This window comes from Paramormyrops kingsleyae, chromosome 6, assembly GCF_048594095.1.
Source record: "Paramormyrops kingsleyae isolate MSU_618 chromosome 6, PKINGS_0.4, whole genome shotgun sequence".
NCBI lineage: Eukaryota > Metazoa > Chordata > Actinopteri > Osteoglossiformes > Mormyridae > Paramormyrops > Paramormyrops kingsleyae.
This window is the reverse complement of record NC_132802.1, coordinates 10,634,543-10,706,631: the sequence shown is the minus strand read 5'-3', so window position 1 is coordinate 10,706,631 and position 72,089 is coordinate 10,634,543. Positions and strand designations below refer to the sequence as shown.

The window sequence follows — 72,089 nt, the reverse complement described above, 5'->3', positions numbered from 1 at the left end:
TAATAATTACTGATTCTGATTGGTCAGAGGCTTCACACCTGACTGACAAGTAAAGGAAGGCTGGAAAACCAGCAGTGCTCGGACCTCAAGGACCGTGATTTGAATAACCCTGTACTATACTATGCTATGCTACACTACACTATACCATACCATACCATACCATACCACACCATACTATACTATACTATACTATACTATAAACTAGGTGAATAGTATCATGTGTTGGAACTGTGGGTGGAAAAACACACAGCAAGGGCAGAACAAGCAAACTCCAATTACTGCTCTTGAAGGTGGGATTCAAAACCCAAACTCTAGATGTGTGAGTCACATTATGTTTGCAGCTATATCCTCCTGAGACCCAAGGAAAAAAGTGTCCTTCAATTTTAGAATATTTGCCTTTGGAGGAAATAAGACATCTTACAATTTAGATTTTTTCTAATTTATTTTTATTTTTAATTTGACAGCGTGTCCTCTTTAGTGTACAACAGGAATAGATATGTTTCCTTACATCAGTGAAAAGATAGATGCAAAAACAAAATGTCCACTACAATGGACATAAATGAATGGGTGGGGTCTCAGGAGGATAGCATGGTTAGCATTCTGTGTGTCTCTGAGCATTGTATTGTTGAGTACTGAGGTTCAGAGGTCAATCTGACAGTCCCCTGAATTACAAATGGCCTGTTCTTCCAGGACATGGGCCAGATGACAGGTTAGGCCTGTCATGTTTGGAGAAGCGGTAAATGTGTTCTTCTCTTGGCCTCCTGGAGAAGTGGGTCTTCTCAGAAACCCAGCATGGTTCTTCAGCCATTGGGAGCTACAAGTGCTGATGGATGAGGAGAAGCTTAAGTCCAAACTTATATTTTATCTATTCAGCAGACTGTTGCGTACAAAGCGACATATGGGTCCATCAGTTAGCAACTGGCTAAGGGCCTTGCTCAAGGGCCCAATGGTGAAATCACTCACCATGGATTTGAACCAGCCACCTTTTCATCACAGACACAGCTTCCAAACCTGCTGAGTCATGCACCGCCCCCAACAACACGTTCATAATCCCCATGTGTTTTTACACTTACACACAAACAAAAATATACGTGCATAAATACACTTTCTACACAGTTGTGCATTTATGACGGAAAAACACAGCATTATCAGGCGTCTTTAAGAATACACAGACGTGTAGACACACACATGTAAATGCAATCGCCGATAGATCATAAGAGATATGCTTGTCAAGGGAGATCCAGTGAAATCCCTTAATATGTTATTCTTGCGCTCCCATCGACGTGGAGCATTTCTGCACTTGCAAGCAGCACCAAATGAGCTGTGACTCGAAAGCACAGCAATTAGAATAACAGTTGTGCTTTGGCTAAATTTGAACTGGATAGTGTGCAGCCAAAACAGTGACCTTGAGCGGCATCCTGTCACACCAAAAAGCCGACTCCTTCTGCCACAGGAAAGGCGTCCTTCCAGATGGCTTTGTGCACAATCCTCTCCCTAATTGTCAGTTTTGTTTTCCGAGGAACGTACAAAACATGACAAGCGAGCCGGCGAGGAATAAAGGGAGCATGAAAGCTAGAAATCGGAACTTTCCAACGACAAAGCAAATCGGATCTGGCGTTAAAACCTACATGCTCGTTCGACGAGTTACTCTTTTCAAAAACATGAAAACGGATGTCGGTAGGGGGGGGGTTGTCTGTGCCATGATCTTTCAAAGTCCAGAAACAGCTATTTACATTCAAGAACGTCACAATTTGGACATGAACCCCTATTAAATCTTTAATTGCATCATCACAGGTGCAATACTATGTGCTATATTACATGGTTCTTAATCTGAAACACATACAGTACATGTTTATGAAATGTTGCCCTATTACACTTGGTCCAGACACTGCCCATTACTTGGATATTTAATGCCATTGTTCAAGCTGAATCATATCTGTTTGAATTTGATGTGTGTCTCTGCTCTTTCAGCCAGTTGCTAACCTTAAATAACACCATTCCAACACGAGGTGTGAATGAAAACATCAATTTTCTGTGCTCTCAAGGTTTAAAAAATAGCTCATTGGTTTCATAAAACCCTTGCTAAATTGATTGGACAGAAAAGGACACACATTGACCTACATTTACCTTAGGACCCTGTGTTAATCTGTTTGCTTGTTGCGGTCTACAAATAATGGCCCTGTCATAATTACAGCACCTCAAATGTGTTTGTTTGTATTATTTTATTGCTTAGGCAACACTTTTGTCCAACACAATTTTTTCCCAGTTGCCAGGAATAATGTACGGGAGCAAACTGGGTTAAATGGCAAGTTCAAGGGTACAGGGAGGCCTGGTGTTCTGGTAACAGAGCCGGTAACATTGAGGCTATCAGCTGATAACTATGCTATGTGGACAGCTGTGAATGTCCCCATTCAGAAGTCGATTGGGTGCCTAGTCATGCCCTTAGAGGATGTGCGTGTGGTCAGAACGCATCCCTGCCTGGTGACTGTGGTCTGTACCGGCCGAAGCCCACCTGGTGGTCTAGGCAAGCTAGAGATGGTGGTGGTCGTGACCCCAATCTCACTGTCCCGGGGAGCTTGTCTTTTTCTTGGAAGGTGGGGAGCCTGCCGTGAATTTTGCCGGGTGGGGGGGTTTGCTAAGTCAGTCCCCTCAGAAGATGGCACCCTAGGGGGCTACCTGTGTCACTTATAGGACTGACTGGCTGTTACTGTCAGTCATGCCAAGCTTGTGCCTTTAGGGACTCTCTCTGCCAGAGACTGACGTTCCCTAAAAGGCATGGTGGTCATTGTCTCAGATGAAGGTCACCCAGTGCATCTGCACTAAAGTACAGACAAAGCATTCACAGAGTTCCTGGGGCCTTCAGGGATGCGTGCGGTTTCTCGGGTGGTGTGGGCACCGTCACGGCCGCTGTGCTGCCTTGCGGTTTCTCGGGTGGTGTGGGCACCATCATGGCCGCTGTGCTGCGTTGCGGTTTCTCGGGTGGTGTGGGCACCGTCACGGCCGCTGTGCTGCCTTGCGGTTTCTCGGGTGGTGTGGGCACCGTCACGGCCGCTGTGCTGCCTTGCGGTTTCTCGGGTGGTGTGGGCACCGTCACGGCCGCTGTGCTGCCTTGCGGTTTCTCGGGTGGTGTGGGCACCGTCACGGCCGCTGTGCTGCCTTGCGGTTTCTCGGGTGGTGTGGGCACCGTCACGGCCGCTGTGCTGCGTTGCGGTTTCTCGGGTGGTGTGGGCACCGTCATGGCCGCTGTGCTGCGTTGCGGTTTCTCGGGTGGTGTGGGCACCGTCATGGCCGCTGTGCTGCGTTGCGGTTTCTCGGGTGGTGTGGGCACCGTCATGGCCGCTGTGCTGAGTTGCGGTTTCGCGGGTGTTGTGGGCACCGTCATGGCCGCTGTGCTGAGTTGCGGTTTCTCGGGTGGTGTGGGCACCGTCATGGCCGCTGTGCTGCGTTGCGGTTTCTCGGGTGGTGTGGGCACCGTCATGGCCACTGTGCTGCGTTGCGGTTTCTCGGGTGGTGTGGGCACCGTCATGGCCGCTGTGCTGCGTTGCGGTTTCTCGGGTGGTGTGGGCACCGTCATGGCCGCTGTGCTGAGTTGCGGTTTCGCGGGTGTTGTGGGCACCGTCATGGCCGCTGTGCTGCGTTGCGGTTTCGCGGGTGTTGTGGGCACCGTCATGGCCGCTGTGCTGCGTTGCGGTTTCGCGGCTCTGCTTACTGGTGGGATACAGCAGCCCTGCTGTCCATAGGATAAACCGCCATCTCCTCTTGTTTCAGAACGCCTCTCTTTGCCACCTTTGTCAGCATAAACCTATCGCTCACCTGGGATACCCTCTCACCCTGGCCCTCCTCCTGTCCTGTGAATTTTTCAGACTCTACAGTCCCCCCACTGCCAGGCCTCCAGTAGTCTGGATGTCGATTGACGAGTAGCAAAATAAATTACCAGCGGAACTTGCAGTTGGACAGATATTAGTGGGTAAAAATTGTTTGCTCCTTCCCCCAGTTATTTTTGATTGGCATTTGAGAGAAGATTTCCCATCCTCTCTTTGCCTGTACTATAATTGGGGTCGATGTGCAGAAATCTATGGCCCTCACTGGCCACCACTGAATTAGATGATACTTATGCAGAGCTACGGTGAACGACTGGAAGGATCCTCTTAAGTTAGGTCAGAAAAGCATTGACTGGTCGCCCACATTAGTTCACTCTACCAGATTACCACCCAAGCTTGCAATCCTGCAGTGCCAAGGACCTTAATGGAGACTTGAAAAGAATTTATGGTTTTATTTGCCATTCGTACAAATATGAATTGAGGTACATTGGAATGCTTCTTTTCACATATCCCATCATGGTCTCCTTAGACACACACACATGCATTTTTTAGGGGCATAAGGTCCATGCTTGAGGGCCCAATGGACATATGACAATCTACCAGGCCTAGGATTTAAACCTGTGACCTCCTGATCATGGGCATGAGTCCTAACCCAAAGAACCACAGAGCAGCCCCCTGTTGGGTTTAACAGCTAACCGTGTTAGCAGTGTCGATAATGTAACTTCATGTGCATTTACAGCACTCTCCTTTCCTCCCGCCTGCATGCATTTAATTTACAGAAGGAGAGGATTTCTCTCATTTTGTCTTTTCTGCTCCTTCAGTTTAGGGGCAGAGAGGTCAAGGTGTCTCAATATTTTCTATCACAGAAAATAAAAAAGTACAACAGATATTGTCAACTAAATGCTACACAATCAGGTCTTTCATTCTGTAACAATGCTTCACCTTCGGAATGATATAAACAGTTCTCTGGTGTGTAGTACTGTGTTGTGTGTGGAGGTGGGGTGCAAAGAACAAATATATTTTTCATTTGAGGCGCAGAAGGTGGGGGGGGGGGGGGGGGGCAGCCACGATGATGTCGTAAATGAAAATTCTGTCCATTATTAAGCGAGTCACTTAAGCCTGGAGCCGCCACTACGTTTATCCGCGCCTTTCTGGGCACGTCACCGTCACATCCGTCAATGCTAAAGACGTATCAAAGGTGCGGTTCATTATTCATACGCACCGGAGAACCGGAGACAGCAGATGCTAGACGCTCTTTTGCCCCCGTGGTTCTATGACGGTTAAAAGGTGAGCTGTGTTTTTAAGATTCAGGGAATATCATAGTTATGATGCCCACCACCATCATCATCTTCATTGTTGTAATCGTGCAGGGGAGATTTTAGGAGTTGCTAAGGTGGTGGCAGGGGGGGGGGGCATAAGAGGGAGCTGTAATTCACCCAGAGGGGCCAACCTTGTCATTAACCAATGAAATTATTTAAATCCATGAGTGACGGGGGAGGGATCACTCCAGGGGCCAATCAGCATTCAGCTGGGGCCTGTCCCCCTGTGGCCCCGCCCATGTGATCGTGGTGCATGTTCATTTGGTTTCTGCTACCTTCATAAGCAGCATTGTTTCCCTCTACCGCATCCACTGGAAGTGGAGCGTCACAAAGAACTTGATGAATTCATTCAAATTAAGGTTTAATTCTAATTCCCTGCTTAAAGAATAAGCATCCAGTTGCTGCTCTAAATTTGCACCTTTAAGAAAAAATAATCAGCCGATTCCATATTTCTGTGATCATACGTATCATCTTTCTTTCCCCACCAACATTTATCAACTGATCCCCGTCTGACGCAGCGAGCATCAAGCTGCTCAGCCGCCTCACTGGAGGAGCTACCTGAGCAAACGGAAAAAATAAGAAATACTACATTTACATTTTATTTGAGAATTCATACGTGCCCATGGTTTATTTCACAGTCCGACAAACAAACGAATAAGTATGATATTTTTTGAAACCTGATATCACTCAGGCAAATTCCCTTTCAGCTCAACATACAAGGCGAAAAGCCCTCCCAAATAATGAATTTAGGGAGGAGCTGGTGGGGGGGTAATGGTGTGTACCTGTTATTGCACAATGTACTGAGTGTGACTCCAAGGGGCATTGTTTAAAGGTCATAAGCAGAGTTAAGGGCACCTCCCCACCCTAAAAATGGCCAACCTGTGGCCCCTGCCATTCAGGATGTCACGCGTTTATTTTTCAAAGTTGCCAGCAGAGGACTGGATTTAGTCTATCTCTGTGGCTTAAATAAGCCGATCTAGCCGTCGACTCGCGAACAGATTAGCAGTCGGAGATGCGGGCCGCCCTGAGATTTATGGCGGCGGATAATTGACACGCGACACACGTGAACACAGGACTGGGCAGGCGAAGGTGTGTTTGCGCTGGTGGAAACGCCCAAGACGTGGCTGCGCAAGCAAAGGGCCGTGAAAGATAGTAACACCTGTATTCCTTTTACTGGTTGTTAAGCACTGGAAGAAAATTCTGTGCAATATGCATAACCAAATGCTGGAATAATGAGCCATCTGTATGTGTGGTCTCCTCCTTGGAGATGCCAGCTACGGCACCATCTGCGACTCAGTCACCAGCTGTTTTCTTTCTTATTACATGCTTATTAAAAGCTGGAGTTGCTCTCCTCTTCAGAAAACGGGAACATGGGTGGCACTCTTTGTAATCCGATTGCCTCGATCTCAATTAAAAAAAAAAAAAAAAACGGGGAGTTTGAATTAATTTCTGACTCCTGTTAGAGTGAAGTCACCATTCTTTTTTTTTTTAAGGGAACAAGGCGTTTTTCTTTTTATGAGGACTGATGTTTCGCTAAACGGTATATTAAACTGAAAGGAAAGAAAAAACAATAAACGACATGTGAGTCAGAATACAGGCATGCAAAAGGTCGCCGCAGTCCCTCGGAAGAGAGTTTAGTGTACCGTGAAGGGGGGGGTCCCTGTAAATGCTGGTGCATTGTGGGCTGTTCTCATTACTGAAAATTATTGAGTGGGGTGGGTGTTTCAAACATTCACAAAGGATTATCCAGACACTAAAAATTGCCTTTAGATTTATATTTTTGCTTTGGAAAGGTGGGGGGTGGTTTCACATTAAAAAAATTATCATCCTGAAAAAAATAAAGGAAGTCTATTTTTTTTGCAGATGGTACCTTGTACATCAGTCACGGGATAAAGTGACCACTTTAAGGCAGCAGACAATGGAGAGTGAAGGCCTTGGGTGGGGGGGGGGGTAACATCTGATGGGAGGTGGCATAAACATGGGCCGGCATTTGCCTCCGTCAGCTGATCTCAAGACATCAATTCCCCCGTGACTTGGACATGCGATGCATGTTGCGACAGAAACGTCCGACGGCGTTGGCGACCCCAAGCCGGGCCGAGCGGATCAGGCTCGATTGGACCCCGACAAATTTGGGTCCGGTGTGCTGTCAGTATGGCTAAAGGAGGTGCGGCAGCAGAGGATGAGTGAGAGGCAAGCCAGAGCAGAGACAGGGGAGGGATGGCCACACATGTGAAGCATGGCACACACTGCTACTCACCATAGAGTCTTGTTGCGATAACTCCTGACCACACATCAACCAGAAGTAAAAACACACTCAGGAGGCATCGAAGACGAACTTCTCATTACCCTTCCCGCTTCTGATGGATGGCAGAGAGAATTATGGGTACTCTCGTTAACTGTAAACAAATTAGACCCATTTTATGAGCGTTTCTTCCTGCGTGCATGCAAATACGCGAGTGTGCAGGCTGTATGTGCAGGAAATGCATCTCTGTGCACACTGAACCACACGTGGAAAACACCGGACCACACAGAAGTTCAAAAAACGCACGGACGCAAACAAGGCCCCCAGCCCAGCATCCACCCTACGTTGGCAATTATCTGACAAACCCTCGTACGATCAGGAATGAGCTTCATTAAAATAAATGGCAGGACATTAATCTCTGCTCACGTGCTGACGTCTGGTGCAGAATTAAGTGAAAGTGGGCTCACCAGGCCTGTATGGGGCCCAATGTGCGCGCGAGTCGAACACGTGTGTGTGTGCATGCGCAAGTCGAACACGTGTGTGCGTCCGCGCGCGCAGCTAGGGTCCGCGCTCTGGGGATCCTCCTAAATTTGTGTAGGTCCTGTACGACAAGCTATTAATTAGCTCTCTACTGTCTTGTATCACTTTTATTTTGCTCTTTTGCACAATTCCAACCCGTCGTACAGGGGTATAGCTAGAAATTCTGGGCCTCTTGACAAACTGTCACCTTGGAACCCCCCGCCCTACCCAATTTTACGTATAATTTTATTTATTCATGGGTCCCGGTGAAGCACTGGGCCCCTGAATTTGCCAGGTTAGGGACACCCCTACGGCACCCCTCCTGTTATGCTATGGTCCATTACCACTAGTTGTCATATACTTGATTAGTGTTTTATTTTCATTTGCTTATTTTATTTGTTTATTATATTTTATTCATTCTTGTGACTGCACTGGCATACCACGCCAAATTCCTCGTACACGTAAATGTACTAGGTGATAATATAACCTGATCCTGATTACATATCACATGTCCTGACCGGCGCATGTGACTGACATCAGACGCACAGGTGCCACAGGCTTTAAAAGCGCTTTCTAGGAGGGATAAAAGACATACAAATGGAGTCATACCCAAGTGTAACCCCACACCGGCACTGCACCCTCATGATGGCCTTGGCTTGGGGCTAAATCTCAATAGCGTTCGGAAAAGTGGGCCCTCTGGCATTCCGCTCAAATTGTTATGGTTATTTTTATTACAGAAAAGATATCAAGGATGTTGTATAATTGGACATTTAGGCAAAAAGTTGAATGGCTGCACCAGTGTGCCTACAGAAATAATTAACCTCCCATTGTTCAGTGTTAAAAAAAAAAAAGGCAATGAATTGACCAGCTAGCATAGAGGATTCTGGGAAGGCGTTATACGTTTGTCAGAGTGACCTGGCTAGGAGGGGGGGGGGGGGGGGGCGATGGGAGAGGTTAAGACAAGAAATTTTCACAACAGGAAGGCGAAGGAAGGATGGAACACAGGTCTCTGCAAAAAAACACCGTGAGGCCAACAGTAAATGAGTAACAGGGCTAATAAAAGACTCAATAGCTAAATCACATTTCCCCGTGTTTCATGAATCCATGAAAGACCGTCGACTGCTGAATCTGACCTTTATTTTCTGGCCTTCTCTCTCAAACTGGGGGGCCGGGGTTCTGCAATCTGCAAGCATATGCTGCGGACAGGACGTCAGTGTTATCACTTCTGGTTTCTGCGTTACAGTGCGGAGCCCGAGCCTCTAACTCCTCTCCATCACCAGCTGTCTGTCTCGCATGTAATTTCAGTTTTGGATCAAGAACAGATTTTCATTCCCCAGGTGCCCCACTGTTTGAGAGGGATAGAGCATTTTAATTAGGCTGCCTAACTTTGGGATTTTTTAGCAAGTCTGTGTAACTAAATAGTTGATCCTCCAGGATACGAAAAAGGACACAATGTCAAAGCATAACATTGCTGGAGGCTTCTTCTTCTTCTGTTTTTTTGTAAAACTAAATTTGGCAGGCTTCGTTCAGGCTGCGCGCATCTAATGTAAGTCTGAAATATAACGCACATCAGTCTTCCCAGGAAAAGACATCCGATGAAATTATACCTCAAGTCCAATAACAAGAATAGTGTATAAAGCAGTCCTGAAAGCTGATTTTTTTTTTGGGATATCTCAGCGTTTAAATCTAGATAGAGGTCTACAACCACTGCCATGTTGGACAACTATCACATCCTCTGAATCAGAATTTACTTTATTGGCCAGGTACACCTAGATATACTAGGAATCTGTCTTGGCATTATTGATGCATATATTCATAGATAACATAGAATATCAATTTAAAAACAAATAAATAGATTAATTCATTTTCTGTATAGCATTCTCCAGTGCCGAAGCATATTCCGAAAGTAAATGAAATACTATAAAATGTATTTAATAGTATGGACAATAGTGCAAATCAATACCGATTACAGTCATCCTTGCATTACACTGTAAAAATCACTGGTGGGGAAAGATTTCCAGACCATTTTCCCTGGATATTTTCACCTATATCAAGAAAAAATATCAGTAAACATGGTCTTCCAGGGATTCTGGGAAGTCAGAGACTGGACGTCACATTTGTGCTTACAGGAAATCATAGAGGGGTCTCTGGTATGGCATATGGGGCGTGTAAAAGGCGTTAATCGGCGTTGCTGGCAGATTGAGTGCGGGCCCCGTACGTGACCAGGTGAGCGGCCGGCATGCTCATGCAAAGCAGCTACGCTAATGAAAGCCGACGTGCAAGATGAAGCACTCTGAGAACATAAACAGAAAGATCAATTTTACTGAACCGCAGCGAGCGAGCTTGTCAAACAGCAGAATTCACCAGCATTTCATCCAATATTTAAACATTACATGACCACTGGAATTTAGGAATTATACAATAACCATATCTCAGTCTCCCCTTCCCTTGGCTCGGCCATATTTATTCGTTTAAAACCTAAATATGTATCTTGTCACATATTTACGGCATAGCCAGAACGCATGTGTTATTTCAACAAAGTGGTGCTGCGATCAGCCCATCATGGGCAGTGACGTTAGCCTATCAGGTCTGTCCTACGAAAGGCCCGATGTTCCAGCACGTTCTCTTCACGGAGACGGAGGCCCGGGTACCGTTCTAATCAGAAGGGCCGTTTGGTGGTGGTGGTGGTGGTGGTGGGGGGGGGGGCGGTTGGGCACACGCGGCAAACCTGCTGGCCAGAGGAAATGGCATGGATGGTAAACACCAGGTGCGCGACTGCGGAGAGGGGCTCGCCGGTAGGGGAGACGGTGCCGGGATAGCAGGGGGGGGATGGGGGGGGGGGGCGTGCAGTTTGCATGGGGCCTGTCAGCGTGCACACAGGGTGTTAAAAGCTGTCAGGCTGCTATGCCCCGCACAGGTTGTGAGCCATGATTGATCACAATAAGGGTCAGTGGGAGTTCAGGGAAGGCTTAGGCGTGCTGAGTGACAGACACCCTTACGTCTGCAGCAAGAAGAAAAAATGAATGATGGATGAATGAAAAAATATAATGAACATTACAGTAGATCAATGCTGCTCCCTTTATCCGTGACACACTATTGTCCCATTTTTTCCCCCCAACAAAAATGAAACCCATCTTCAGGATTCTGATACTGTAAGCGTGTTTACCTGGTCTGTAGTTACCTTTGCTTCATTTTCTCATATGTGAGAAAGGCACTATACACAAAATAGTAATAATAATAATAATAATAATAATAAAGTTTTGGCAGCCTCGAGTTAAAGAGTGAGTTTAACATTAGTCCTGACTTCCTATTTGACACACGCCTATTTGACGGAGTGCTTCTTTTTCTAACCGTGACTTCTGGAGCAGGTGGAGAGCTCAAGATGACAGACATTACAACCTGATCTCCTGCTCTGAAAAAGGGCCAAACATAACTATAATCACAGTCTGCACACGTATACTTCTCTTCCAGTAATAACAGTGAGACGGGTAATTTCGCACTATATTTAACTTATAAAGTGACGTCTTCCTATAGTGGGTTTCATCCCCGAGGTACTTCCCAACATACTGATGACCGGTTACCTTAGGACTGCGTTCAAACGTCTTAAAAAATAAACTACAGCGTTTCCAAAAGCGTAACATCTTCAAAAGTAAATCGACTAAATGGAATTTATCTCCGATAAATTAAAGATCATCACAAAATTAAACTATAAGATCGAACCGTGGTATTATTATTATTATTATTATTATTATTATTATTATTATTATTTGTCGCAATATGATGTACATGCAATTGTAAAGTCTTCATGCTTTCTTACCGCAAAAAGACGTGTTTGGAGGGCAAATAAATGGTACGCTTGTAAAAATGTAAAAAAGTAAAGACAGCCGGAAGCATTAAAACTGAATAATAATAATAAACCCTGGCAAAAGAAACAACATTCACAAACTGAATGCACCGGCAAGGACAAAAGCAAGAAGAAACGCGTGTTTTTTCCATTGATACAGACCAGCCCGTATCCGCACGTCCTGTCCAGCCTCTGTCTCTTTAATAAACTCGTGGTTATCTAGTGTAACAAATGTCTCGCTGCCATCATCAAGTCCAGGCGTGGAGGGAGGAGTTTTTAATGTTCAGTTTGTTCGGCGGATCGATGTTTGCTGGCATCGCCTCGCCCTGCCTGTGCCGTGTGTGATATAGTGTTACAGTGAAGCGCTGCGCTCCGTCCTTTACACAGCTCACACATCACACGCGCATACTGGGGAGACTGGCATCTGACAGCGATCGCTCCTTGGCTTTGGAAACGAGACGGAGAAAAACGGAAAGGAAAGAAAACAATCCGCCATAGATCTGGGACATAAGAAGTGAAAGTGCGCACCGATTATTTCCCCCCATAATCCGCTGATATTGGATTTTAAAGAAGAGGTCAGAAGTACTGAGATCAGAGAAGAAAGACTCGCTCTTTCTTTATGGACTATCTCAGACCGCATAGCAATTTTACCTGGGCAGAGTCACCGTGAACTGCGAGTTCAAAGATGCCAAGAAGAAAACAGCAGGCACCCAGACGGGCTGCGGGTAAGGGGGGACGGATCGGACTGGGCTATCATTACAAGTCTCTGTCACTTTTATTATAGACGGTTAAATCATCTGCGCTCAGAATCGGATATTAAAATGCAGTGCTTAGTTCTGCACTTCTGGGGCTAAGAAATTGACAGTGTGGTATTTTAAATACAGAATAAGCTCCAGCTCCCATAAGCAACAAATACTGTAGGACTAGAACAGTTTCGTCGAGGATTAAGTCCTGCATATACCCGATGATGCCATGATAAAGTCAGTTCTTTCGCTCATTGCAGATAGGCGAGTTTTTTTTTTTACTCGCTCATTCATAGTTTTTGTTTCATATTATAATAGCGAGTATATTCTCGTGTACCATTCCCACTGATTTGAGAATCGGTTCCGTTTTCTGTAGAAACCTTTTTTTGAAAAGTTTCTTTTAAACTCAGTGCTTGCCGTGTGCTTTAGGTGGGAGCTAAGCGAGGTGGCAGCCTGCATGCAGTATTAAGATGCGCATGTTCTTATATTGATCAAAATATCATAGCCTACCTGAACTTCATATGAACTCTCAACCATCGATATCTTATGGCCAGACCATGTCTTGTATTCTTCATGCTCAATATCCCCCCTTTCTTCCATCTGTCTCGCACGAGGTTGAAAAAGTTATACAAATTCATGCAATTATTAGCCATAACATCACAAGAAATGCATGATGTAATACTTTGTGGTATTTCAGTGTAACCTTGTGCATCTAAACTGGAAAGATTCAGCTGTTTGCTATAAAACGATAAACTTCTAATTTTAACTGTGATTCAAGCTAGTGTTAGTAATATCTTTCGGTTCAATTCGGTAATATTCGAAAGCATAAGCAACAGCAAATGATGTGTTTTCTCTTACCAAAATCACACCGTAGCATTTATATTTAACAGGTAATTGTATTACTTTATTCATTTTGTTATAAAAAAAGACTAGCTGACCTATGTATGGTATATTCCTAGCTTTTGATTTGATATTTGATCATATGTCACCTTGCGGTCACTGACATCAGTTTTTGAAAGGTATTTATAAATTGCACAGAAAATAACTAGCGTGTACCCATAGTGTATCTTACCCTGTCCGGTTTCCCCAGCCCATGGGCACGTACAATTAGTCATATCTTAGTTTAAATGTGGATGTTTTCTATGCACTTCCTTTCTCTCACAACATGAAAAAAAGTAGGATTAATGCTTAAGGACAAAAAGGGATTCCGATCCCTGCAGTAAGGGATTGTCTGGAAAGTTTTTTATTTTTTTAATTGCGGTGAAAACAATAACACGTAGAGGCAGAAAACAATGAGACGCAGAAACAACGTATCTTTAAAAATATTCTGTTTGGCAACCTACATCTATAATCTAGATCTAAAAATATGTTCAATTGTTTGATAACATTCGTGAATTATTCCGCACAAAGGTTAGTTTAAATGTGTGTGATGCTTAATGGCATAATTACTGTCAAAATAACAGAAATGGCCTACTGAAATTAAAAATTTTAAGCCATGTCCTAAACGTAGTAGTTTTTAGCAACGATTGCGAAATGAAACTCATTTGGAGAGGCGCTTTCCGTCTCAGGGCAAGTGAAAGTTGAAGGTATACAGCAGTGGCCAGGGCCGGCACTTTTCATTGTTATCGTCATAATACGATATATCATAGTAATAGTGTTTATAATATCGTGAGTCTGTCTTGGGTAAGCTATTTTCAGGATGGATGGATGGTTGGATGGGTGGATGAATGGATGTATGGATGGATGGAAATATCGTTGGACAGACAGCAATAATAATACATGAAGTTGCCTTACTGCTATATAAACTGTTTTTGCCAAAGATGACTAAAATAAAATCAAGTAAATAACATCACACTATTATTATATGAAAATTCCATTGTTATGATGATTATTATTGTTGTTAACATGACATGTGCAAATATTGTTAGCATTCCTTTATTAAACTTGTCAGATGGAAAGAGGTTATTTAAGACCTTTTACCAATTTTTACCCACAAAGTAATACTTTGGACACGTGGGCATTACCAAAAGATGACTGGTGATTTTACAGTATATGTATAATTTTAAAAAAGAAAATAGTAATAATTGGAAGGATAGGAGAGTGATCTTTAGCCATAGTGACAGAGAAACAATAGTTTCACTTCTGAGGTTGTGTATGTTTTTGGGATTTAAAAAAAATCCTTACTGTTTTGAATGAACCTGACTAGCACTGTATTCATACTTTAGACAACAAAAAATAGTGGTGTAAAAACAGAAATCGTATGTTATGCAGATGGAATGGAGTACCACAAAGGTGAAATTTTGAGAAGAAAAATACATTGATGTATGCAGAAATCCTATATACCTGCCGATTTTGGCTGCAGTTTGCTCATTTTATGGCTGTGAATGGAGCGTTTTTTTTTTGTCTTCGTGGTGGTTTAGAATTTACTTTCCAGATGGCAAGTATTGTTTGCCAAGGATACCACATCCTTTACCCCCATTAAGAGTCAGGAGAGCTTTAGCTAACAATCCCTGCCCCCACTGTAGCTCCCCCCCCCACCCCACCCCACAACACATACACATAAAACATACACACGACACCATACCATGTACAATTCTTTCCACGTGTCATTCAGTGGACGGCCCCCCCCTGCACACACATCATGATTATCCTGCAGAACTTTTGAGAAGATTCCTTAGCGATCCGTTTACATGCTTTCAACTGCCTCGCCTGTAATCTGGTAAATGTGTCAGCCCTATAGAGAAATAAGCCTTCCAGAAGAGTTTCTTCATTGTTGAGGTAATTGTCTCCTCTTTGACAGGCACATTCATCAGTGGCTTAATGGTCAATCAAAAGTTGGCAGGCAGAGTGTTTTCATTCTTTCCTATCCACTACATTAGGAATACTTAATCAAAATGTCTCCGGGTAATGGCTGTGAAGAGTTCATGACTGACTGATCCGTTGTCTGCGCCGATAGAAAATTAACAGCTCGGTGCTAGGGAGATGTGAGCTCGCAGATAAACAAATTGTGCATTAATATTTCATCTTCAAGACCCAGGATGTGCTATCAGCGGCGGAATATTCCTAGCTGCCCTGTCATCTCTCTTTCTTTATATTCTTGAAGGCTCTATGCAGCTGTAACTCATTTCGCCTGATGACTTTACTGGGGTTACGGAGAGTGACGACAAATTGATTACCTGGCGGTGCAAGAATGGGTGAGGAGACACGGAGTGACAGTCATGTTATAATAATATGTTTAATGATGTGTGGAGAGGGAACAGGGAGAAAAAGGTATTAAAATAAGAGCCGGGAAGATGCGAAAAATAAAAAATAAAGTTTTGGGGAGTCGACACTCTTAAAGCCGCAGTGCCTCCATCTCTGCTTTCCTAATTCCCCCCCCCCCCCCCCCCCCATTTTCTTTATTTTTGCTGTGTTATATTAATGCTTGGAAGAACCTGGGCCTAGATGGAAGGACTGACGTTACAGGAGTAGCCGACGCGCATGGTCAGTGAGCTCCAGCGCCCCCTGGGTAATTATGCAGCTGGGTGGCAATTAATCTTTGTGTGTTTGAATCAACTGACTTCAAAAGGGGGGTCAGACCTGTTTAATTTCTTATCTTTCCTGACTTTAAAGAGTTAAGGACTCAGTCTAGACACACAATTACTTACACGTAGGCTTCAACGATTTGGTTCTCATGTGAGCAGTGCAAAGATATGGAGGAGAATGTTTTGATAGACTATTTAATATTTTCCGTAGATCATCGTTCCTGTTTATCATTGGTAAATCGATTGCCTCCTTTCTAGAAGGAAACCTTACGTCACCCATTGAAAAATTCTGAACTTACTCCACATTTCACTGTAACCCGTGGCATTCTGTAGCATCCCGGACCGCTTGCCCAATTTGTTGTTAACAAGATAATGCTTTTTGTGTGTTCCCTGGGTTTTTTGTTCTGTAAGTCTCGTCGTGCCAGTAAATGACTGACAGAAGCTTCGGGGAATTGGCTAGATTCAAGTTCTCCTTAGTGGTTTGTTCTGGAAACATCTTAGGAACAAGGCAGATGCTGTTTGTCTAGTTTAGGTTGAAAAAAGTGATGCAGTAAAGTCAGGGATTGAGAGGAACTGAAGCTAAGGCAAAACAGTCATTAAAAATTCCCGGTAAACTGTCAGCCCCCTTTATTAAAGGACTTACTGACATTTCTCTAATGTATTTGTTTGGTTCTGTTGTTTTGCTTGTTTTTATGACTGTCTCATATCAGCTGGAAAAGTGATGTGTGGTCATGTGATGTCCTGAGTTTCAGGATCTCCTTTCATTTATCTGTCTAAAACTTATTCTATCAGGTCAGCCTCAGTTTCTAATTAAGGCGTAATGATTTCTGGAGAAGCTTCCACAGCTATTTATTCCGTGAGACAAATCAAAACAAGCAAAATAATAGTTGTGGAGGTAGAAAGAGATTTGTATCTTCCGGTGTGGGTTTGAGTTTGCATGCAGGTGTTAGCTGAGTCTCTGCTGTCTATGGTCTCTGCTGTCACATATCCGGATCTGTGACTGGAGAGACTTGGGTCGTTTGACTTTAGAATTGAGGTAACAATAGAGAAGCTCCTCCTTCGCTATATGGCAAAGTGCAGCTAGCATATGGCTCAAGGAGGTGTTTGTGTCCCAGAATGTTACCAGGAGCATCATTTAAGAGATGTTACCCCTGTATTACATTCGTCAAAATATCAGAATATATGACCTAGCTAGATATGTACACAATAAATTGGAGAGCAAGTGGCTATTGTAATATTCTTTAGTAGTCACTCAGTAGTGTCTAACTAAGAAATGAACCACACTGAACAGAGATTGACTATCTTTACTAAACACCAGGGTATAAACCGAACAATCTGGATGCACTTCAAGCTAATATGCAAATGATTATCTTACGTGCCCAATCACTGCAAGTCTTAGGTCCAATCAGAACCTATGACAGCATTATTACAAAAGAGAGCCTCAAGTACAATTGCTGGATCGAGATGTTATTTTTCGATGTGGAGGCAAAATGATGCACATCTCACGTAGCGAGTTTCACATCCCAAAGGGCTGGTGTGGCAGTAATGTAACTCATGGCCTGATTTTGTCTGTTTTACTTCCCTTGGTTTTACGTTGAAGCGCATTAAGGCGGTCGTATTTGTTGCCTGGTGATACGTGATACTCCATCCCGTAACGCACTCCAGCTGCACTGCACACCTCTGAGCTAAAAGCTAATGTTAGCTAATACTTTCAAAGCCAGAAATTGCACCCTGTGAAGATGGTGGAGACTGGGGCTCTCTGCGGCCCCAAGTGAATCGGGCTCTGTGGTGCACGGCGAGGTGTCATGCCTGCACAGTACCTGCGTGTCACTCCTTCACCTCACACTCCCACCAGGACCTGCGCTCCTTCCTAGGCAAATGGCACAATTCGATACACCCGTTGGCTGATTCGTGTGGATAATTTTTCCCAGAAATCATTGCAGGAGAAAAGGCTATTCGTTCTTACGCTCATTTTTTCTCCCGTTATCCCAATATTAGACACACTGCCGAGTTTATTTCAAGCCGGTTCAAAGTCATTATTTTACCCATCGCAGCATCAAATAAAGTGCAACTTGGTTATTTTTACTTTTTATTTATCTGTTTGTTTGTTTTTTATTCGCTGCACATCTTGTGATTTAAAGTTTCGTTTAGTCACCTGAAAGTAATGCCACGGGGAGCAAACTGGAAAAGAAATTGTGGAAGGGACCTCAATAAATGTGGAAAAAGCGAATATCACAGTTTGCCCTTTGATTGCTGCAAAGAAATTTTGACAACGATACACTTTATTAAAGCGGGTTCAAAAAAAGTTTTTATCTGCCAGTTGAGCTGGATCAGCTTATGAGTTTGTTAGAGGGATTTTATTTCCCTTCTCAGAAGAAATACACTCTTTTAAATTGTCTACATTCATCCCTTAGTGTTAGACACAAATCAGGGAAGGACATAATCAGTGCTGTTCATTTGTGCCATGCCCTGAGCAGTCTATCTCTGTTCACCATATGGCTGTGGAGTTGTGCAAAACAATCAGAGCCAGATCAAGCAACAACTTGGTTCCAGATGCATTTTAGGAGCCCAGTGGGGCTGTTAGCCCTTCAGTTAATAATAAGAATAATAATAATAAAATCACACTCTGAAAAGTCGCACTTTATTCATTAACCTCCATTCAGCGACATTGATCTTGTTGCTTTTTAGCCTTTGGAGGAAACTCCTGCTTCCTTTGAACGCTGGTCGTGTGGGAATGCCGTCAGATGCAGGTCTTCTGCTGAGTTATGCAGAACTCCTCCACTCTTTTTGAAATTCCCAGAAAACTGTTTTCCTTAGTTTTCTTGTCTTTCATACACAGGTATTGTCTTGCCAAGTATATTTGACTGACATTGATGGTTTATAAACTTGATGTCCATAGTGATTATTGTAGGCTTAGGTATAACGTAGCCTTATAGTACAAAAAATATGCTGAAAAACTGACATTAAAAATCTTTTTTGTTTGTGTTGCATTAACTCCCAGGGTGGGGGAGGGGTCCTGACCTCTGTGCCTTGCTGCATGTTAATAAACACCTACCTATGTGAGCCTTTGGATGTCCAAAGCCTGATAAATGATTTAAAAGCCCCCCCCCCCCCCCACCCCAAGGTCCGAAAAATTGCTGAGTATTGGGATATATTGAAGTGTGTAGCTGGCTTATCTTGAGTGATTGTGTCTTTAGTTTGTTTACTAGGCCCTCATCATTAGACAGAATTTCACAGTGAGCACACCGCAGACACTAATCTGCTTTCTTTCTTATTTTTCGCTGCATTTAAAAAAAAATCCATGAAACGGGAATTATGGCTTCTTTTCACGGCCCCGTGAGCAGCGGCGAATCTAGCGTGAATAATGTCACGCACAGAGGGAGTATGGCTCACTGACCTCAGTCCGCATGGCGGCCATGGGGAAATCTTAACCCTTCACGTGTCGGATGGAAACCTACGTGACAGGCAGTGAACTTATATGACGCCGAGGGAATGTTTCTCATGCTACACATCTGGGATGCGTTTGTTATGCAGTGATTTAACGTTTGAATTGTACCGTCTACACTGTAAACCTGCGCTTTCGCAGTTGAGTCTCGAGCCTCTGTTCCACTATAACAGCCACCATAGCGCCACCTGTGGGCACCTGCAGTCGGAACAGGACTCTGGAACAGCTTGCACCAGGTGCCTCATGAGCAGCGCTGACCTTTTTTAATCCAGTTCTTGCCCACTAACCCCCCCTTGCCACACACACACACACACACACACATGCATACTCCTCTGCCGGTGGCAGGAAATATACCGCAAGCTGTCCCCAGTGAACACCCTTTTAATGGTGGGGGGGGGGGGGGGGGTTGGTTTCAGTCCTACTCCGAGAGGTGAGGGCACGTCATACCCTACAATGCACTACTTATTTGCTTCTCATCAAGTCTTTAATTAGATCCAATTAAGATTTAGAATGTGAATTAACCTTTAGCAGTTGTTTCCTGTATAAATAAGGGCTGTAGTTTTTTTTTTTTTTCTTTAGTTGGTGTTTTTGATCATCAGCAGGGTTTGTCTCGGCTTATTTTGTTGTTCTGTACATAATGATACCATTATTATAAATGCTATTACAGCTATTTATTATTTTTTAATTTATTAAATTTAAAATGACTATTTTAAGTGATGATCAGTTGTTCTCTAAGTATACAGCTTTGAACACAGGGCAACTAATTCCTGTCAGTGATAGAGACTTTAAATTCCAAATGTATTCTTAACAGTTCTTTTATCTGAATTCATTGGTTACTTTTTACACTGATATGAAGGTAAAATGCAATTTAACTGCAGTGTTGTTTGTTGCAAGCACTAATGCTCTGGAACAGTTTGTCTTCTACAAAAGGACAAACAAAAAAGAAAGATTTTTCTACACATTGCTTCTGTGTTTATTGATTGCTGGTGACACCTAAATTTTCTCCTTTGATCTTAAATCTACCTTGTTTTGAGTTCTCTGTATACATATATTTTAATAAACTCTGTGACTTTTTCCACTAACCTACTGTATGTAATATCCAGCAAAACTGTTGGAAATCCCCAAAACTTTTATTTTCTTGGGGGGGGAGGAGGGGGGGGGTGGTTAGAGAATGGGCATCTGCACGTAAATTAAAGTAGAACATATTCACTCTTCCGACATCTGCCATCCCCATACCAAAGATTTTCCGTGTGTAAGGTAGTTATTTCATTAACACCCCGCGTAATCATCATCAGAAAGTTGCTATCAAGAATTTGGGAGATGCACACTTACTGTAAAAGCTTAGCAGAGCAGTGGCTCTCACTGCTTCTCACCTTTAAGGCTACCATAATTTGTAGAGAGTAGGATGCACAGTCAAACTGCTCAGGCCAGTTTGGTGATAAATGTGTTGTTGCTAGGATCTGGGACGAATTCAGGCTTATCGTATTACTTTTGAAGCAAAATATATGTGGCTTAGCAGTGTTTGTTATTCTTGGTGTTCGGACCATGTTTCTCAGTATTAATTATCTTAATGTTTCATGTGTAGAATAAAACTTAATGTGAAAGTGCAGTTTTTGGAAATTTTCCGACTTGAGCAAAGTGAATTGTGCCATGCGAAATGAGGGGTTAGTTTTGAGGATTTATTAGACTCTTATTTATTCATTTTAATATTTATAAAATGTGATTTATAGCAGGACAGTTAGTTAGGGTTTGTCTGGTGGGGGGGGACGGGGACGGGACGGTGGGGTTTGACACTATATGTTGTCATGTGTGCTGACTTTGTGCTTTGAAGCTGAATTTCACTGCTCCTTCTAAACTAGCCGGAATTGCAAATGGCCAGTTCAGTCTGTATGCCTGTAGCCACAGTAAAAGGTCCCTATATAAGCAGAGAGGGGGCAGGAAGGGGGGGTCCCAGCCAATCAGCAGGGCTAATGTCCACACTATATCATGTCCCCAACCTTATACTTTTGTGTATTTGTTCGTCATTAAAGCTGTTGGTCTTCTGACTGATTTATAGCTGACAAGTTCCATGACTAACCATGCGGTACAATTACGTACGGGCTAATTTGATGAATCAACTTGATGTTCCGCAGTCCCTGCCGGCCTCCCCTGCGTATGCTCTCAATTTTCTGCTGGAGGTTAAAAAATGCGCTTTGAAATTTTGCTAATCCCATCACATATGACTATGGTGTCTCGTGGAATAATGTTTGGACATGCACCCTTGACTAAATCCAGAAATAGAACGGGGGGGGGGAATGAGGAGCCACAGCTCTGACAAGTGCTCTCAATCAATGACTAAATGGACTGTTAACCGAGGCGATGTGCTCTCCAGAACATTCTTGGTTATCATTCACCCCCCCCCCCCACCCCAATAGCTGGCTCCCTGGGCCAGCTTCACATCCTAGATGTTTTGAAGAGAATCTCAGAGAAAACAAATGTAACGGCAGGGATGAGCATGGAGGCGGCCCAGCCCGGGCCTGTTATTCACAGAATGCAACCCGGCAGGCATCCTCGCTAACAAACTGGACCCTTTTTCACAAGCATTCCTAAATCTGTCGTCTGTGTAGCAGTGAGGATTGGCATAAACAAAGCAGAGCTACCGAATTATATTTTAAATAGGCTCGGAAACAGCTGAATTTGCAGGATCTCTTTAGAGAGAAAGGATTCTGCTGTAAGAGTTCATACACATCCCTACATTACGGTAGAACCCCTCTGTTGTGAATCCTTATTGGCTCCTTGTTTTGTTATCACCCTCCCCTCCCTTTAGCTCATTGGTCCATTCAGCCAGCGGTGACCCATATGCACATTAACCCTTTCACCACTGCCACCTCCTGATGGGCCATTGTACCAAATGTCACGAAATGCCCAAATTCAAGCAGATGTTGAGTAAAGAACAGAAACCGATTGCATTGTACCTTGGGACCAGTGTAGCCTAATTGTTTTCTGTTCGTCTTTGAAGTATTGATTATAGCGGTCAACGTTTAAGTGCATCTTTCCTACAGGCCTGCAAGGGTCAAAGGGAAACAGCAGTAGGACTGCTACTTATATAAATAAAATTTAAAATGATATACACTTTCAAAGCCATAAATTAATAGCAATTAAGATATTGATTAGAGGTTTGCCCTGCCCTGGAATTAGGTATCACTGAACTGGCTTAGCATTGGCTTTAAGTTGAGTGTAGGTTTTATTTATGTCGGTGTTTTTTTTTCTTTAAAAACTGGATAGATATTCTCACCCCATATTTACAGACAATTGATTCAAGATTGTGGGGAACTCAAATAAGCAATGTTTTGAGTCCAGTCATTTAACAGTCAGAACAGGATGTTCTTAAGTTGTTTTGGAATCGATAGAGAAATTTCACTTTGTGCCATGAGACCTTAACGACTGCAAATTGATATCGCTTCAGATATGTGTAATTAAGTTGCTTTATTTGTCAGGAGCCCCACTTTTTTCAGTTTGCTGAAATCTTTCAAGTGCATGTCTGCAGCAGGGACAATGTCAACTCGAGATAACGGCAGCAATTTCACTAATGCATGTGGGTAAACCTCATCACGATCTGCCCGACGGAATCCACCAAGCGCCTTTATCTTGCCGTCTTTGTCAAAGAATATAAATGCCTCCGATGTTTAAAAGTGTGTCACCAAAACAGCGTTGGCTCTATAGATATGTCTCACTCATTTTTTCCCCTTAGTTAGCAAAATGTTTATAAGCTACCTTCTTTAGCTGTTGTCTGATGTTGCTGCATGGGACACAGGAAGTGATGGTTCCTCGTACCTTGAATGGCACAAATCATTGTGCCATTTAATGTACGAGCGACGGCTCTGCTCTACCGCGGCACGGTAAATGCAGGTGTTTCTTAGTAGCTGCCGTTTGCATCATATGACATTAAAACGTGAAATGTGTGAATGCATTCAAATTGTACATGCGAGCGTATGGAGTAAGTTTGCTGGAAGTTTTGCTCAGATGCCGTTACGTAATTTACAAAAACGTCCAACAGTGCTGCCGAGTGTAATTGTGGTGTTACAAAACAAAACATGCAAAGATAATGTAATGCTAACGAGATTTCCAAACTCCACACACGGAGCGGAGGTGGAATTTGAACCCGGGACCCTGGAGGTGTGAGGTAACAGCACTGAGCCGCCACACCGCCCTTATTTAGCAACATTCGCACTTGATAAATCGATATTTACATTTTTTAAGAACTGTGTGCGCAAAGACACAGAAATGAAGCACAGATGGCCAATGACCTGGTAAGAGAAAACAAAACAACGGGACATCACCTTCTCCTACAGCATACAGTGTATCATTAGCTCGAACACACCATTGCTGCTCGCATCATTTGCATACTGCTGCTGCTTGTCCTCATTTGCATTCTGCGACCAGCTGACATATAAACTGTTTGTCTTAGGTAATGGGTAAATACATGGCAATTATCAAGGATTACATGCAACATTTCTGATTAACACAGTGGATTCGTTCCTAAACGTCATCACCACAACATGCGATAAGGAGTCTTGAGTTGTGTACCGCGTCCCGCTCTTCAAATTTCTAAGCAGGAACAGGAGGCTACCTTCATAGAGGTTTAGGGACCGTCCTCCAACAGCTTATCCTGCTCAAGCATTTTGGCTGACTGCATGTCTTTGGAGTGCAGGAGGGAACCGGAGTACCCACAGGAATCCCACGCAACTTAGGGAGAACCTCAAAACTCCAGTCACACATGCAGGATGGAGACTGCATTCGAGTCCCAGCCCCGGAGATGTGAGGCAACAGTGATGCCCACTGAGCCACTGCTCATAGTCTTTGGGCTGGATATAATTATGCCTTGTAGCAGACTTACGGATGTTAAAAAAAAACCAGCTTCATATTATTATGTTTATAGTCTTAGGTTTGGAAACTCACTCTCAAAGCATGTTTATGATTTCCCATTAAAGCTACTTCCTTTCATTTATATTTTATCCAAACAAATGGAGGTTCCCCCCACACCGATTCAGAAACAAATGAAAAAAGAAGGATTTCCCAAAAGGATGGATCTGTGGCTCTGATTCTGGCTTCATGTGATTTATTATACACAGGAGAAGGGGGAGGTTTCATACCGGAAGACTTTTGCTTAATTGTTGCTCAACTGTATCTGACTAAACCAAAACACAATGCCAAGATTTCCTGTAAGAACTGACTCGGCTGATGAGTGATTCCTGTAATTTACATGTGGGTGTCCGATTGTCATATGGCTAAGTATGAGTGTAAGTGTTTCGTGACTGACAGGACAGAATGTGATTTTTGCCCCATGCGCTCTGACACGCAGAATCACACAGGCCATTGTTTGTAGAGTGTTCTAGAAGAGGCGGGGGAATTTAGTATTGTTAAGCTAGCGCGTTAAGATTTTCCAGTTGATAATTCTGCATTGCCTGGGGCCCCATTTTCATTTAACGTTTACAGTTTTACTTTGAGGTCACGGAGCCGCTTCAGAAAACGTTTATTGTATTTTCTGCCACCTAATTATTTTGCATAGAATGTGTAGGCTGCTGAAACCATCTTATATCTTGCAGAGCATCGCTATTCATGTTATTTCAGTATTGTTACTGTTATATGTTACTTAAGCTTAGTATCAGGTATCGCGACTTCCGAGATGCCGTGATACGGTTTTGTAACGTTGACAGATGAAACCGAAAATGGAAAAAAAAATAGTGTTGTGTAATCATTTAAATGCAGCTGTGGAATCAACGGAAATCCAAAAAAGTGGGAAATGCTTTTTGGATGACTGTTATTTTTGGTAATGTGCAGGTAAAAGGGTCCTATGCCCAGCAGGGTGTCTAGAGTTATGCCCGCTGAGCTGGGCATGACCAGCCCTGGATAAAGGTCCAGTTTCTCATGGCAGGATGTGACACCCGCTGTTTGTCAGCTGTCTGCGGTGATCTTACTGAAATGACTGGCTCTGATGTTTACAAGCCCACACACAAAGCTGGCTCTGCGACTCGACGGCTGCCCACGGTTGCTGGATGCTGGTAGCTGCATGTGGAGGGGGCAGGTACGGATGTGTGCATCGCACCGAGGCGACCGACAGATCTCCCGTGGTGAACGTGCCGGCGGAGGGGACATTGCCGGCTGGTCCGGCTGCCTCAACGTACTTGTCAGGAAATCCAGCCTGCCCCCCCAGTCCTGCCTCGCTTGTCTAGATGTCGATCGCAGCCGGGGCGGTTTGTCCGCGGGCCATACATCTGTTTCCCTGTCTGTCAAGAGCAGCTCCCGTTCTTTATAACCCACAAGTTTCCTTTTACAAGCCTGAGCGAACCTGCTCTACCCTGTGAGGATGTCTGACCGCCCCACGCAAGGCCGCTAGTAGGGGCCGGCCTTATCTCAGGCTCTAATAACCACCTGTCTCTGTGAGGCCCCCGGGGGTGCTGGTGGGGGCCCCCAGCTCTCTCAGGCTTCAGGAGGCTTTGGGATGTAGCGGAATAAGCACCCCTAATACCTGACATTATACCACCGCTGGGCGGATGTCCTGTTGGGGAAGTCAACAATCAGTTGAGTTCCTTAATTTGACTCAGAGATTCACGCTCTGGAGATTGCAAGACCAGCTGGCCCTAAAACACACGTTTCCCCTTTGTTTTTTCAACTCAATATGTACATTTTCACTCCACCTAAAACCTGTACATAATATTATTTGCCATTTGCAGAATGACAGCAACTTTGGGATGTTTCTTTTTTCATATTGTGTCTTGCACTCCTTTGAGACACACAAACATATACGGCTATCTGTCAGCTTACATCCTATCGAGTAACATGTGACCGCATTTACCTCCAAGGTCTGTAGTAAATAAACACTGATGGAGAGATGCCTGAAAGCAGATGCATCGGGACATTAGCGGCTGGATCGCTCAGCGTAACAGGTGCAGGAGAATGGGCAAGACTGCCAGCCGTATAATGACTCGCTGTCCATATCTAACTTGTATTAGCGTATGCCTTCAGTACTGTATATGTGATGGGTAGCTACAATAAGCAGACGTGATGAAACAAACTTACTGTACAATAAAGTACCTTCCCACTGCTTCAGGCTCCGACTTCATTCTCGCATTTGGTTTTATAGTGCAATTAGTGCCTGATTTTTTAAGAACTTCAAGATCAATCTCTTTTTATTATAATGTGTTGTGGTTTCATATTTACATAATTGTTTTCTGTAGAGTACTGTGTATGTATTACAGCTTTGCCCTCTTGCCTTTCCACTGTAACTATTGAAATATGCACAAACTGACTTGTGTCCAGTGGTCCCGGTCAGAAATGCGCACTCAAGTCCACGGATATGGTCAGGGCATTTTTGCACAGCTCCTGCAGCATTTTGGGGAGGGGGAAGGTGTCACTATTCAGCCGGGGATGGGACTCGAACTGCCCACGTTCTGATCAGTAAAAAGTTCTATTTCCATAGTCCTGCATTTAAAGTTGCGTGTCGTTTAAAGAGTAATTTAAAGGTTAATTCTTTCCCTTTCTGCTGTTAGCAGCTAGAACCCCAGCCTGCGCCCCCCCTCCCATACCCAAATAAGCATTTCCTGTGTAGCACTTTCCAGTCACTAAATAAATTAAGCTTATGATTCTCCTGAAACTGAAGACGTTTTTGGCCTGAGTCACCGAGACCCACCTCCATTCACTACGGGCGTTAAAGGTCACCGTCCGGTCAGCGGCACAGGGAAAACAGCCTAGCCCTCACAATGGATGTGACGGCCGGGGGGGGGGCGGGTCCTGCAATGTTGGTGTGGTGTGTAACCCCGTCTAATGTGCAGGCCCGTGCTCAGGATTTTGCAGGAGCTTTTCCATTCAGTCAAGAAGGGCAGAAATGAAGTTTCATTTCTTTGGGTAGCGTAGGTGGGGAAACCACATTTGAACTGCTTAAGCTACATGGAATGAGAAGGCCCCGGTCTGGGCTATCCACCTCATTTATTTTGGAAGTATAAAACGCCAGTGATCGTTTACACGCCTCTTTATACAGTTTTTGTTTTTATTAATATCCCTTTTGGCCTCATAGGAAATAATTCTGTATAAAAGAGAAAGGTGATATCACAAGTGGCCTGTCCTTTACTCCCCCCACGAACTCCCCCCCCCCCCCCCCCCGTACCTTTGTGCAATGTCTCATAAACGTCACACATAGTCCGGTTTCTAATATAACTATTCAGTCTTTTCTTTTCTGCCATAGTCCCTGTTCATCATCTCAAAGCCATAACTCACAGCACAGTCCGCCTCCATGCTCGCGGTACAGCCAGTCCAGACTCATTCTTCAGGGACCTCATCAGCTTGTCCTCCCCCCCCCCCCCCACCCCCCCCTCCTTTCGCCTCAGGGCATCCATATTAATTTAGCCTGATTAGAGAAAAAGAAGGACCAGGCCCGATCGTGGATTATTCTCCTTTTGAGAACATCTGTGGCGGCGTGGCCTGTACTGGGGTCAGCCTAGGCGTGGTGAAGTACACACACCCAGAGAGACTTCCTGGAAAAGCCCCATCTGACATATAGGAATACATCCGACTCAACATAATTAGCGATCAATTCATCGTCATGCCAAGTTGGGGCATTTGCGGCTGTTGTCGATTTGGCCGCTGAGGACGACGTATTTCCATGAGTGTGCAGAAGCACCCTCCTCGTCTTGAGGCGCCGCCGAACCGCACGCGAACTGAGCGCGCTCAGAGATGTGCATTTCTGTGCGGGCGACACATCTGCCACTCAGCTCGGTGTCATGTGACCCACTCCATAGCGTTTTTTTCCTCACCCATAAGGTGAATATGCGATACCTATAAGATAATTCAAACTTGGGAAGTTTGAAAGCGACTTTATTCTCCAACAAAAACTATATGGGAACAGTGCCTGGGATTCGCTGGACTTATAAAAGAAGATCTAATACAAAATGCTATGAAACTCATTCCCTTTTTGTAACCCATAAAGCATTTTCAGGCCAGGTGCTACTGTATTTAGGCATTTGCGAGAATTCATATTCAAAGGCATGACTTCATGACTTACATCCTGCGTGAGTGTGGAAGGTCATCTTATTCTTATGAGTTTGTCAGCATCTATGGTGCCATCTTGATGACCCATAAGTCTCTGCTCCTCTGTGTCTCTGTGCCTGTGTCAGAGTGTCAGGGCTTCAGCCCTTTTCCAAGTGGAGAGTCATGAGTCTTCAGCACGCCCTCTGATGTTCTCTTCTTTCACTGGCCGAACTCCACGTTGCCGTACCGTGCAGGAGAGCCTTCTGCAATGTTGTGCCTGATGTTGATTGTAAAACGGGATTTTCTGGCATGTATTGTAAAGTAAACTTAGAGTTATATAAGCATATTGGAATTATAAGCGTACTTGGAATTGTACGTTCACGCGTTCTGTGTTAACATCCTAAAATCATATCCTGCACATACTGTATGTGAAAGGAAATGGCGTACAGCTTGTTATGCTACTTCATTTATTTTTGGAGGTAAGCACAGGAAATTGGATAGTTTAGCAACTTTAAATTTTACTGACACTTCAAACCAGGCTGGTGTTTAATGTTGTCTTTTTAAGCTAATGCTATTTAGATACTGTGCAGGGAGATGAGTTAGTGCCATAGCAACTAATCGTCTTAACGAGGCTAACGATGGAACTGTTACCGTGTCGCTCTGCGTCGTCACCAGTGTCAGTGCACATCCTTGCACATCCTTGCAGTAACGTTCCGGCCTGTTTCCTCCTCATTCTGCCTCCTTCTTGGTCGGCACGACGGGGTAGAAACCGCTGGAGTGTCCAGTCTCTGACTTGTATAATTCAGTCAGACCATCATCACCATTGAATGCTGGAGCCAGACTAGATTTGTCTATACACCCATGTATATAACTATAATTGAAAGCCAATCAAGTGTCTTTGTTTTTTTTTCAGATGCCTTTGCCAAGCATTGTAGAATATCTACCTGTACTTATTTTGCCACTGTATCTACTCAATTCTCACTGTTTGTCTTTTCCCTTAGGTTTTCAAATTGTCAATACAAAATGATTCTATACAAGTAATTGTGTTTTAAACCTAAAGGGAGACTTTTATCAAATTTAGACAGTGATAGATTTAATTGACCATTAGGTAATAGTATTTTTTTCTAATGTATTTTTAACTTTGTATATACTGTGCAAAATTTAATAACACAGCCAATCTTTTTTGAAGCTGCTCGCTGGGTCGCCTATAAACTGACCCATATCTCCTTTTATCAAAAGAGTTTCGTTGACCTGCAGTATTGCAGGTAAATATTTTGTCTATCAGCCTGCAGACGATATTTCCACAACAAAGCAGTTGGACTACTTCAGTGAATTTTTGATAGACCTCTGCTTTAGATTATATCCAGGTTTTTAAGCTAACGAATCAGAATATGCAATAACATGGGTAACACATGCTTTTTATTGTTAGTAATTAAATGGTTTTTTCCTCTACATTTGAGCAGTTCTCCTTGTAAAGTTTTAAAAAATCCATTTTCATTTGGTTGCACAACATACATTTCTTGTGTGCTTTTTTTGGTCCTGTACATATTTGGTGGTATTACACTGTGGTATTAAATCCTTTTAATAATCTTTTATCTGCCCAATAGAAGCACGATTGGTTTTTTTATAGAATTTTTTTTCATGGCAGTATCAGTGGTGAATAATACTATGGAGTTAACACTGCTTGAATAAGCAAAACCTATGATTAAAGATGTGGGAGTATACACTGGCTGTACGCAGAGCGGAGGAAATCAATGGTAATGAAACAATAGTGCAACGTCTCACTTTGCACTGTAATTATTGACACGCTTTGAAGACCCCACCAAGGGCCTGTCGTCCTGAACCCTACCGCTGTGGCCGTTTTGCAGGTTCAATTTTTTTTTCCGGTGCGCGCCCTCTGAGCCAGCGGTGTCTGGTTGCCATGCCGACTCCAATCATGGTACGGGATGGAACGGCCCTTCATCTTGCCTCGGATCCTGTGGGGTCCTGCTGCAGGTTGGGGAGGCTGGTGTTAGCATGTAGCATGAGTCCAGGAGACGCCCTGCTCTAGCCGTTTGTTTGCGAAAGCGGCGTGAGTTTCTGAGTTTTAGATTTCTGAAAATCCTCTGAAGAAGCTGTTTAAATCGTGGGAACGGATGTGGGATTCATTATAATAATAATAATACTAATTATGACAATGATAACAATAATGGCACTGTTTGCAGTGTGTTCCATTCTCTGTCCCCAGTGCATCCTAGGATAGGCTTCAGCAACACCATGATCCTAGATACAATGGATAGAAGGATGGATGGTGAGGAACCATAATTCATTAAGAGGCCAGCCTTATCATTAGCCAATGATATGCTTTCAATTGGTAAGTAACAGAGGAGGGGGGAGTCTGGGGGCCAATCAGCTTTCAGCTTTGGCTCCACCCCTGTACATGCCCATGATGGATGGATAGTAAACTATTTAAATATTTCCATGCCATTGTTATATAAAGTTTGTTAAATAAACTTATAACGACTGATGGACTTATGAAGAACACGTACACACAACTGCGGTGAATTATCGCATTCTGTTAATTTGGCTTACACTCTCAATTAATGTAGTAAAATGAAATGCCTTTAGTGCAAAGGTAATTGACACTGATTAAGCCACATCAATGGGTAACAAATTGAATGAAACAATGCGTGGTGGCTGACACAGGCACTGGCAAAAGAAGTAGAGTTAGGTAGGCAGAGTTATGTGCTACGTTTCTAAGCTGGATGGCCAGTGAAATTAAACCAAGTTATTCCAGCTCTGAACACTATTAGATGTGGCCACACCAGCAGGGAAGCCATTTGTGAAAAGAGGCCAGCTTTTGCAAAATTATTTTGTTACGATATATAGACACAATTACTCATACTGATAAAAAATCCAAGACAAACTGATGCTTTTGCGAGCACATTGTGTCTGGACACCATTTGATTACTTACAATAACATCACATATAACAGTTACTGCTACGCACCATGGGTTACTGGGTGCTGGGAACTACTGTTTTATTTACCTATGTTTATCTGCAATTTTTTATCATTATTTATGGAGCTGCCAAATCAGGCCCGTAGTTAGAGCCATGCCCAGTAATTGAGGCTGGTAAATAATCAAACTTTGCCGATAATTAATTGTGTGCGGCTTGTGTTACACCGTTAGCCCCTAACGTCCTTGAGAACGTGCCACACGAGGTGGTCGGGTGCGTGTGCGTGCACTTACCATTCCCCCCCCTCCCCCCCCCCGCCCCCTGCCGTGGCAGCTGGTGCGGCGACAGCCACTTTGATATGTGAAATTTCGGCCCTTGAGTAATTGACCCGTTTTGATAAACGCTCCTGAATGACACTGGCATAATTCACCCTAAAAGTTTGCACTGTCATGAGGATGAGCCAACTGTCTCCCGCAAATATATGAGTGCAATTTTCCAAATAGGTTTATAGCAGCCCTTGAGAGGGAAGGGTGAGATAGCGATATTACTGACTTTATTACTGCGGCCCGGCGCCGCTCGCTGGTCCGTGAGGCCGCTCTCTCTCCACAAGCCGCCATCAGACCTACATCTAAACGATGGGTGGGCAGGAGGGTGGGACATGTGACCGCAAACCTGTTACTTCCCTTTAGGTGGCCTTGTAAAATGAACCTATCCAGCGTTCTGCACATACTTGGGCGGGGGGGACGCACTTGCAAGGATGGCAAATCCAGTGGAGCATCTTTCTATGTACATCTGACTGGAACAGCCCAGTGCGGATACACATTGGTGGCCACTGGAAACTGCTTCCCACTGCTTCTCCTGATTAGGGCCACGGTGGTTCTGGGTTGGATGCCAGTCTATCACAGGGCTATGATAATAATAATAATAATAATAATAATAATAATAATAATAATAATGATGATGATGATGATGATGATGATGATGATGATGATGATGATGATGATTACTTCAGTCAGTACCCCATGACTAGCAAACCCTCCCACATGGGCCCTCTCCTGGGGCCCCCTGCACCCAAGCCCAGGACAAATCCCCAGTTGTTCCTAGTAGACAGTAGACCTAATAATAATAATAATAATAATGATAATAATAATAATAATTATTATGATTATTATTATGTTATTGTTGTTGTTACTCACCGATTGAAAGCATTCATTCATTCTCTGTATGAATTACGGTGCCTGCTATGCCCATCTTAAAAACGGTACAAATAAAGACTGCAGCTAAAATATCTGTCGTACCTAGAATAGCTTCAGTCAGAGATCCACCTGAAATACCCGAACTGAGCACCAGTGTGGGAATTACAGTCAGTTACCTGGTGGATATAAACCCCATAAGCGGAGTTCTGTACGGCTGAGATGTAGGAATAAGGAAGAACGGGGAGGAGTGCAGGCTGAACTAAGCGGCTGTAGACAAAGACAAGAGGAGGTAATTAGAGAGCATTCAGTGGTAAGGCTGCTTAGCGGCTGAGGAGCTGGCAGCCGGTGGGGAGAGAGGTTGCTGCTCGACAATGGAGCGAAATGTGAGCAGGAGGGGGGAAAGTAGGAAGAAATGATAGACTGAAGATAAAGAGGATGATTTGTCCATCAAGGCTTTTTTGCCTTCCATCCAAAAAAAAAAAGACTCAATTTATGAGAGTGGCATCTCAGATGCCATTATGGAAGAAGCAATCCTTTTTTAATGTTGGTTCTCTTCAGCAGAATCATCCTCGACTCATTTCTTCTGAGTCTGTTTCTCCTAGCATTCAATTTTTTTTAAAGCAACTTTTTCAGGGAGGACAATTTACTCTTGACTCAATAAAAATTCTTTTCCCTCCTTGCATGTCAAAACAAAATGTCCACCCCTAAGAATCTAATTTACGGAGCCAGTGTAGTGCATCTCCCAGTTGATGTAGGACCCAGGTTTGAACAAAAGAAACACTGTGCGTCTGCAATTCGGCACTGATGCCACAAAACCTGCCCACTCCTTTTTTGGCTCCCCATGAATGGTGTCCTTTAATAGTCAGGCGGGTGTCAACTGAAGGGGGGGAGGAAAAAAAAAAAATGGCTGAGGAGGGGTACTGTATGGAGGGATGGTTTGCCGTGACTGGCAGCAATCAATCACGCCGTGAAGGACAGTTAACAGGGCAGCAGGAAATAGATTACTGGCAATTCACGGGTTTCAAGAACGGCAAACAGAAGGAGCATAAGGCCACGGTTTTAAGCTCAAGTTCATCAGCGTACTCTGTGATCTGAGTGCGAGTTTCCCTGTTAAAGTCAAAACCGAAGTCAGCATTTTATTACCATTGTAATAATACTGCAGAGTATCATGTAGAAACTGGACTTTAGCCATGCTAGTGATGCCCAAATTTATTGATTTGGGGGTTTCTTGCATGTTAAGTTGGGTGATTTTGTGTAATGATAAAAAAAGACCACAAGTTTCCCAGCATAGCTGAATAAAATTACTTATGTGCTACATGTTAATAGTTGCAATAATGTGTTGATAGTTATTTTCGGTGTTGTTGTTTTACCGACGTTAATAATTATTTTAGTAACGTGTCCTTCTTAATTAATAAATGCAGTTGAAGTAGAAGGACATGACTGCTTTACTAAGCTCAAAAATACAAAACCTAGACCTCAAACTAATCAAGTCCCAACAACATTCAAAAAGAGTTTAAGCCTTGTGGCAATCATTAAAAGAACCCAGAGACAAAAGAGCATTTCACAAAGGTACATATTCACCTACAGCGAGTTAGGGAGGCAAAGCGTTATTGCCGTTTTATCACAACCAGCAAGGAGGCAGAATAAAGATTAACCAGCATTTAATTTGTTTTTCTATGTTAATCAACAAGCTAGAATTGGTTGAATACATTCAAGAAAATACATAACCACTAGCTAGATTTACATATATTAGCTAGTAGCCAAATTAGCTGACCATGTTTCAGCCAAAAAATGAATATTAATTAAGATGATAGCGTGATATACATACTGATACACAAATATATGGTCTAACAAATGACTGAGGGTTGTAAATCTCAATGGATAATGTATAAACAGAGATGAATGACTGAAGCTGATTTAAGGCTGTTATTTAACTTTTAAATATTTACTGAAAACCGCTGTTCCGGAGAGGAGGCGGTGCAAATTAGAGGGGTGCATTTTACGAACGGATGAATCTTGAGCAGTCAGCGTGGCGAATGACTAGTGTGAAGGATTTACGCGACCAAGCGCCGGTAGCTGCTTTATGGAGAGAAACAGCCTTCAGGACAATGCAAGTGGTCAGTCACATGGCTGCAAAAAGTTCATTACGTGGAATAGTTGTGTAGAGGTTCACCCATCAGAAAAACTAGTTACCTAACCCTGACCCAACCGAAGGACTAAGTAACCTGGGGAAATGTGCTGTTTGAATAGCGGTATGTTTCCCAAACAAAACAAGTGATCCTTCAAACGACTGCAAATGTATAGTTGTAACACACAAGTGGTAGTCAGACTGCCCCCGTGCCAAAAATAAAACGCATAGTACTTCAGTAATAGCAAAAGTGTACATTTTTTCAGTTTTTGCTGAACTACTTGGCCCAGTAGTAATGACAGTTTTGTCATAGGTCAGATTACCGAAGATAATTGTACTAAATCCATTAAATTACATTAACATTTTATAAAGTGATGTTTTTGTGCCTCGATATTTCTACCTTTCTGGGGTAACATATTGCATTCCTGAGGTTATTGTTGGCTGCCACTGTGTTCAGTGATCAAAGGGAGGCAGTTGATTTGTGTTGAGCTAATGAATCGGACAGCTGATTAGCCACCAGAAAACAGCACTGGGAATGATGGCGAATCGACGTTGGACAGAAGGGGACAAGACATCCCTGCTGGGTTTATTAAATGCACAGAACAGTAGGGGGAAAGAAGTAGTTTCTGAGATTTGAGATTGCTGCTACCTTTTTCATGTAATAAAATTACAACTGGCTACATTTGTAACAAAAATATAAAATGTACATCCTAAACAGACCCCGAGGTATAGGCAGAAAAAAGGGAAAGTTAGCAATCAGAGAAACTGCAGTCAGTTTCTGCTATAAGCAAATTCAACGCTAGAGCCAACTGGCACAGTGATATTGCTGTGATATTGTGAGGAAAGGTTGTGTTTCCATTACCTAGCAGTGGAAACAGTATCAGGTAGATTGTAGACAGCCACACTAACGCATTATTATGCAGTTTAATTTCAGTTTACATATCTTTTTTTTTTTTTTGCAAGTTAACTTGCTGTCCATTGTAGTTTGAAATGAAGTCCATCGACCGATCTTGACTAAACTGTGTGCACAAAAGAGTGCGAGAGCGGCAAAGTAACGGCAAAGGACATAGATCTGGTCAAGTCCATGCAAGTTAAGTGCTGCGACAGCGCAGCTGGAAATTGCAGCGGAGTGGAAAACCATAAGATGTATTAAATGCATGCCTGTCTAAGACACCATGGCGCGATGGTGCTAAAAACGTTCATTACGGTCTTTGCGAGATTGCACGGATTTAGCCTGAGAGACACGAGGATAACCTTTATTGTAGAAAGAACTGGCTCTGGGATAAACCACTTTGATGATGTTTTTCAAACCGCAAAGTTGACCCATTCTTAACAAAAAAAAAAAAAGTGAGCTAATTAATGAAATTCTCCAATCGAGGCAAATAAAGTTAAAGCACGACGTTGCTGACGGGCAAGGTTAAACTTGAACAAAGGATGGTTTGTCGGGAACAGCAAGTGAGAGCATTTAAATGAGGAGGGGCACGGGGGGGGCAGGAAAACTGAATTGGATGAAAAATGAGTAACTAGGGACTGAAAAATGCAAAGCAGATGTTTTTTCTTGCCTTTTCTTCAAAATGGCAATGAAACATTAGGTACCTTTTATAGCTCCTTTTAATCCACTGACCCGCCTGCAGAGATGAGCCCTGATGCTGCGAGTGAATGTCAGCTGTAGGTCCATTTCCGGTTCAGCTCCGGCGCTCGCCGGACTCTTACCGAACCATCATCAGCACATTTATTTGTTTGTTTGATTTACTTGATTTTTATTTGCATGAACTGGAAAGACTCTTCGCTTCTGGGTTCTGTAAGGTCCAGCCCCAAAACCGAAATGAGCTCCTGCCATCACTTTGGATCAGGACAGGATCTACTTAAGCTGTGATTAAAGAGAAGCACGGCAGTCATCGCAAATCTCCTAATGATGGTGATTTTCCTAAAAAATGCGGCCTTGTTTTTACTCGTGTGAATGCATTTCGGCAGCATTTCTGAAATAGTGCGGCTGATTTATTTTTTTTCGCCTACGCTAAAAATAAATTATTGAAAATACTTGAAAAAATATACATAGCATGTAATTCACTGTGACTAAAGATGAGTTAATGGCCCTAATTCTAGCTTGGAGAGCTAAGGGATTTGAGTTTAAAGTTTAAAAGGCATTGGGACACTGCAGTTGTACCCTAAAATCTGTTGGAAATGGACCAGCCGTGCATTGGCATACTGCTGGGGGGCCCATGTTGTTTTTCAACCCAAAACTCAAATCATAACACATTAGTGTAGCCAGTAGTTTAGGAGCAAATATCCCACAATCTTAGCACACTAATAATGAATTCCCCCCCCCACCCAAAAAAAAAAAAAAATCAACCTTTCCCTGAACCATAGCATCTGCATAATGGTTTAAATGTGTTTCCCAGAATTTTGTAGGCTACTAAGAACCAAAATCAGGTTAATTTTTCCTGTTTTCCTGTTCTCCTGTTACTCAATAAAAATGATGCTAAAATTCTGCCCAGTTGTTGCAGTATTTCTCATATTTATCTTGCTTTTGTTTTCAGAATGTTTATGGATATTTGTATTTTAATTTCTCCCCTTATTTATTTAGTTGAAATGTTATGTGCTTACTTGGAAAAAACATAAAAATTTGAGAGATGACAAAATTAAGCGGCTAAGTGGTTATCATTTATTATCAATAAATATTACATTATTAACTGTATTTTAATAGGACGATTTACAATTAAACCAAAACTGTGGGCCTTATTTTAAAAATATTGCACTTTGTGAAGGTTTTTTTCTCACTGTTTTAGGTGCTTTTACATGCAATGCATTTTCTTTTCTTTTTTGAGTATGTTTTCTTTGGTTCTGAGTTGAAACATTACGTCTAGTTATGGGATCTTATTAACTACATACCTCACCCTAACTGTTCACAGTTTTGCTTTACATTAATTTGCAATACTGCCTAGGGTTTGAATTGACAAGGAGTTTCCTGCATTCATCTGTGACTTGTGACACTCATCCATCTTCCAAATGCTTATTCAGTAGAGGGTCACGGGGTGGGGGGTGGGGGGCTGGAACCTATCCCAGGCAGTGCAATGCATGAGGCGGGGGACACTTGGGCCGGTCCATTGCACAAACACACTATGGATAATTTATAGGCACTAGTTAGCTTAACTTTATCTCTTTGGACTGTGGGTGGAAGCCATGGTATTTGAAGGGAACTCAAACGACACGAGTCGAACTCGCAAACTCTACGTACAGAGTCATAGTGGGATCTGAACCCAAGTCCTTATGTTGTGAGGAGACATGTGCCGCCAACCATACTTAATCACTGCTATAATGCTAATACAAATAAAGGAAGACCATAAAATAAAGGCAGTAGCATCCCAGCTATTCACTACAGAACTTTTATAGAAAATTAACCAAAAAAAGAATGATTAAACTTTGATGTTGGCAAATAGTTTTCCCGTCGTTTAATTTTGCTTCAACGCCGTTAACATTTCTTCAAGTGAATTTAGCAAAGACTTTATGTGATGTGCAGTTTTGATGCTGGCATCCTTTCCTTTACATTCCTCCCGCTTAATGAAAGGTGCATTTTTTTAGCTTATCGTTATTTTTTTAGAAGCGGACGTGAGTGCAGTGGTGCATCTCGTTGTTCTCCGCCTTGCCAAAGACCCCCAAACTCGCAGAGCTGCTGTTAGCGTCCCTGGGCTGAAAACGAGGCGGAGATGAACTAGCTGGCTCGTCGGTGCGGTCGGCCCGGCAGTATATCACGGGGATCGCAGCTGCGTCGGGCCTCTGCGCAACACGGGCCGCTCATAAATATCCACCCCCCCCCCCGCCGTACCCCTGTAGGGGCCCCTCTGATGGTGGCGATGGAGGGCTGCTGCTGTCTGCGTGATGGAGCGCTGGCGTTCTTCTCTACCCCCAACCCCGGAATCTCTGGGCATAGGCCCGGTGATGTGGGGAGGGGGGGGGAGCTGGTCCTGCCCGAGGAGCCGCTTTTGCCTCCTCTGACCCCCCCCACCCCCTCGCCCCCCACCCCAATCCGAAAGTGACACATCAGCCTCCCACAAGCACCGGCGCAGTGCCTTGGCACCACAGCCTCGGCAGCGAATGGGCGTCACTCTGCAGGTGCGCTGGAGAAATTAGTCCTATTTATCTAGTCTGATTACCTTAATCCGCTGTAGAGGTTTATTTATGTGTCTTGCTAATTCATTAAATACGCCCGCTTTGTGTCTGTTCCATCCGTTTTTTTTTGGTTTTTTGTTTTTTTAATATTTGTGTTGGAATGTGCTTGGGTGTGAGAGGCGTCCTGCAAATTATTTCTTTACGTATCTGGAGGATACAGTAGTGTTCTGTAGTAAGGCCTACGACTTAGTTAAAATGTCTCAGTGCACACACACACGGACATGGCCACAGACACACACACAGACACACACATTGTGGTGACAATCAAGAAGTAGTAATTAGCCTCCCTTACTTTGTTAAATTTGGGGGGGGGGGGTTCTGCAGTCATTGGTATTTTCCTGGTAATTACTCCTAAGTTCTTCCGACCGGCTCGCTGTTTCCTTCATTCCTGCCGAAGCTAATCTCCTGCATTCATATTTTATTTTGATGTCAGTAGATTGCTTGTCTTTCGTCAGCCTGCTGAACTTACGGCTCCTAACGGTAGGAGTAGGAATGGTGTTCATACCAACCTAAACCCCCCCGCTTTCCTTTTGGGCCCTCTGTCGCCTCTTCCTGTTGGTGACACTGTCCAGGTCAGCCCCAGTTGGCAGGGTACAAAGGGAGAGAGTGTTTTGGGGGCTGAGGGGGGAGGTATTTCCTGTTCTTGTGATTCATATATCAGTGGAACTCCCCCCTGTGTTGTTTGGCAAAGACAGAATGACGGGTGTCATTTATCATATGGACTGAAAGAGGTTGTGGGAAAAGGGATTTGAATTCTTTTGGAGGTGTGTAGATCCTCCTGAGCGGTGGATCATTAAATGGGGGGTGTTTTCCAAAGGGGATACAACACACTCTTATCACTCTACCTGCCGTTCTTAAATCCGTTTCACTCCAGACTAATGGACTAATGAAGAGGATAAAGAAAATCACGTACAGTTCATTTTTAGGTGTTTTTTATGTAATGTTATGGATATTCTGATTATTGGTCCATTTAGGCTGTGATGTAACAGTTTGGGGATGGTTTGTCTTAAATAATACAAGGGAGATTTCAAACTCTCAGAGAAACCTTAAAAAAACAAAAAGAAAACAAACTTGTCTGAAACTGGTTGTGGATTCTGTGTTGTTGACTTTGTTAATGGGGACACTAAGGGTTAATTTATTTTTAAGTATGTCAGGATTTCAGTTATAGAATAATAGGATTTAAAGCTACTGATTGCTGCTGCATGCTTAAATAACGTGGAATGTCCAAGGAAACGCTATTTTAAATTTGTTTCTATTCTGTATATAATTCTGTTGATATAAGGGAAGTGTTGTCTGTTTATTTGTGATTTGTCACCTACCGTGCCAATCGTGTTCCTCAAAAGCAGGCTCAGCCTCTCTGCCCCCCCCCCCCCGCCCCACCCACTAGCTAAATACTATCATTCTCATGCTGTCTGCTTTGAATCCGCTAGATCACTTTCGCAGAAGAAAAAACAGCTACTGATCTCGCCAGTGGCGTATAGAGCTCAAAAATATGCACCGTGTGTGTGTGTGTGTGTGTGTGTGTATTTACATGTGAATATACATGTGTGTATGCCAGGGTTTGTGCAGGGGCAGCCCCTTGATTGGCCCCCAGAGTGCCCTCTTCCCCCCTCTTCACCGATGCAAAACATTTTATTGGCTAATGATAAGTTTGAGCCCTCTGTCTGAATTATGGCCCCTCTTCCGCCCCCAACCTTAAAAAATCCTAGAATTGCCTCTGATGTGTGCATATTTATGAATTATGCAATATTCACCCACATATATAAATATTTTAGGTTTCCTACATTTTATTTATTATTATGATTATTTATAAGTATTTTTTCTGCTGGGTAATAGTTGGTGATGTTTCCATTTGATTGCATCCGGTGAAAACTTCTACACTGATATGACATTCTTTTTCCGAATAATGTTACATTCACGCTGTCTATCGATCTTTTCGGACTGTCTGAAAGCCCCTTATCCATTTAGCACGGTCGTTTAATCGGTGGCTGAGCAACAGGAAGCCAAAAATACAAGATAACAATTTATAGGGAGCGGCGATCTACCAACCAACACACGTTCCACTGTGTTTTCTTTAAAAAAAAAAAAGAAAAAAGAAAGAAAAAAGAAAAGAAAAAAAGAGCCCTTATCGAAGGCCCAAAACTAGACCATAAAAGGGCATTTGCTAACAAAGCCTCAGAGCAGTGTGTAGTGGCACTGGTTTGCAGTGTTTGTGCACTGTTTTATGACGGGAGAGAGTACGAGGAGCTAACTGCTATAGCTAAACCTTACTCTTCCCCTGATTTTTTCCCTCACCGTAATGTCAGCCAAGCTGCTAATTTTGTTTTACCAATTACCCCTAAGTTTTTAATTGCAGTTATTGTCTGTTTATGACTCTGCCGGGAGCACATGATTGCAATTAAAGAACGCTGCAAATGATAATTAATTAAGCGCTTTTCTTTTTTTCCTTCCCTGAACGGGGGGAGAGGTTATTGAACCTGCTGTAACTTGGCTGATTTTCCCGCCGAAAACGTTTGGCGGTAGTGCTAATTCGCATTTGTTTTCATCAAGCGGCGCCTAAAGAATTATGATCTGCCGGCTGCGTGCTCTTTGGATTCCATTAGGGGTGCGTTCTGTGCTGAAATTGGGGTATGTTGAGGCCCTGCCTTATCATCACCTCTCAAAAGCCGTGTGGATGTGGTTGTTCATTAACTTTTTTTTCAGAGTTTGCCCCCCCCCACCCCCCCCCAGAACAGAATGGGAACAAGCAGCAATTTTCAATGGTATTTTTGATTTTTATTAAAATCAGCATCAGTCATGTGCCGTAGTAATGTATTGAGTGAACTTTTACTTGGGATCTGTCACTGTGATCGGAAGGTTGCCGGTTCGAATCCCGTGGTCCTCAAAGTGATGTTCCTTCAGAAAGGCCCTTAAACCCAGTTGATCCAAGACCCTGCTTTCTAAAAAAAAAACATAAAAGGATGTTGTCGTGAATAAAAATGTCTGCTAAATAAATTAAAAAAATGTAAAAATAAATGCCAATGTAAGAATCTGGGCGTTCTTTGCACTTTAAATATGAGAAAAGGTGTCCGTTTCTTTCTGAGCACCGACCGAGTTCGCTCTGTAATTCATTACACTCTGCAAAGGTCTGGGCACTTCCGTGAATTTGTCATGAGATGCCGGTGGCCGGCGTACGCAGGAAGCGATGCTGGTGGAGATTTGTCCGTGCGCCGCGTTCGCCGTCTTCCCCCGGCGGAGTGTCTGTGCAGTTCACTGGCTTATCACGCTGAGCCTCATATGAAACGGCCCAAAATCCTGCCCGCTCCCTGTGATTGATGAAGCAACCTTCATCTGCTGAGGCAGAGCCTTTGTTCTCGCGTAATCTTCCACCATATGGCTAAACTCAATGTCCTTAAATGCATTTAGGGTGGCGGGGCGGAAATGGGGGGGGGGGGGGAGCAGCGGACACCGACCAAAAGGGTCAGCCTGCTGACGTGTCCACAGACGCGGGGGGGAGGGGAGGGGGCTCCTGGCGTTCTTTCCGCATCGTAATGAACTCCTTTCGAATATTTAGCGTGTTTGTTTTCGATGAGTCCGGGGTGTGAATAATTTGCTCAGAAAATGTGTTAATGGATTTTTCCAACTTTCTCAAAATGACAGATTAGCGTAGCTGGAAGAGTTTATATATATATATATATATATATATTCCACCATATGGATATTATTATATAGATTATATACTAGATTATATAGCTTCTGGAGAAAGAAACGGACACCTTTCCTCATATTTAAAATGTATATAAAATGTATATAATCTATTTAATAATATCTATGTATATATATTACACTTATATAATGATATATAATATCATTAGGAATGTATTATTGTGACATTTGTGTTGTAACATTCAGTTTGGGTTTCGTTGGCTGTATACGAGGACAGCAAGCGAACAGTAGCAACGGTGTGTATGATGTCTGTGAGCACGTTTTTAGGGACCAAGACGTATTCTGCTGTGAAGAAAGGAGACGGGATGGTGTAGAGGAGACGCATGAAAGCTAATCTTGATGAACTTGTGAGTCCATCTACCTGTAAATCAGAATTACCCCCCCCCCCCCCCACAATCTTTTATAGGCTTTCATTGTGCCCTCATGTCTGAATGGGGAGGGGGGTCCTTCTCTTGGAATTCTAGAGAGTTCTACAGCACGGATGGGGAGATAGATTGGTAGGGAGGCGGGGGTACTGGATCTAGGTGGCAGCACGAGTCATCAATCACAGGCCCTCATGGGGAAGCCGCCGGTGAAACTGGGCCGCAGGCCTAGCTGTCAGGCACTCTGATGGCGGGCAGACGCAGGGCTGAACGCCGCTGGTTCACCAGGGATCGGCATGTGCCCGCAGCTTTGCTGCGTAAACACGCGCAGGTGCTGGTGTCGTCCCAGCGCAGGGCTGCCTGTATTGCAGACAGAATGAAAATAACGTGAAGAGAGCGTTATAAAACTTTGGCTGCGTGCTGGCGCAAACCGACATTAATCCTTGTGAAATCTGAGAACCAGGAGACCTGAAAGTTGGTGTCGTTTGTAGGCATGATGCTTCGAGCCTTCTGGCAACAAAGGATGTTGATAAAAGTCGGTGCGTCACAGTTATGGTTCATGAATGAGCAGCACGGACTGAGACCACGACAAACGATGGATGAGGCGAGTTGGATCTCGCCTGCAACTGACGTCTTTGAAGGCCTCGGTACCGCCATCCGATGGGAGGAATGAGAATTGACTGAGGATGTCGCTGCCAAGTAAACCATCCTCCTCAAATCCGCATGTCGAATCTGCAACATTTGTTTACACTGTCGGTTGTGGTAGATGTGGTTAAATCGGCGGGAACTGTCCAAATCAAACAAGCTCACTCCAAAGACTCACTTCCTGTGGCATGGCTCATCATCGTAGAAATGGCAGCCCCGGCAGAGGGCAATCTCCCCTCGTCGGCTCCCCAAAAAGACTCTGGGACTCATCCGTTTATTTACCCCTGAGTCCTCCAGAAAAAGCTGCCGGGTGCATCTCCACCAATGGAGAGCATCGCTGTCAATACTCCTTGAGATTGATGGTCCTTCTGCCCGTGTATTGATTCAGCCCAGGCCAGAGATGTATAAGTACCATTTGTCATTTCGGGAATTATTTGGAGTCCTAGTTAAAACCCAGCATCGGGAAGATGGCCGGGCCTGGGGGGTAGGGGGGATGCAGGTTGTCAGGGCTGTGATGAATGGCTGCACGGACTTCGGCTTTCGCCGCGAGCGCCGAGCCCTTTAGCCGCTATTTGCTCTCACCGCGGTCCAAGAAAAACACGGCGACCAGTCCAAAGACTGTGCAGCGTCGCTGTGTTGTGCGGGCCACCGGGCTAGGTGGGTGGTCCAGGCCGGGGAAGGAGGGGGTGGGATTTGCAGACACACAGTGACCCCCCCTCCCAACCTTAGTGAATATTCTCTTAAAAGCTTCTATAGGGAGATAGAGGCTAGCAATATATAAACATATATATATATATATATATATATATATATATATATATATATATATATATATATATATATATTCTTTGGTTGTGGAACCTTGTAGCCAGTTTCAGTTTGGGATTTGTGTATTGCTAGATGGATCATCTTTAAGATCATGAGGAACGTGGCCTAGATCCAAGAAAGAGCTGCTAATGAGCTCCGTAGGCTTAACACTCAAAGCGTAGCTCAAAGTCAGCTGTACAACTTCTACTGTCAAACTGATCTGTGTGGTTCAACTACATTCTCATTAAGCTGTTCCTCAACACCGAATCCTCAATACCCTCAACACTGACTCATCATTTTTCCGTCGGTCCTGACTGAGGAATGAATTGATCCGAGTGCGAAGATGGGGACTCACCGAATGTCTCTGGCATTGAACAAATAATAAAAAAAACTGAACGTAAAAAAAGATTAAACTCAAGAATGACAAGTAATTACGCCAATTGTCAGTCAGATGTTATATTTGAGAGTATGGGTGTTGGCGGTGCGGGGTAGGCTTGCCGCTCCAGTGACTGCTGGAATCGTCACCTCTCACGTCTGTGTGGGTCTCCTTGTGTGTCCCCAGCCCCGGCTGAGACCGGGCCCGGCGTTCCGCCACAGGAAACCTTCTGTCCCTTCTGCCTTGTTCCTACCTGCCAAAATCGTGCTCTCCTAGCGGAATGCCCTTGAGCTCTGTCCATCTCTCTTGGATCCAGGAACCCCCCTCCCCCCCCATCCCACAGTAAGGTAGCAGCCCGGGGATTAGCGATGATCCCATCGACCTTGTGGCATTTTCCTCCGGAAGCTTCGGCGGCGGATCCCGGAACCTGCGACCACGGCCCAAGCTCTTTCCCACTCCGTTCCGCTCGGTTCGGCGCATTTGAACAGAATCTGTGGCACCCAACAAACGGGAAAAACAAACACAGAAATGGGGAAGATTACAGTGGGGCCGCTCAGTTCATATTTATGATATTTATATCAAACTAATAGTGTTTCATGAAAACTTGACCCAATTATGCCCTGAATTAGCAATATTTACTCATCTGGCGAATTAACAAGCAGATGCTAAGGGCTCCTGATATCACACTTGAACAGATACGGTCTCTTATCCAGGTCTTATCCAGCACGGTGCCTGCAGAGTGAGATCCTAACTCGGTCCATCTCCGGCCATGAAGTGCTACCTCCTTCTCAGCCCATCTGAGATCTCGTGCACCCCGCCCTTTTATTTCCCCCTTTCCTAGAAGTCGAACAAGCGAGTGTCGCATGTAGGACACCCAAGACAGATGTTGGGGATTACTTTCACCTCATCGCCCAGTTGTGCACACTTAACGCACCCCTGAGGCTCCTAGGAGGGAGCAGGGGGTGTTGTGTTTTAACGACTGTCCGTGCTGAAAGGAAGAAGGGCCTGCCTCATGGTGACAATCAATTCCTTGGCGTCGTGGGGGGGGGGGGCACCCAGACGGTGTGTATGTGTGGGTGTGTGTGGATCAGTGACGCATCTCCACATGTTAAATATTACCAAGCAGTAAAACCCAGTGAGAGCAAAAGAGAAAGCTCATCCAGAAGTCAGTGGGATCGAAGTGCTTTCACCTAACGCCGGCAAGGTGTGCAGATATCGGTGCTGGTGCTCTGGAGAGCTGGGGGTGGGGGGGGGGGGGGGGGGGGGGTTGCCGGTCAGGGAAGCCACATCCTTAATTACCATTGATATCTCCATGGCGAGGGGAGCCGGCCGTGGCGCCAGGGCCTGTGCTCACTTTTTAATTAAGGCCCCGTAGTGTAACTCGTCAATGTACATTATTGGAAGAATGAATGTCAATGCCATTGCCTTTTCTATCCCTCCTTTATCTCTGTCAATGATTCAAAGACATGATTTATGGCTCGTCTCCGTCTTTCAGGATCATCCATCAAGCCGGGGCTCCGCCGCAGCGCCGCTCGCTGTAAATCATCCTGAAAGCCCGTCACTCATTTCCATTAAGCGCACCTCCGTCGCCCTGTCTCCGCCCCCCTCGGTCCCCCCCCCACCCACCCACCCAGGACCCCTGAAGCCCGCTTGGGTATCTGTTCCATTCTGTTGCTCCGCCCGCCTCCCTCCTTTTCAGTAAATTAACCGCTTTCCAGTGCGGTGAATAAAAAGCGTCGACTGGGAAGATACACCCCCGCTACATTACCACCTAAATCTTCGCTGGAAGGCCAAGGACCGCCATGTGTATTTGTTCCTTACTGCCTGTTGGGGGCAGCGGTGCCTAAGTCACCTATATTTGCCATATGACTTAATTTTTTTCTAAAATTATAGATAGCTATAATACCAATATTCAGACGACGGCTATCCGAACTTTTTTAGCATTTATGCTAAATAGCTAAAAGACATAATTGTTTCAACTAATTAAACTGGATAAATATTGAATATGTGGCTACCATGTGCAATTTTTACCCGTGATGGTGGACCTCAAGTGACCTCGGGGTCCTCGCCACACGTATACAGTTGCCCCCAGATTTTGCCCGTTAAACTGTTTCGGGTCGGCATCGTCCTTCATTAGAAAATGGGGGGGATTATATTCAGTGAAAGACTGTCAATCGTTTCACAATGGCTGATGCGCTTCCCGGGGGAGCAGCCTGTCCCTGCAATTCAGTGGCTTCCTTTTTTATTTTAATGAACATCTAAATATCAGCGATGTGGGGGGGAAACTAAATATCCATAAGCGGGGAGGAGGGAAAAAGAAGGAGAAGATGAAGCCCGTATTGAGAGGGTTGGGGGGAGTAGGCAGCTTTCAGGGGGGTGGGGGGGGGGGGGGGGGTTTGTGCCAACACATATCACAATTTGGGCAGCAATTGTTCCCGCAGCCGACGGCGGGGGTGACAATGCGCGCCGGGCGAATGCAGAAGTTTGCGCTTTCTCGGGAAAAAGCAGCGGGTTCTAATCACTCTGCGGAGGACGCTTGACAACAGCGGCCGACAAATTTGCCATTAAAATGAAACGGAGCGGGAGGGATCTCAGCGCTCGGGGACGACCCCCCCCCCCCCCATCAGTACCACTCTACCCTATCCTCCCTTTTTCCTCCTCTGCGCCTCTCCTCCTGGCACTGGGGGCTGCTGGGGCCCCTGTCGCTCCCCTTCATGCTTGCCATGAAACAGCCTTTGGTCCCAGTGAAGCTGACAGTATCGCGTTCCTGCTTCAAATTTACTGTGGAGCCTCATTGTATTTAATGAAGGGAAAATGTGGCATTCTACTATTAATGAACTTGGAATATATATATATATATAAATATATATATATATATATATATATATATATATATATATTAAAATGGTGGGGGTAAAAAAGCCTCCTCTGCTGAAAACTGCACAAAACTGCTTGTATAAGGAAAGTGTTGGTTGGAGCACATCCAGAATATAATGAAAGATCTATATGAGGAGGGAAAGCAGGCAGAGTAACTGGGATGCAGATCCGTGTTAATGGAGTGCTGATTCCCCAGCACCAGAATTAGATTCGTCAGGGCTTGACCTTGATGGAAGTCTGTTGTCGTGACGACAGATGGCAAGAGGCACGGAAATAACGACGAGTGGCCCGCACCTCGTAAGATCCGTTACCTGTTCAGGGACAGCAGTCGGGATGGATGAGCTGATTAATGGTGTGCCCCCCCCCCCGTATGCTCCTGCAGTCAGAAGAAGGCAAGTTGGCTGGGGGGGGTGGGGGGTTGACAAGCCACGAGCCACATGAAACAAGCCACCTGAGTTGGGAGTTTCTGCCCCACTCTCAGATGGATGATCAGAATGAGCAAATTGAAGGATGCTTTACTTTCCATCTGCTTAAATTAAGGCACATTAGGATGCTTCTTTTCACAGACCCCCGTCTCGCTCTCCTCTGATATGCATCCCTGGAGCATTTTGAGGGTCCAGGGCCTTGCTCAACGGCCCAAAAGAAATGTGACTATTCTGCTGAGGACAGGATTCAAACCATCGACTGTCTGATCACAGGTTTCCCGTGAGTGTGCATGTCTGTCCCATTTTAAGGTGGCGACAGCGTCCCGTGTGGACAGTCTCAACTGTGTACATCCTGTGGACTGAAGTTGCTACTTCCCAGTAGGCCCGAGGCATCCTGACAGCAGCACAGCACATACAGCACAACACAGTACAGCGTCTCCAGCTCTCGGTCTGCTACTCCCACTGCTTATATAATAATGTAAAAGTCTGAAATCTTAACACGGGCCTAGAATCCATTGTCTAGTCACGGTTGTCCTTGAAATGCATCAAGTTTCAGAGAGGATGGTTGACTGAGGATTCCTCATCTCGTTGAAGTACTTGTCTAATAAAATAAAATCCCGCACTGAAATCCCGGCACGGGCAAGGAAGGATCCTGGCACAGCTGTGTCTGCAGCTGCTGGAATCACCTCGATCCCCTGCTGGCACCACTGGTACTAATGTAATTCTGCTGCCCTTGGGCCTGTTGGAACTTCAAAGCCCAGACCGTGCGAATGGTCCTCGCCGCTGTCCTGCCTTGTAAAACCACGAATGGACATAGTGCGAGCAGGTGGTGGTCTTCTTAATGATGGTACCCCCCTATGTACAAGAACGCAAGCAGGCATGCACACACACACACACAACTAACGCCCATACACGCACGCACTTTTCAGGTAAACATATATTTATGTTGACCGCTCATTCATTTCTATGGGAAAAACGCTAACTATGAAACTGGTCCCCATAAGGGAAAAAAAATGGGTATTCATCATGTTGTGGGGACATTGTGTCCCCATAAGGTAAGGTATACCCACTCGCGCACACACACACACACACCTTTTGCCTCTCCCAGCGTTCTTGAGTGACGTTCAATCAGGGGAATCTGAACTGAAGCAAGATGGGCCTTTATTGGTGTGCCTCGTTTGCTTGACTGGGCAGCCCCAATATGAGCGAGCGAGGAATAGGATGATGGCTTCTCCTTTGATACGGTTGAGCGAGGGGTAAACTGCCACTCTGCAGAAAGTAGCTATCAGACCTCATCATGTAGTTCCGCAGAGACCGTGTCACTGGTGCCGACAACGCCGTGTGACGGATCGAGCGTCGCGGCCCAGCGAGGACTCACCTCACCGGTGCCAAAATCCCACTGTAGGGGGGTGGGGATAGGGGGGCATGTACAATTCTATAAATCTGCTTGCTAATACCCTGCCCGTTTTCCCCAAAACTAAATATCTTGCAGTCATTCATGATAACTGAGCTACTAAAATACTAAATTACCCTCCCCCTCGAGTCCCCCCCCCCCCCGCATCCTCCATAAGGACGTCTATGCTGTCCCTTATCCTGAGCATGGGGAACAAAGGAGACAGTGTCCAGTTGTCCGCTGGCGCGGCCGAAACAGAAGGGCTCTTCATGGCCCTTTCAGGAGAATTACGCAGACAGGGACACTTAAGCTGAAAATAACAGAACGGCGGCCCGGCCAGATTTCGGGGCCGCGCTCGGAATAGATCAAATGGCCGAAAATGTGGGGGGGGTGGGGGGGAGAGGCCCGAGGAAGCTGCAGACTGATAAATGGACCCTTTCGGTGTGCCGGCCTCGTCCACAGGGCAGTGGCAAGAGGGGAGAGAAAGATAAATAATAACTGCTGTCCGTGGATCAAGCGGACGGGAATATCGCGGTGCTATGGGGGAGATGGGAGGAGATGCCCTGGCCGAAGATCCACAGTGTTTAGCGTCGGACTCATTCATGCAAGTTGGGTCAGGAGTACAAAGTTCATTTGGATTCTGTTTCAGATGTGCACCAGTGTGCGTCTATAGACACATCCACACGTTTCACGATGTGTTCTGACTAATTGCGCCTTGGCCTACAGGTGGCCGCGTCCTGGAAATGATGGCATGCAAGACAAGCAGTCCAGTTCTAACTGAAAGGAATGCGGAAGGGACACACCCAGGACTATTTTGGGCCGTATCTGCACCCATGTATTTTTTTCGTTTTTTGCACTGCTTTAAAAAAACACAGTTTGAATGCTGAATGTGTCACTGAGCACTGAAGATGGGAGTGAGGCTGAGTGAGTAACCCTAAACCTAACCCTAAACCTAACCCTAACACCAAGTCCAACCTGAGAGCCAAGTAAGGTGGGGATAAAAAAAAAAACAAAAACATTTCAGCACTTCTATCCTCAAAATAAACTTAACAAAAAAGGTGTTAAAATAAAAGCAAATTTCAGGCTGAGCATTTATTAACTTTTAAAGGGCAGATAGTGTGGTCGAGAAAGCATGTAAACACATGTCTTAAGAGGCACGTGGTGCGTGACGGGCTTGGGTGAATAGATACCGAGGGGAAGCATCTCGGCGGTGGTAATTTCATACGTGGCCCTCTTCCCCCGGAGCTTGTCTCCATGCCGGCGGTAAAGAACATTGTTAGAGCGTTCTGGGCCGCCCTGGGAGTAAAGCGCCCGTGAAAGGTGGCAGCGTGTGAGGCCGCGGCCGGCGGCACGTTCAAAGTGATGACTCGGGCGCTCGGCTACATATTGCGAGCCTCTCCCGCCGCTCACTTCCCATTAGGCGCCGGGCTGAGTGATGCGTCTCCGGGCGGAAGCTTCTAGCTGCCATCAAAAGAGCAGCGCTGCATTATGACATCATAGGGGGGACTTGCAAGCCAGAGCCGATGGGGTGGGGGCGCAATGTGAGAACATAGATTTGCTTCGACAAGATGACAGTCAGCATGGCACAGACCCCCCCCCCCACCTCACCACCACCTGCACCCACCCCCCTTAGTTTTTCTCCAAAAATCTCCACATGCAGTGACTAATTAATGAAAATATTGGTTGCATGTATTTCTTCATGGTAATTTTTTTATTTGTAATGAGTCTGTTTTCACCGCTAATTTAATCATTTTATAGTGTGAGATGTTACCACTTTGGTGATATATCTGTTATTATCCATTAGCTAGCCTTTGTTTATGCATCTCTTACAATATATTTGTCATTATTTAACCCCCTTAAATATGGGTTTATAGAAGGGAGGCATTGAATTACTGTGGTTTAGCTGTTTAAGCTGAAAATACTGTGCCTCTTCCTGCATGAGAAAATTGACAGGAATCTCTCAGTCGCATTATGATTCATCAGAAGGATCAAAGCTTCATCACTTCGATTGGATGTTTAGTGGGTTTTCTCATGGCTATTCCATACAGCTTTGTTCAACCTACTCCACTAGCTTTATCTCAGGACCTTTTTGCAGGAATTTCCTTTCAGATGTCCTCCCAATTTTGAAGGGGGACATAACAACAAAGTAACCAGTAGTGTCAACGAAACCTCTGAACCGCGCAAAGGATTTATCGCAGTAAGGACAGTAAACCAATTAAAGACTTGAAACAAGAGAATTGTATGAAATCTGATACCCTCTCTGAGTAGGAGCTGGGGTTATGCGCAGACAATCGCGGCGTTAATTAGACGATTACAGCTTTATTTTTAGCAACACACAGCACCCCTCCCATCTCCAGCATTTTCTCCTTATCTTGTCAAGGAACTACGACGGAAAATGTTTACAAAGCTTTCCTCTGCCAGGGCTGCTTTATTGGCAAATGATATTTAAAGTGATCTAATTAGGCGCCCGAAGTGGTGATGTCAGCGACGGATCGTTCGGGTGCCAGAAAAACAGTCCGGGAGGGGTCTTTATGACCACGCACGTGTGAAATTGATACTCGCGCTCAGTCTGCACGGTAAGCATCTTTGCATTTTACTGTGGTACGGGGGGGGGGGGGGGCGCTGGGATCTCGTGAAGGGAGCACATCTGTATGGCTGACTGCGAAGCGCACTGCGAGACACGCGGCCATAATTAACTAGCAGGGTAGGCTCTGTTTCCCCCATCTGTCTGCGTGCCGGCGGACGGGCTGTTTTTGCGACGTTGATGCATCGCGGTGGCCACCTTCAGCAGCCCTCTCCTCATTCCGAAAGACAAATCAAACATTTTCATTTAGTAGTAGTGGTGTGGGCAGAAATAAAACTCAAATTACCAGGAGTCAGTCTGTCTGTTTATCTGTCCGTCATCTCCAGTTACTGTTTGTCCAGTACAACACTATAGAAATAATAATAATAATAATAAGAAGAAGAAAAATAATAATAAAAATAATCATCATCATCATCGACAACATCATAGATTATTGTTTATTATTAATGTCAAGGAGTGATAGAGTATAGAATATGGCCATAAGTATCTCCATACCAGGCCTGCATACACTATAGAATATGGCCATAAGTATCTCCATACCAGGCCTGCATACACTATAGAATATGGCCATAAGTAGCTCCGTACCAGGCCTGCATACACTATAGAATATGGCCATAAGTAGCTCCGTACCAGGCCTGCATACACTATAGAATATGGGCATAAGTAGCTCCGTACCAGGCCTGCATACACTATAGAATATGGCCATAAGTATCTCCATACCAGGCCTGCATACACTATAGAATATGGCCATAAGTAGCTCCGTACCAGGCCTGCATACACTATAGAATATGGCCATAAGTAGCTCCGTACCAGGCCTGCATACACTATAGAATATCGTCATAAGTAGCTCCGTACCAGGCCTGCATACACTATAGAATATCGCCATAAGTAGCTCCGTACCAGGCCTGCATACACTATAGAATATCGTCATAAGTAGCTCCGTACCAGGCCTGCATACACTATAGAATATCGTCATAAGTAGCTCCGTACCAGGCCTGCATACACTATAGAATATCGCCATAAGTAGCTCCGTACCAGGCCTGCATACACTATAGAATATCGCCATAAGTAGCTCCGTACCAGGCCTGCATACACTATAGAATATCGCCATAAGTAGCTCCGTACCAGGCCTGCATACACTATAGAATATCGCCATAAGTAGCTCCGTACCAGGCCTGCATACACTATAGAATATCGTCATAAGTAGCTCCGTACCAGGCCTGCATACACTATAGAATATCGCCATAAGTAGCTCCGTACCAGGCCTGCATACACTATAGAATATCGCCATAAGTAGCTCCGTACCAGGCCTGCATACACTATAGAATATCGTCATAAGTAGCTCCATACCAGGCCTGCACTGCTCATTTTTGACACACAGCGTACAAAGTCAAACTGGCTGCTAAACAGAAGAGGATGATGAGAGGCACTAGGTGAGGCAGTGATGTGGGTTATCGATGAAAAGTGATGTAAATGCATCCGGGGCTCAGCGGGGTTTGGCAGCGCTCTACCTGCAAGCCACGAACGCCGCGGGAGTCACAGGTCTTTCCCTCTTTATTCGTAGCTTTATTCGTAGCTTTATTCGTAGCTGCTGCATACCTTAAATTCCACTTCATAATAGCGCCGCCTTTCCTTTCTGTTCCACACCGACTTCCGTGTTAAATTGTACTGAAGGTGCAGGTTTGTTTATTTTGTTTTATTTATTTTGCTGCAATAGAAATGTTGCGTCAGCCATGAAGGGGTGCAGTGCGAATGTGTAGTCCCCACAGCCCGAGACACGGCCCGGCGTAAAGCCACGGGGGCCGGGCCAGCCCAGGCCATTTGTGTGCGAACGTGGGCTGACGGCCGTGACATTGGACTCTTCACTAATGAGGGCAGCAGGACGCGCATTCGTGCGGGACTAGCCTAGCCAGATTAGCGCCTCTTTCAGGATTCTTTCCAGACTAATACAATAAAAAATACTCCAGCCACTGTGTTTCGTGTAATTTACGGCTATTACTTAGTGGTATGAATATGTATGTTGTCGTTTTACCTGGATCTACTCTGCTAGCCCGCCCCCTCTGCAATTCCACGTACCTGTGCTGGGGGGAGCGTCGTCCTGGGGCCCAGGCATAAATCCGGGAGATGAAAATGTCACCGGCCAGGTTCATTTTGCAAAGGGCTTTTGATTGGCGCACGCACGTGTAATTGATTGTTCCAAGGACAGGAGGAAATCTAGAAATGTCATAACAGTACTGCTTAGACTGGTCCCACTGCTGGGCAATCAATGGGAAGTAAAAAGGGATATTGATCCACACATGGCAAGAAAAAAAAACGGCCGAGATGAGGCACGAGAGAGGGGGGAGCGGAACAGGCCCGTGGACCTGTCAAAGCCCCCCCCACCGAGTCACCCCATCACCGCTCAAGGTAGAGTTACACCCCCGTCAGATACACGTGGGGCGGGTTGGCTTGAGGTTTTGCAGCTGTTTGCTAGTCAGCCCAGTCACTGATTGCCCCCCTCACCTGTCACTCACCAAATCAAAGCATATCATTGGCTAATGATAAGGTTGGCCCCTCTCTATGAATTATGGCCCCTCTTATGCTCCCCATCTTAAAAAAACATTCCTGGAATCACCTCTGGCTGGTTCAGAGGGATCAGAGGGATAGTGTGAAGGGGATTGGGGGGAGGGGGGCAGGTATTAGACTCATACTGTAAAAACGAGAGAAGGATTTGATAACGTTTGCTTTGCAGAGGTTCCTTTAGCCAGATTTCACTTCCGCACTGTGTTCAGTGTTTGGTTTTACAGTGAGAGTGGGGTATGGGGGGGGGGCAAACAGAAAGCATACTAGGCTGGGGAGGTACTCCACTGTTTATTTTTATGTCTTCATATTTTACCAGTGTTGCAGCACTTATTTTAAACGCGTGTCTAACAGCCCCAGGGGTGGCTGTCAGCTGACACTTTTACGTCCCGCAGAAGCTCATCTGAGCACTGTCTCCCCCGAAGATGATTTGCGCCACTGGCAATAAGACTTTAATTACCTGAAAATACTATAGCCAGAGTCCTTTTAAAATGCTGAGACCTTCATTAACGGAATTTTAATGTGCCGAGGTCTAGGATCATGAGGTCCGCTCACTCAGCTGTCAGACTGCTTTATTGTACCTTTTTTTTTTACCCTGAGTGACAAATTCGTACAGTACCAACAATGAAATGTGCAGTGACAATAATACTGGCAGGATTATATTAGGCTTAGGATTACTAAAGTCATTTTAAACTTATACTCAGCTAAGTGTTCGCCTTCAAGCATCAGAAATCTGTTAATGAATTCTTCCCTGCAAAAAAACATGAATAAATAAATGAAATTCAGTTTTATGTCCTTCAAATGAAATGCATGATTGTCACGTACATCATCTTTGGAGAAGAGGAAAGGGGGGAAAAAAAAAAAGTCCCATCCGCCTTGTCACACACATTACGAGCGACATGGACACATTAGCCGTGTTTTTCGTATTCAGCGGTTTAGCCGCGTAAGACGGCGGCAGGCTTGCGAGACGAGCCCTGATGGGACCTGCCTGTCTGGATGCATTCGAGGGACTTGCTCCATCCTTGCCGACACCCTGTGACGGCACCTGCTGCAAGATGATCTCCAGGGGAGGGTGGGCAGCACTCCCTAAATGCAGGCCGAACCTTCCTGTAGTCACAGGAAGTCAAAATGTCTGCCCGCAGGGGAGTGGCTAGAGAATCCTCCCTGTGCCCAATTTTACGTGAAATCTACGTATTCAAGGGCCCCTATAAAGTGCTGGGCCTCCTGAATGTGCTTGGGTATCCTTGCCCCTCCCATGCTCCTGTGGGGGGGGGGGGGGGCGGGGTGGGGGCTGGTCTGCAGCCTCTGTGTTGTACAGAAATCGTGAGGAAGGATTTATAAAACGTTTCTGCTTTAAAAGCCAGTTTGAAGGGCGCACACTCTTCCTTCAGTTTATTTGGTGTTTTAAAATATAGACGAACACTCGAAGGTGACAGTCCCCTTAAAAGTCAAACGCGCTGGTCTTCCCAGTCCCAGGGAAACAGTAAGTGGGGTCAACAGACATTTTTAAACGTTAATGAAAATAAGAACGATCTTTATATCAAAAGCGGGCTCCCCCGCATTGAGACGGATCAGGTTGATGAGTGGAGAAAATGTGTTTTATTTGCTTTTAATGAAAGAGCGAATAGGGAAAGGAGTGCGTAACCATAGAATGTGCGGTGGGGGTGGGGTGAGGTGGGGGGGGGGGGGGTTGCAGCTGTCATTAATGTTAAATACCCAGTGGATCAGGCTGCTGCGGCCCCCACAAACACTGGCGCGGACCCTGTTGTGCCAGGCGCCTGCTGAAACGGATTAATGTTATAAACACTTCAAGTTGCTGATTTATGATGGACACCCTAGGTTTCCTGACCTTTGCATATCCCTGTCTGAACGTATAAATTTGTAGTGACACAGATTGGAGGCTTTACAGGGGTTTATGACATGCTAAATCTCCGTAGTGGCATGCCAGCCTCTTATTTTGTAAGCCAAGTTAGACTGAAAGGGGTATTTACTGATCTGAAATAGCAAGCGAAACAGTTTCGTGCAGAATTGCCCAATTTTAAATACATTTTTTGAGGTTATATTGTGTGTTTTTATAGACATTTCTTTAATAAACATAATTCCGTAAGACGTTTTAGCTTGAGCTATTTGGTTGATAATATCCAAACAAGCCAGTGAGTTCTTATTGAGGTTGATTAGTATATAATATCAATGTTAATTTGAGAATAGTAATCAGCTTGAATTGGTTTAATTTATCTTTAAATATGACAAAACTTCTACAACTGAGAAATAAAAATATACTGTCAAGTTAAATAGAGTACCATATAGATATTTTAGGTCATAAATGTCTATTTTGTTGAATTAGTAAGTGTGTGTTTGTGTGTTCTATGGCTATGCTGAGTTTGCTTGGCATACATCTTCATCATAAACCAATCGAGTTGTGCCACCATTCATGTCAATGTGGCAATATCTCTCCCTAGAATGTGAATTAATTCCTCAGACTTTTAGCCTCAGTCAGGGCACCAAAACACGGATATTCAGATTTTATAATACAGGGAAACTTATGTCAGGACTTAAAATATACTTTCTTTTTTATCTTAACAAATATATTTATACTACTTTGATACTGCAATAAATACGCATTAGACACCCAAATTTGTTAAATATAATTGTAAATAAACATAACATAAAGTTTTTCGTGTTTAAGGAGTGTAAAAATGCTGAACAGCTAATTGTGTTGACCTTTCGTTTCAAACATCTTCATCTTGCACCCAGACATCCTGTAGCCCACACATTCCAGTTTAAGTAATTGCCATCGTTACTTTCATCATAAATCATGGCCGCCTTGAGTATTCTGTAGTATGCTGAGGTCAATCATGGCCGCCTTGAGTATTCTGTATTATGCTGAGGCCAAAACAATATATTTTACCCATTTTTTTCCCCCAGTTGTCAGTCTGTGATACCAAGGACCCACTCTGGTAAAATCTAATAGAAAGACAAATGTGTTTACTCCTCCTACCGTGTGAATTATCACATCTCACCTTTGAAAAATAACAGTAGGAGCTATTCAGAATGGAACCGTTGAGTACATTATCATAGAAATTGCAGCAGCGGAAATATGCAGATGCTCTGGATGTCTCTGCCTTTCATTGTTGGGTTTGTTAAAAGTGCCAGTCAGTGTAATATTTATGAACACAGATTTCTAATTAATCATGGGCCCTGTCATCTTAGATTTCCATGAGGTAAAGCTATTCGTGATATTCATCGTATCACCTTGTTGCTACGAGGGCCGAGGCCGGCACTTCTCGTTAGGATGAAATACGAAACTGGGAAACACGTACGCAGCTACATGTGGGCACCTTTGTCACGGACATCTGTGGCCCTTTGGAAGACCATTGTTCACTGTTTACGTGTTTGAGAAAAGGTTTAGCAAGAGGGGTTAGCTTTAATCAGGATCAGATTCTTTATTCCTTAAGTACACAACAGTACAAGGAATTTGTTTTGGTGCAGTTGGTGGCATGACGTAAGTTGCTAAATATACACAAGATAAAAGTATTTAAAAAAAAATAATAGAATAAGGTAAAGTGTAGGTAGTGAAACATCTGCAAATGATGAAGAAACACAGACAACCAAATGTAGGGTATAAACAGCTTGGGGTTTGTGCAAATGAGCTTATGAAGTCAACAAGAGTATGAAACTCATACACTGGGTGATTAGATTTAAACGTGTCAGGCGATCGTTTCCCATAATAATCTGCTTTATTTTTAATAACTAGCCATAAAATTCTTGCGAGCCGATGTCGCGACCATTTGATGTCTGAGTTCACAGTTTTCACAAAAGTTCTTTGAAAGTCCATTTCGCTTGCCGTACCATCTCAGCGGTCGGCTCAGAATTCTTTCGGAAGACTAGAGAACTGCTGGGACCAAGCTGCAAGCCAGTCATAATCAGCGAAAAAAAAAATGCATCTAAATCCATGCATAAAACATGGTTCCCTATTCCTGAGATGCTCTCAGAGGTATGGGTGAGCATGTTAAACCAGCACCCATTGTGGTCAACCATTAGATAATGTCTCCTGCAGTAGAACAAGGTCACCGCATGCTCAGAACATCTTCCGAGTGCACGGCTCCTTACAGCTGGGGCCTCATTCTCCATGTTTGTTTTGAAAGGGCAAATCCCGTTTCCATCTCGTTCCATTAGCTGCCAGCCGTTCACCTCCAGGGTTTCTCCTGGGGCTCTTGTGAAATATTGATTAAAAAAAGAGAGAGAGAGAGAGTCTTCTGGATTTGAAGACTGAAGACATTCCAAGCCGTACAAGGCGGGTGCTCTTAAGCCTTCGCATACTGTATTCGTCTCACAAAGGTGCCTGTATCTCAAAAAGAAAGTTTAAACCGAAAGAAGTTGAGTAACCGCCGGGACAAGACCGAAGGTTCGGTGTTTTTTTGAATAAAAGCCTTCCTGTCTGTGATGCGTCATGAATTTACGACGAAACACATCAGAGTGGCACAGTGTGAGTTTAGCTAGAAAGTTGAGCCGTGACAGCTTTCAGTCGGGTACGAAGAAGTAAGCTCTGAAGCAACGGAAGGCCCCAGAGTGAAAGGAAGCCAGTGTCCTTCAACTTCAGTGTGATCTGTGATCTTTCTCCAAAGACCTGGGTTGTTGTTTTTTTTTTTCTGGGGTGGGATACTTGTTTGTTTTATTTCTTCTCGTTAGGACTCTGAAGGTGCTGTAAATTACACCCGTTAAATCCCTGACACATTTTGGTTTCATGATGGAGTATTGATATTGTAATTAACGTTGCCACTGGTGTTCAGCGAGAGGCACATAATGCAGCGCCTCGAAAAGGAAAAATCTAGAAGAAGGGAGGGAGATGTCAATTAGAAATAGTGTTGTTTAATTACCAGTTAATTGAAGCAATAACATTTGCGTCCTGTGTTGCAAGAATGAACAGGTGAATAATGAAGAAGATAATTACTGTTTATGAGATTGTCAGGAATAGTAGGGTGAGGTAAGGGATCATTGGTAATCTCAAAATGGTAGATAATGAGCTCATTTTTGCTCCCAGCTTTTTTGTGTTATCCGTATTCATATTCTGAATCGTAAATGTCTATTTTTTTATGCGTAGGTATAGAATATACATATGGGTTGGACATTGTAAAATAGGACTTCAGTGTATAGCACTTTCTTCTGTGTTTTGTGAAAATGACTGATTTAGCTGAATTATTTTTTTTATTTTGATATTATACACTTTTAATTGGCAGTGCTGAAGCAGCAGAGTCCTACTCTATTCTGTTTACTTTTATATTTGTACATTTATTTTTTATAATCAATCACACTGCATTCTATGAAATGTACTGGAAAGTACATGTAAATGCATATTCAGTTCCTGACGTGCATTTTAAACATGCATAAGATATTATTGATTAATAATGCCTTTTGAAAATGTTCAATTTGCTGTCGGTCTACAGCTGAGGCATCTAAATTCAGCTGCAGCAGCATTCTGGGATCTCAGCCCGGTGTAACTGCACCCAGAAGCCGGCATTTTAACTGCTGCTGCAGACACCCATAATCACACGGGAATATGTCATTTGGAATAACACTTAGCAGGACCTTGGGAGAAATCAATTCCCTTTTGCCAGTCAGTGGCCCACAATTGTTATAAACATGAAGGGGGGGGGGACCTTTTGACATAGCTCTCAGTCAATGGCGCGCCATGAATTACAGGGTCCTGCCAGATTTCTTGCTGCTTGTTAGAGGACGCACTATGCAGAGTCATCTGTTTGATTCTCTGTAGTGTCTTAACAATGAGTCTCCACAGCCTCTCTCAGCCAAGATGTTTTCTGTTTGCTTGTCACATTTCAAAAAACGGATTTACAGAGTGACGCTTAAAATATGAATGTTGGAAATGATGCAAAAGCTCGACAAATAAGGGGAATCAAAAAATCTCTCTCTTGATTTCTTCGTAGAATCGTCTGGTTTTTTTAAACTGCATTTCCCTGTTCTTTTTCAGTGTACGTGCCAGATGACGATGTTGGTGTCCAGGATGCCATCGCAGATGATGACGCAGAGAATGCCATGACAACTGAGGAAGAAGGCCCTGACAAGGCCAATCTTAAGGAGTCAGAGGAGAAGGAGGTCGACAATAAAAGCAGCTACAGCTACCAGAACTCTCCTCTTAGCATCCTCTCCAATCAGGAAGCCGAATTAGAGTCCCGCCTCAGTGATGCCAGCGACAGACTGTCTGACTTCAAGAGCACCTCAACACCAGAGAGCCAGAGCCAGAGGGACCCAGAGAGTAAGGGCTCCAAGCTAAAAGATGAGATGCACAACAGCCTGGAGAAAATGAGAGCTGCGTATGCCAACTTCCTCTCGGATTCCTACTGGACGGGAATTGGCATGGATTTGAAGATGGCCAACAATGCAAGCAAAGGAAGCTGCGATAGCACCAATGGGAGCACGAAAAGTGAGTTTGACTGGCACCAGGACGCACTCTCCAAAACCCTCCAACAGACTCTTTCTCCCAAGCCTGCCTCCAAGCCAAACCTCTTCAGCTCCGTCCACCTTTACAGGCAGAGCAACAAGGCATGTGGAGCCGTCTTCACGGGGGCCAGCCGCTTTCGCTGCAAGGACTGCAGTGCAGCTTACGACACGCTGGTGGAGCTGACGGTGCACATGAACAAAAGTGGCCATTACCAAGATGACAACCATACCAGACAAGGTAGCACCTCCACGTCTTCCTCCAAGATGCGAAAAAGGAACCTGCAGGACATGGAGGGGAAGGAAGATGCACAGAAAGTCCTTAAATGCATGTTCTGTGGCCACTCCTTTGACTCCCTGCAAGATTTAAGTGTCCATATGATTAAAACTAAACATTACCAAAAAGTGCCTTTGAAAGAACCCATTCCCGTTATTACACCCAAACTAATTCCACCGAGTAAAAAACGGGCGTATGAAATCACAAGACCCTGTTCTCCAGACTCGACCACAGGGGTAGCCAACTACAATGATGCACAAAGGTCCTCCAGCCTCCATGCTCCCCACAGCAATCGTTATGGGTATCAGAATGGTGCGAGCTACACGTGGCAGTTCGAGACATGCAAGTCTCAGATCTTAAAGTGCATGGAGTGCGGAAGCTCACACGACACTCTCCAGCAGCTCACAACTCACATGATGGTCACAGGGCACTTCATCAAGGTTACGAGTTCTGCTTCTAAAAAGGGGAAGCAGCTAGCTTTGGACCCCCTAGCCGTTGAGAAGATGCAAGTGTTCGCAGAGCCCACAAATGACTTGCCCTCCGGCACAGAAGGTGACAAAGGGTCTCCAAAGAGTATGGCCACTGGCAACACTGAGAAGGACATGAGGAAGGAGGGGTTGGGGGAGAAAACTGCAAGCACCAAAGTAGAAGAGAGTGAAGTCAAAGATCACAAACTGGATGGTGAAGACCAAAAGCAAGAAGATAAACCATTCAAGTATCCATACTTGCGTGAAGAGGACCTTGAGCAGATGTCTGGAGGAGGAGGAGACATTCTGAAGTCGCTGGCTAATACAGTAGCGTCTGCCATTAACAAGGCGCAGACTGGAACACCCAGTTGGAGTGCCTATCCTAGCATCCACGCTGCATATCAGCTCTCTGGAGTAACTAAGAGTGTTCCTCTTTCAGTGTCACCACCCATTCAGCTAAAACAGACCTTTAACAGCAAACTGAGGCCCATAGCTCCGAAAGGGAAGTTTTATCAGACTGGTGCAGGGGCTGAGTGTTTTCCAGGCCAGCATCAGAGCATGGACATCAAAAAAGAACTGGGCAGCAGCTGCAACAGCAAAGAAAGCAAGAAGTTTGATGAGGCTGAGAATGATGACAGCGATGGCCAAGAAGATTCCTCCTCCTCTTCAAAGCCAGATGCAGACTATGCGAAAGAAGGGAACGAGGTGATCAAAGGGAAATTGAGCCCGGATTTCTCCGACAAAGGGAAGATATCACCAAGCCCTCCTGCCAGCAATGGATGCATTAATCCCTCAGCGCTTGTCAATGACTCCCCTGAGATTCTCGGCATAAACCCACTAAGTGCACTGCAGTCTGTTCTGAACAATCACTTGGGTAAGGCTAATAAGCCTTCAAACTCTAGACCAGAGGCCACACTCACAAATCGCAGCCACTCCACATTCACCAAAATGAACCGAGGTCTGGAGAAGCCTGCCTTGGCTCTTATTCCACCCAGAGATGGCAGGGTCAACAACTTCCTTTTCGAGAGCAACGACCAACCAATCGACTTAACGAAATATAAGCAACACAAACTGAATCCTGCTCGTCTGCAGAGCTCGACGCCAGTGCCACAGAAGCATGCTCTCTCTGATATTGCGGACATGGTCAAGGTTCTTCCAAAAGCCACAACCCCAAAACCAGCCATGCCTTCAAAGATGCCTCCCATAAAGCTCGAATCGGACGTGCGCCGTTTTGAAGATGTGTCTGCGGAGGTGTACTCGGTCCATAAGCGGAAAGGACGGCAGTCCAACTGGAATCCACAGCATCTCCTTATCCTGCAAGCTCAGTTTGCCTCTAGCCTCTTCCAGACATCGGAGGGCAAATTCTTGCTTTCGGATCTTGGCCCTCAGGAACGCATGCATATTTCTAAGTTCACCGGACTTTCCATGACCACCATCAGCCACTGGCTGGCCAATGTGAAATACCAGCTGAGAAAAACAGGGGGGACCAAATTTTTGAAGAACATGGACACCGGCCATCCGATCTTCTACTGCAATGACTGTGCATCTCAATTCAGGACACCCTCTGCTTTTATCGCCCACCTGGAATCTCACCTAGGTTTCCAGATTAAAGACATGAGCAGACTGCCACTGGAGCACCAGACAAAAGCAGAGCCAGAACTTTCAAAGGCTTTGGGAGCCGGAACAACGGAGGCCCCGTCTCCAGAGGAAGACATAGACTCTAAGTTCAAATGTAAACTCTGCAGTCGGACATTCGCTAGCAACCACGCTGTTAAACTCCACCTAAGTAAAACTCACAGCAAGTCACCCGAGAACCATTCACAATATGTTGAAATGGACAAGGAATAACACAATAAAGGCCCAACTTTTTACTATACATTTAATTTTGCTGATTCTTTACTGCTTAAAAAAAGATAAAAAAAAAAAGATAAAAAAAAAGAAAATGTCTCTTACCATGTTTCAAGTAGCATTACTTGCTGTGTCTAGGAAATTCTATTAGTGAGGTTCAAAAATAAATATTTTTAATAAAGACCAGTATGGACCTTCTGCCTGAACTGAAAATGGACTATTATCAGAAAAAAGAAAATAAAAAAAAAATAAAAAAATTGATGGTCCAAAGACCTAACAGCTCATCATTTTGCACCCTAATCAAATGCATCACCAGTAATGAAATGTATTACTGCTTGAAACATAATTGCTGATGTCTGCATGCAATAGCATTGGCCATGACTACTATTTATTTGTATGATATGCCAAGTTTTAATTGTATTACTTTTAAGACAGACTGATCAATGCGTTTAATTGTAATTTACAATTCTAATTGTGAGTCAACTGCATAAATGTGCAGGTGCACCATCAGGTAGCCAGAAACCTGTTAACACATTTATGGAAAATGTACAGTATAATGCTCTGTAAAATGTTTGTGTTGCAATGATAGAAAAGAAAAGCACTTTAATAAATGTTTAATCACCCGTTTAGGCTCAGATTCTGTAAATGATCCAACCATTTTAGACAGGCTGGAAATAAGGGTGTCCCATCGATGTTAATAGAGCTGAACAAACATAGTGTGTTTCATGTTAAAAAGATAGGGAAGCGATTGAGACCTGCACCTTTTTTTACCTATACAAATAAAGCGTTAACATTTTCTAACAAACTGTGTCGTTTAGAGTTGCCAGTATTCTGTTTCTTTTGTGGCCGTCTTATGGGTCATTGTTACCGAACTAAAATGTGTGATCGTCACGGCAACCTTGTGGAATTTCACGCATGAAGAAGGCACTTTGATCAAGGCTATATACTTGCCTGAAATTTACTGTGCTTCCATATTCACTAGATGGAGCAATGGATCAATATTTTGCAGGGTTAAAGTTCATGTAAAAAAAGCAGATCACATCATTACCAGAAGCTCTTTTTATATGAAGTCATCCCTTTCATTAAAATGAATAAATTCATCTCTCAGACTTTTTTTGCCTCTGCTCTGGCCAGCGTATTATGGTGTAATAATCAAGATTTTCAATAAATTTGTCTTAATTCTGTCAATCAATAATACCTTTGGAGTTTGGATGGTTAATTATATCAGTCAGACCAGACGGAAAGACTCTATACAACTGAACTTCCAAGTAAGATTAAGCGAATACAGAAGCCAATTATTGCATTCAACTTCCTGTACAGGCTTAAAAGACTATAAACTTATTTTCAGAGCAGAATGCACTGTGCCTCTGAAGCTGTAATGAGCTCTTACCAGTCTCTTGACTTTCCTGTGTCAGTGGAAATTTTCACATTTTTGGTCGGACAGAGGTTTGTAATGTCAGCGCAGACGTCAAAAGGGGTAAGAACATCTCTTAAAGAAATTAAGGACGCTGGTGACCAAAGCATAATGACGTAGTATTTTCCATGGAGTGTGCCGCTTATGAAATGACCATGGACTCTTATTTTTGGGTGATGATTCAAATGGATTCATCTGGATTCATCACACTCTTGTTTTCTGGGCCACAGAAAATCGCTCCAGTCATTATAGATGACTTTCTCAATATTCAAAGAACGATGCACTAAAAATTTACCTTCAAACATTGCTGTAAAAACGAGTGCTGGCGTAACTTAACAACAAACAGATATGGAAGTATGCAGCCTATGTGTACAAATCAGGCGACGATACCAGGGGGTCTGTACGAAATGGCACATGTGTTTGTGTTTGGGGAAACGCTGAAATTTTGGAGATGACCTGTTAATTACCTCCTGTGAGCCTTGTGCTGCTGTGATTTTTGGTGCAGAGATCAAAGAGTTGCCTGTGAGCATTTTGGCTGCAAGTTCAGGAAGGTTGCATGTTTTCACTTTTCAGGAAGTTCCCTGCTACCTGGTCTGGATCACTTTGCTGTAACTGTACACATGGGTGAATTGTACAAGTAACATGCTGCTTATAGCCTCTGATGTAGTTTGGGCTTTTTTTCCCAAAAAAAGAATCCATATAAACCGGAGGCCCATATCGAAGTGCTCATTCACAGGGGTGGGGCCATAGGGTCACAGCTGAAAGCTGATTGGCCCCCAAAGTGCCCCTCCCCTGTCACTCACTAAACCAAAACATATTATTGGTTAATGATATGGTCGGGTGCAGTGGTTAGCACTGTTGCCTCACACCTCTGGGACCTGGGTTCAAGTCTCCGCCTGGGTTACATGTGTGTGGAGTTTGCATGTTCTTCCCGTGTCGTCGTGGGGTTTCCTCCGGGTACTCTGGTTTCCCCCCACAGTCCAAAGACATGCTGAGGCTAATTGGCGTTACTAAATTGCCCATAGGTGTGCATGTGTGAGTGAATGGTGTGTGAGTGTGCCCTGCGATGGGCTGGCCCCCTGTCCAGGGTTGTTCCCTGCCTCGTGCCCATTGCTTCCGGGATAGGCTCCGGACCCCCCGCGACCCAGTAGGATAAGCAGGTTGGATAATGGGTGGATGGATGATATGATCGGTACCTCTGTATGAATTTTGGTCCCTTTTATGCCCTCTGCCTTAAAAAAAGTCATAGATTTGCCTCTGCTCATTCACTGCCATTCAGTGACCCTGGTCCACCTGTCTTTAAGGCGAACTGTGTGCCCATTTCTAGAAGACGTGTGATCTGTCACATAGTCGGCGGCAAGTTGTGAAGATGTGACGTTTCAGCCCTGAAGAGTGTAGCTCTTTGGTCAGAATCTTGGTCCCCAGTCACCATTAGTCCTCAAATCCCTCGTTCATCTCAGTGACTTAAACAGGAAGAGGGAAAACAAGTGTCTTAATCAGGAATGGAAGACGTATGAATCAACAGGACCGTTTCATCTTAAACTGTGCTTTAAATCATCTGCACCGCAAAACGTGTTACACCAATTAAACATGCACCACACTGCTGTGTTTTTCATTAGTGGTGCATTTGTCTTGAATTAGGCCTGAAGAATTGTGTCATCACTTGCTCTGAAAAAAAGGTTTTTTTTCTTTTATGGCTGTGATTACAATTGTTATTTTGGCAGCAACTGCACTTCTGAAGTACTCCAGTAATGGATGCAGTTCCAAATGTATATTATGAAGCTTATTTTGGAATGTGGACTTGTCAGAATTACAAATATGATTGGTTCCAGGGAACCGCATTGTAAATAAAAAAGCCGTCTCAAAACCGATGTTGTCATAGGAAACAATGCCGTACGCCGCAGATTGCACCCTGAATCACAGCCTTCGCTGTATTTCCAGCATATGAAGTAGTGTTTTGTGTCTCAGTCATTATACACCATGAGGATAATTACCTTCAGCACTTGTGTTGTTAAATAGCAATTGTAGACACTAATGACACAAAAAAGGCAAGTGCACATGAAAGGAAGCTACTTTTTAGTTGTAATACAGAGTCCTAAAAAGTGGAAAGGTCTAGAATCCATTATGCTGATTCACACCTTTTGGCTTCTCAAACAAAAAGCTTTAACTGGAGTCGCATATGTTTTTTATTTCGTTTCATCATCTGGCCAGTAAAGATTTTACACACTATTAAGTGTTGCATTATCCAAATTAAAATATATTTTTGATCAACTTGTTACTGGAGTTGAATTCTGTTTGTATTATATAGTGTATTTCCATCTATTATACAGCTTTAACACCATTTCCTTGAGGCACCTAACAAAAATTTAGTAAAATGAAATTCAATGTTGAAGAACATCTCAGACATTCATTACACTTAATGTTATAATCATCAGCTAGTCTGTACATTTGAAAATTTAACCTTTTAAATAATCAATTCAAATAATTAGAGTAATAAGTTTTATAGCTAATATTTTGTATTTATGTCAATATTTTGCTCTGAGCTATAAACGCAAAGAAAATGTATTCCATTTTTTCTTTTTTTTTTTTGCAAATTAGTCCCAGTGCTAGTTAGTATCTGTTTTCTGCTAGACGACACAATGAAATCACTCCGGCTTGACTTAACATTGCTGTGATTTTATACGTACTCTGGCCGTGAAGTGATCAGCATTTTAAAGGAAACGCTAAGCTAAATGGTTTTTCTGAGTGCTTCATGAAATGCTCTACGCCGTTCACTGCAACAGAAAAATTCTGAATTTGTATCCTGGATAGACATAGTGGATCTGCCCGCCACTGTAACTGTAACGCCTTAGAATAACCTTGCTGTAATAATAATGGCATCATGTTACACTGCATCTATAACACCCTCCAGTAGAACGATGCTGGAAAAACATGCTTTTATGTGGCCCATTAAAAGCCCAAAATTACTGCTTTAATGTGAAAGTTATTGTTGTTGATGCTACCCTAGTATTTATGCTACACATATAAAATTAAAGATGAGTAATATGGTATTTAGACTATAATCAGGGAAGCTGTACCACATGTATTTATAAATAGCTGGCATACCTTGGCTGAGTTTTTCCATTTTCTCTTCGGTGATATTTTGTTGAAAACCGATACCCACAATGCAGTTGTACATGACTGGAATGCATCCAATTCATTCATGATATTTGAATATTCGCGTGTGGACGGTTGGTACAATTTGAAGGCTGAGAGAAAATAAAACATGACACTGATTCAATGACATAAAAGCCTTAGAAATTCCCTGTTTAATTCACGGGCAACTGGAACCCTTTTGAATGTGCTGCTTTAGGGACACGACTCGGCAACAAAACAACCCAGCTTTCAGATGTAACTAGATCCTCCTTGACATGAAGTGCAAACATTTTACATCAAGCTAGAACACCATGGAGAGGAACCTCCTCACGGCCACCAGCAGCAACCTCCGCTGCTCTTTGAAATCCACCTGCTGTATGTGACTGGTACTTTAATCAATAATGATGTTTTATTTGCAGTGGTCTTGTAGTATGAGTACATGACCATTGGAATGCTGCTTTTTACACATCCCATCTTGCTTTCCCTTGTGAGCACACACACACACACATATATACACACGTTTGTATTCATATCTTTGTGGGGACCATCCATTCATTTCTATAGGCAAAATAATCCAAACAATGACAACCTTAACTCTTATCCTGCCCCAACCTTAACAACATAAACAAAATACTGTACAAGACCTTTGGTATTTTTAGCTTTTTGATTGCGATCACAGATTTTTATAAAATTGAGTTTCCGCTTGTGGTCCCCACAAGGTCGGAATAATAGGCTTTTATCAGATTGCGGGGACAATTGGTCCCCACAATGTAATATATACATCACACACACACACAAACACACATACATATTCATATACTGTACATATACATATATATGAAGTTAGAGGACTTCCTGAAGGGCGTGAAACCATACTGCTGAGGCCGGTGCTCAAACCAGCAACCTTCTGACCTCGGACTCCATGGCCTAACTTTGTAAGACACGCTACCCCACTACTGTATGTGTAAAAAAACACAATCCAGCACTTGGTAGATATACTTTGTACATGATCCAGGCATTTTTTTTTACGATTACAAGGGTGAAATAACAACAATATATTGGCTTAAAAAGCATCGTTGGAAAGAGACGCAAATGACTCAAGCCGTACCCAAAAGCACTTTTTACTGAGCGTCCACAATCGCGGGGGCAAAGCGTGCACACTAGCTTCACCCTGCAGGATTCCTGGAACGTTAAAAAGGACACCGGCCCCCTGTTTTCTTTTCCGTTCCCGTACGGCGTCTGTCCCCGAGTGTTGCTTGTGAAAATCCAGATTACATATTTTTGTGATTAAATCGCCTTTACTTGGTTTGCCGCACTACTGCGGTATCATTACGATTAAACATTCCTTCCTCTTTTATTTCAAAGCTATTAAAAAATAATTGCCTTCTAAATTCATAAACATTTAATGCAATTTCATCTTTTTTTTTAAGCAATCAAGGCTTCAATTACCACAACCCATCATATCTCAGTTTTATAACAGGCGACTGACATTTGATGGTAAATGGAAAAAAGCAGACGGTCGCAGCGGTGATTTGAATATTCTGACACCGACTTGCCCTCTATTGTTGGGAATGAGAAGGCAATCACGATTGTTCATCAGATGGTACCTAATGCAGTTAAAGTATTCAGCTATAATTTCTCCTTGCATTTATAATTACTGTCATAGACCACACACCTCAGTGAGCAGATTAAAGCTATAAATTATTTAGGCCTTGCTTTTGCATGGGAACCTTGATTTGTCTGGTGAGCCATTATGCTTTAGAGTATCAACTATTTTAACGTGAGGGGCCCTGGCAAGCAGTTTAAGAAAAGGCAGAACAATATGATAAAATGAGTGCGATGTTCCAGTCATTTGTGTTTTCAATTAAAATTAAATCCAGGGCTTCCAGATTGTCTTGTCAAACCGAAGTGCACCGCAATGCAGATTTCTGTCTCCATTCTTGTTAAATTAAAACGTCTTGAAATACAGAGCCGGCAGCCGCACCTTTTTCAATTGTACGGCTTGATTGAAAACCAATACTCATCATTTCAATGTGTCTATCGTCCATAACGCTGTAATTAAATACAATGCGAGATATATTGCGCATTCAGATTCTTCCTGTGCCAATACGTTTGAGTTTTATGTTTCTCCTCTCGTGTTATTTTTATTCTTATTTAGGCACAAACGGAAACAAGAGTCTGTTAGATTTGATTATTGGACAAATGTAATTTCAGCATGCGGGACTGAAAGCAGTCTGCCATATGGGTGACAGTATTCTTAACGGTAAACCAAATGCTTGCCAAAAAAAGTCAACTGAAAGAATGATAAAGATAGACACACACACAGACACCAAGTGGTCATTTTTTGGGTACACTTAGATGGGGGGTCTCAAACTCCGGTCCAAAGAGCTACTATCCAGTAGTATCCCTGGTATTTACCTGAGAACAGGTGCGACTCATCAGAAGCCAGGGAGGATAGAAAACCTGCCGGACAGTAGCTCTCCAGGACCGGAGTTACAGTAGATGCCCCTGACCTAGATAGCACTGGGTTAGACCCAGTTTTTCTTCCCGAGACTAGATGGGTTATACTTTCAGAGATGCCTTTCTGCACGCCACTGCTGTACTGAGCTGTGATGTTTACACCCGTGGCGTTCCTATTGGCTGCAAGGAGCTTGGCCTTTCTCCTCTGACCTTTCTAAGTCACAGAAATGCCATGGGCTGGATGGTTTGTAGTCCATCACACCATCCTCTTTAAACTCAAGAAAATCCATAATCAGGTGGCGTTTCTGTGATGCTGGAATCGCCACATCTGGCACCATCAGTCACACTAAATTCAGAATCGCTTAGATAAGGTGTCTTAGCCGTTCTAATGTTTAGCCACACAGTACCTGAGCCTGTCGGCCATGTCTGTGTGCCGTATGTATGCAGTTGTAGCCAGGGCTTTTGAGGGGGGGGGGGGGGGCACAGACATCATGGCAGATCTAAGAAGCCCAGCCCTGTATAGGGGCTCCAAAATCTACTGAGGGGGACCAACCCCACTCCACCCCCTACCCCGACAAACTCATATGCATATTTCTTTAGATCCAAAGTGAGGGGGAAAGGTAGTATTTTATGAATTTCTATGTTTGCCCCTAGTGATAAGCTGTTTGGACTTGTATTGTTAATTTTTTTAACTGTTTATATTACTAGTCACAGCCTCATTACTTACTTCCCTTTAGTAACATGCCAAAAAAAATATTGCCAAAAATAAAAAAAACTAGCTAATTTGTCAAATCGCACATGTACTTATATGTAGATATTCACGTTATTGTGGTTTGCATGCACAGCACACGCGTATTGCAAATGGATAACGGTTCATGATGTGGTCTGTAACCAGCCCTGTATATCACTGTCACTCTGGCACTTGAAACGTGTCATTGCACTAATTTAGTCTCCATCCTGCAAAACGACTTTCAGCTCCTAGACTCATTTTATGCCAAAAGGAAAGAAAATGCTTAGAAGAGGAGAGCCACGAAGAGGCTGAATCCTGATGCGGGACGTGAGGAGTGGGTGGGGAATTTGGAGGCTGCCGTGTACAATAATGTAAAAGTCCATGAGGCTGAACAAACATAGTTTTGAATCAGTGCACACAGATTTTGGTAATGCTGCTTTATTGCCATTTCACCATCAAAGAGTAGAAATGGGGAATGATGTAAAACCTGCCCAAGGACGAGAATTACAACATAAAACTTTTTTTTCCCTCATATATGGATCTGCTACCTTATCCCAGCATGGTGTTTCTCGATATTATATGAAAATGTCATTTTCCCAGCTATCAGTAAATTTATGGTTCATTTGCGTCAATTAATTTCTCTCCTAACATTGGCTGTGGGTGAACATTATGCTGCAGATA

General features: G+C 44.0%; 1 protein-coding gene across 1 annotated transcript; it reads left to right on the top strand.

Moving 5' to 3' along the window:
* Positions 1-11,905: 11,905 nt before the first annotated feature.
* On the top strand, positions 11,906-64,474 carry tshz2 (teashirt zinc finger homeobox 2). The gene is made up of 2 exons (XM_023834990.2): positions 11,906-12,470; positions 60,611-64,474. Exons 1-2 carry the CDS (start codon positions 12,431-12,433, stop codon positions 63,667-63,669), a joined length of 3,099 nt encoding a protein of 1,032 aa, XP_023690758.1. The 5' UTR covers positions 11,906-12,430; the 3' UTR covers positions 63,670-64,474.
* The last annotated feature ends 7,615 nt before the right edge of the window (positions 64,475-72,089 follow it).

Bases quoted from the DNA above. Each gene is read 5' to 3' on its own strand.
- tshz2 (XM_023834990.2), top strand. From the start codon at position 12,431: ATGCCAAGAAGAAAACAGCAGGCACCCAGACGGGCTGCGG. The intron at 12,471-60,610 runs GTAAGGGGGGAC...GTTCTTTTTCAG, and splicing joins GGCACCCAGACGGGCTGCGG to TGTACGTGCCAGATGACGAT.